This window comes from Papaver somniferum, chromosome 8, assembly GCF_003573695.1.
Source record: "Papaver somniferum cultivar HN1 chromosome 8, ASM357369v1, whole genome shotgun sequence".
Lineage (NCBI taxonomy): Eukaryota > Viridiplantae > Streptophyta > Magnoliopsida > Ranunculales > Papaveraceae > Papaver > Papaver somniferum.
Genome location: NC_039365.1, coordinates 124,555,727 through 124,627,815, shown reverse-complemented (window position 1 = coordinate 124,627,815; position 72,089 = coordinate 124,555,727). Strand labels below are relative to the sequence as shown.

At 39.7% G+C, this 72,089-nt stretch overlaps 2 protein-coding genes and 2 long non-coding RNA genes across 4 annotated transcripts; 2 read left to right on the top strand and 2 right to left on the bottom strand.

The window, feature by feature from the left end:
• The first annotated feature begins 19,911 nt into the window (after positions 1-19,911).
• LOC113304824 lies at positions 19,912-21,588 on the top strand. Its single transcript, XR_003338429.1, has 2 exons — positions 19,912-21,198; positions 21,408-21,588. It is a non-coding gene; the product is annotated as an uncharacterized LOC113304824 (long non-coding RNA).
• Positions 21,589-34,773: 13,185 nt separating this feature from the next.
• LOC113302896 (motile sperm domain-containing protein 2-like) lies at positions 34,774-41,778 on the top strand. Its single transcript, XM_026551861.1, has 8 exons — positions 34,774-34,911; positions 35,041-35,193; positions 35,508-35,654; positions 35,895-36,047; positions 36,308-36,430; positions 36,571-36,679; positions 37,805-38,981; positions 40,571-41,778. Exons 2-6 carry the CDS (start codon positions 35,122-35,124, stop codon positions 36,646-36,648), a joined length of 573 nt encoding a protein of 190 aa, XP_026407646.1. The 5' UTR covers positions 34,774-34,911; positions 35,041-35,121; the 3' UTR covers positions 36,649-36,679; positions 37,805-38,981; positions 40,571-41,778.
• LOC113302897 lies at positions 36,697-38,310 on the bottom strand. Its single transcript, XR_003337178.1, has 3 exons — positions 38,169-38,310; positions 37,751-37,912; positions 36,697-37,188 (listed from the first exon to the last, which is right to left on the bottom strand). It is a non-coding gene; the product is annotated as an uncharacterized LOC113302897 (long non-coding RNA).
• Positions 41,779-62,883: 21,105 nt separating the features above from the next.
• Positions 62,884-63,558, bottom strand: LOC113305996. The gene has a single exon (XM_026554985.1). The coding sequence runs from the start codon at positions 63,556-63,558 to the stop codon at positions 62,884-62,886; it is 675 nt and encodes a 224-aa protein (XP_026410770.1).
• Between the last annotated feature and the right edge of the window lie 8,531 nt (positions 63,559-72,089).

Genomic DNA, 72,089 nt, shown 5'->3' with positions numbered 1-72,089 from the left:
CTGAATTCCGCCTTTATAGTAATAGCTACCAAGGTATAGAGATCATACGTATCACTTGTCAAATTGGTGGCTTATACACCCTTATTCAGGTACCCCGTCAAATTATCATTTGTGTGTTTCAAAATAGTTAACTGAACTTAATACTTAACAATTTTATTTGAATCCGTCTTGTTAGCTCGGCTACCTGTATAAAATTTTCTGGTAACCGAACTTAATGCTTCCAAAACTAGGGAGAGTGTAATGGTTGTCCGGATACCTGTAAACATTTAGCTGGAAACCGAACTGCATGCTTCCAAAACCAGTCCTAATGTACTAACAGTTCGATAACCTGAGCAATTTTAGCAGGTGTTGATGGTGGTTTTTAGTATAGGGCGAAAACTGTAAAAGTCTATCTACCTAACCCGGCATCAGATGTAGTAGACATTGATATGTCTATATTCCGCAGAGAATTTGGAGAATATATCAAAATCTGATGAGTACCTATATCTCTCTTCATATTATATTGAAACTCAAGCTCCTAAATGAATTGTTCACTAGTATAGAGCCTAATGAGTATATAAGCTCCTAGTTGCGTTACTCACTAATGCCGGAGCCTGCCGAGTATTTTTCCTATGCTATGTTCCCCGGGCGAACCCTTAGTATTGATATGGCATGACAATTTGCGTTCACTCGCAGCAGAGTAGCACAAATTTCCAAGTATCGAGGTTAAGGTCCTTGCATAAAAGTACTCAGTCAGAAACCATACTACTCTCTGACAATAAACTTAAAGAACTCTGTGTCAACACATAGAATTCCATCAATTTTGTGATAATTCACAAGATTCAAATACTACCCTAACTAATTTGCAAAAATTAGGGTTTTGTGCCTTGCACAATATATTAGACTACGTTGGTCGAAATTAAGCTTAGGCGAACTAAGCAATTAATCCGCCGTGAATTAGTAGGTGCAAAATCCTACCCAAAATAAGAAAGGAGTCACGGAATAGGAGCAGCAACAAAGGGAGGTGTGTCCATGCTTTAGGCCAGCCAGCGCCATTTCTAATTGGCCACGCCCCATGTTGCCCGACCGACCCTATTTCCCTTCGACCAATTAGGTCGCCTTAAACCCGCCACATGCTGGCTGGGCCCATACTTGTCGTCTCTATTTCCCATCGACCAATCAGGTCGCTTTAAATCCGACACACACCAGAAGTGTGGCCACGCCCATGCTTGTCCGGCCTTTTTATTAACCAATCAGGTCGCACTAAACTTGCCACAGTATCAAAAGAGGAAAAATTGCGCCCGATGGTCACAAAGCCATTGGATTTCCAAAAACCGAGACAATGCACTAAACGTGCATGCCCAACGTGCCATGTTGCGCCAATGAGCTGAACGGCATGCCAACATGCCACTCCGCCACGCCAAACGTGCCACTTTGAGGCAGCATGCCAAAACATGCCAATGTGTCGTAACTGGCGTGCCTACGTGCTAACCTACCTCATGTTCGTGGCCAATGCCATGATGTGCTTAAATTAGGGTTTTCTAGTCAGAAGCATGACCCTGCTTTAGGCGCATTAACCAAAACCCTAATTTCCAGTTGTGGCTAAAATTACGCCACTTTGGGCCCCACAACATGCCACGAGCCATGCGGGACCCGGTAAACCTTAGGAATGGCGCCATATCATAGCCACTCATAGCAACCCTTGCTCCTATGGCCGTTTCCACATTATGGCTTTGCTATAGTCCCTTTGGCATGGCTATGGCACCGTTTGCACAAAAAACGCCATTGTGCCGCTGCCACATGACACACACACTAATTAGGGTTTCGGCATGCCAAACCCTAATTTAGGAAAAGTTGGTGCGCCAACCAAGCCAAGTAATGCTACACAGATCATTGGGATTGATGTGGCAACTGGAGCCAATGTTCACGAATCCATATTTGGGTCTAACACCAATATGCCAAATTCTAGCCTTGGCCATGCCGCCAAGCCCTAATTTTGGCCACGGCGCCAAATTCTAGCCTTGCCCATGCCGCCAAGACCTAATTTTGGCCACGACGCCAAGCCCTAATTTTGTCCACGACGCCAAAATTTAGCCTTGGCCATGCCGCTAAGCCCTAATTTTGGCCACGACGCCAAATCCTAGCCTTGGCCATGCCGCCAAGCCCTAATTTTGGCCACGAAGCCAAATCCTAGCTTTGGCCATGCCCCCATGTCGCTGGAATGTGCCAATGGCTCTACTATGCTATTAAAAGATGCCTACGGGATGCGGACATAATCAATGGCCACCCTCTCACATGAATTAAAATCTCAGCCGTCCAAATTCGCCACATAATTGACAGGCCTATGGAAAGTTTTAGGCGACCAACAAGCCTAATAGCATCACACACTATTCTCTTGCGGCAAGTCTCCTGACTTTGACTCGCCACACATGGCTATCCGCTATTTAGTTGGCGTACAATTAATCATAGTAGCCAGGTCTTGTACACAAGACCCACACAGCAATCTGCTACACTTTTCCATACTCGAGACATCAAACATATCATAAACTGGGGGATGCTCATCAGGGTATTGGTCTGGCGGTTTACATCGTGCGGCGTGCAGCACGTCCATCATAAGAAAGTGTCAGGAAAACAAGGCAGTTAGTGGCGGCAAGAAGTAGTGGGTATAAACAAACCTGTTTCTTTCATAGTAGGAACGTGGCTTCTTGCATTTATGCATTACCCCACTCCTCTATCATTCAACGACTCCCACTTCCTACGATACCAGGTTGCTTTCAGTTATGAATTGTATAAATAGGTTTCACCTATTTCGACCAAAAAACAAGGTTTTAGTTAAAAACAACACAGTATCCAGAAAACACCAAAGAACTGATAGCTTACATTCCGCAAGCCAGTTCCACCTTCTGATACAAGTCATAAAATAACCACACCTTCAGAATTAACCATTCTGGACTCAACACCTTCTTCGCTTCCCTCCCTAAGACTAACCCTCCTCCTTCACTTTGTGACCGAAGCAAGCCTGGAACGGCCATTTCTTGGTTTAGGCCAGGATTATACAGATTGATCTCTCGAATCTAAAGTACTCCCGTGTAGTGCATTTGTTTAAGGTTTAGCCTCGTTTCTCATCCACACACCCAAATTGGCCAAAACCAGCAGAAACAGTTTTTACCCATAAACAATTGGCGACCACAGTGGGAGATTAAATCTCTCGGTTGCAAATTGAATTCTAAATTTCATTTCCATCCCAATTGGTCATAGGCCCAATTCAATCGTTAATTGAAACCCATTTCAGTCAAAGATTCTTTCCAGATGTATTCGAGTCATTCGAACCTTGCATAAGCAATGAATAGCTGGAAGCCAACTACGATGGAAGACATGACAAAAATGCTAAAGGATATGGTTGCCATCCAAGTCGATATTGTCAGGCGGCAAAACGAGACGCTTCGTATCCTGAAGAGTATAATAATCCGATTGTGGGAAGAATCAGCAAAGTCTTATCCGAAGGATCCCTCCAATTTCAAGAGTAATACGAAGTATGTTAAATCTTTGTCTAAAGCCTGCGCCTCTACCAACAAGGATGCTGACGGAGCACGTAGCCACACCATAAAGGAGCAGCAGAAGAGTGGCCAATTGGATTCTGCCAACACAGAGATCCAGGAAAATTTCAAAAGACCAGGGGAGGATACTTTCCAGGTGCGCCACAACATCTGCAAGACAAAGTTAAGAGCCGGCCTATGAAGCCTTGCTGGAAAACATTTATCTCCAAACCCTTGCAGAAGTTCAAAGAGGTGTCCAACAGTCCACAACTACGACTGTTTTGCTGAAGAGAGAAGCACCTGAAGAGGGGGAAATCTACCAAGAGGCTTATGGAAACGAACACTGTGCCAATGAAAAATATCCATATCATCCACCGCGTGTCGTCGTCGCTGACGTAGGCCCCTCAAGAGAAATTACCTTTCAGCAATACGGTAGAAGGAACCGGTCCGCTCATGAATCAATGATCGCTCAAGCGTCAATTCCTCCCTCAAAGAGAGCTTCATGCCAAAGCCTGCAAGAATTTCCTCCACAACAACTACTGATGCGGGAGAAGCCAGACTCAAAATATCCACGCTTCCCGTTGCCTATCAGAAGAGTTATAGAGTTACTGGAAATTTTGGTACGAGAGGGAGTAGTCCAACAACCCCCAGTAGGGCGTCCACCAACTGATCAGGAGATGCTAGATTCAATATATTTCCACTATCATCCTACCAACGAATGCAACACTCTGAAGCGCATTATTCAGGAAAAGATTGATTCGGGGAAATTACGCCTGGGGACTGGAGGTTCTCCGCCTTGCCATGTATCGACATAGAGATGTTACAGAGACAATAAAGGATGACTGAGGACTTCTCACGGCCAGGATTGCGTTACACAATGAACTCGGATTTGCAACCTGAAAGTTCAGTTTTTTGGAGAGACCCTAAGCGAATAGAACATGTGTCTGTATCGGACGAGAGTAAAAAGGGAATGACCAACACCAATGTACCATCTGCAAGCACAGTCAACACGTCCCATGGCGTTAAATCCTCTACCACCAACACCAGCAACACCGGAAGCATCCTCTCCGGCGTGACACCTCCTATTACCAGATCCAGAGCCGCCGCTACTCCTAATATTCCTTTGATCATGACGCCTCCAATCATCACCAGGGATGCTTCCACTTCTTCGTCAGGACGAGAGACTGGAAGATCTAGAGGAAACCAACCTCCTATTACCATTGTCGATTTAATGGAGAGACAGAAAGTTCTTGCCACAACTCAGACGGACATGGCCACAACTCAAAGGGAGCGAAGCAACGAAAATCCGAATGATTATGTCAAGGGATTCAGAATTCGGGCGTTAGATTGTCATGATCCAAATGTGACTGAACATCAATTGGTGGAGTTGTGCATTAACGCTTTCTGGGGACTCTGTTCACAAAACCGTGTAATCTATGATGGAGCATGTATTTTCAGACCTCAACCGTGTTGTGTCGGGCAGGTGATTGTCTTCAATTGGATAAGCTACTCCAAAATCCCAGTCTCTCTTGGAAGGTACGGTTGGTAAATGTAACTGGGGACTTCTAACCACTACTCACCTGAAAGGTGTCGAGTTTGAAAGCGCACTGATTGACGCGGCCTCCTACTTCAACATTGTAACCATCAAGACTCTGAGAGTTGCAAGGGAAAATCAAGCAGAAGTAGCGTATTCTTTCCCAGGAGGAGAAAACACGACTTTTTGACCAGCACTATTTGTGCACCGTTTTCCATCTACCATATCGTGTCAACTCGTCTTTCGAAGTCAAGGGTTAATGGCGCCCTCACTAGAGTTTTCTCCAGGAGCTGCTTCAACGTTCTCTCCAGTAGCCGCTTCAACGTTTCGCAAGAGCCGCTCTGCTTCAACGTTTATCCAGAAGCCGCTCCGCTTCAACGTTTCTCTCTAGGAGATTCTTCAACGTTTCGCTCCAGGAGCCGCTTCAATGTTCGCTCTAGAAGCCGCTTCAACGTTTCGCTCCAGAAGCCGCTTCAATGTTTCACTCCAGGAGCCGCTTCGACGTTCTCTCTCGAAGCCGCCGCTTTACCGAAAATAAATTAAAAAATAATAATAATAATAGACTCACATATATGAGTTATCAAAGCCCGTCAATTTTCATGGCCGTGGTCTTCCAAGGTTCGTGCTCATAGCTGCCGCTCCTTCCTTCCAAAATCCATGGTCGTAGCCACCACTCTTCCCTGCCAAGATTTGTGCCCGTAGTCACCACTCCTCCCTGTCAAGGATCGTGACCGTAGCCATCCAGGCACCAGCCATCTTGTTTTTGTTCCCACGAAAACGCAGTCTCTTCTGATCACAGCTGATGCAAAGAACCGTTGCTGCTCATTTGTTGATACCATCCAGAGCTTCATTATAACAATCACCACTTTATACAAAGGTAATCCGAACTTGTGTATATTTTAGTTCCCCATGGAGGAAGTAATGGATCCACCAATATGGAGGCAAGATGTGACATCTTTATCATGGTTAACCCACCGACCATACAAGATAGAACTACGAAAACCACACGTGGGGAAAGAAACTCAAGACGGAATCCCTTCACTGTCGAGAACCTTTCAACTCAGAAGGGACAACCAACCAAGAAGTCATAACCGTGACAAGTTCATCACTCTTCAAAGATGTAGCGCAAGGATACCACCACCCCCTTGTCTGGAAGGCGCCTGACAAACAAGTAGTATTTGGCTCAGCCATTCATAAGCGTTGTTGTTAGTGAAGAATCAAAGAGGAAAGTCGCTCCCCAGCAATCCACACATACCAACTACACCATGTCTGTCGCATAACCTAAGAACTCAACACCGCCTACCAAAGGCCTGCATGAAGCCACACATCGCCGACAAAGCCAAATTCGGTGTTTCTAGATTTCCAATTTCCTATGGAAGGGGTGCATGGGCTGCCAGAAGTTGGATACAATGCAGAGCTATAAAGTGCGACTCCCGCCCACTGATCAACAAATGACGAATCCAAAAGATTGCCTCCTTCATCAATTCGTCAACCACCTTACCAGCAAATGCAATAGAAGAATTTCTCAACATGAAGCCGTACACATGCATCAAAGATTCCAAAAGCACGCCGCAGAGATATTCACATATCCGGCCACGCCATCAGATCTATGACCAGACGGAAGTGTAACTGGGGACTGCTCATCGCATCCCATTCGATACAATAGTCCAAGATTCAGAATATGGTTCGAAGGATGTCGCTTGGAATGAAGTCCTTGGAGACTTGATAGCAGCATGTCATCAACGCAACACCTCTCAGCTCGTCTACTTCATCCAGCGGTTCCGGAAGATTTCGACCATACAAGCATCCACATCATATCATCACTGCAACCAGAAAGGAAAGAATAAGCCTTCCAGACACCGGCTCAGCAGTCCAGACACCAAATAACTTAAAGTCAAGGACGGATCAGCAACGCATCTACACTCTCCAAGATTAGCCCTGACATGACCATTGCCGAGCATATATTAGTGCAATTGAGTTTGGTAAATTTTAAAATCCACTAAAAAGGTTAGATACTCATTCTTCTGGAGTCAGAACCTTGTTACACATTCTGGAGAAGATCAATACTACTGTCGGGTGGCTACATGTGCAAAAGAGAAAACAACACCTACCTTGAGTTCTCCTGGCTCGCCTTGCTGCTGATTATAACTATTGGAGATTTCTTTGTTGCCTTTGACTATCGCTCTACTGCCGCTAACAAATAAATTCATTCACACCGATCTAAATATCCAATTTTGATCAATTACTCATGGATATTACACTTAGAGTAAAAATACGAGGACGATAAGCACGCCTATGATCGAGGTGCTGCAAACGAACACAAGAAGCAATGAGCGAATAATAAAAAGGGAGGAAGTTAGCACGCCCTTTTATATGCATAGCGCTTTTGTAATTCGAGTAGAGGAAGATTTTCCTTTTGGGCCATGTACGGAAGAAGTTAGCTGGGCCCACATCGCCAACGCTCCATGGTACCAACCTCCATGGCCGAACCAGCAGCGTGCCAGCATGAGGAACACCAGCCGCTCAACCTGCAATACTCTGTATCCAAGCCAGCCGCTCAACTTGCAATGCTCCGCGGCGCCAACACTCTATAACACCAGTACTCCGTGGCCAAGCCAGAGGCGCGTTGACACAAAGATCACGGACTGTTCATGCCTCTTGCCAAAGGTCAATCAGATTTTTTCCTAGTAACCTTTTTATGTCCCGCCTTTTCGATTTGTTATCCTTGACTGTCACCATCTCATGCTTACCCCGCAACAATGCCACTGTTACGTGCTAAGCGGGGGACTTAATGTTGATAGTGGTTTTTAGTATAGGGCGAAAACTGTAAAAGTCTATCTACCTGACCCGGCATCAGATGTAGTAGACATTCATATGTCTATATTCAGCAGGGAATTTGGAGAATATATCAAAATCTGATGAGTGCCTATATCTCTCTTCATATTATATTGAAACTCAAGCTCCTAGATGAATTGTTCACTAGTATAGAGCCTAATGAGTATATAAGCTCATAGCTGCATTACTCACTAATACCAGAACCTGCGGAGTATTTTTCCTATGCTATGTTCCCCGGCCGAACCCTTAGTATTGATATGGCATGACAATTTACTCGCAGCAGAATATCACAAATTTCCAAGTATCGATGTTAAGGTCCTTGCATAAAAGTACTCAGTCAGAAAGCATACTGCTCTCTGGCAATAAACTTGAAGAACTCTGTGTCAACACATAAAATTCAATCAATTTTGTGATAATTTACAAGATTCAAATATTATCCTGACTAATTTGCAAAAATTAGGGTTTTGCTCCTTGCACAATATATTAGACCCTGTTGGTCGAAATTAAGCTTCAGCGAACTAAAAAATTAATCCACCATGGATTAGTAGGTGCAAAATCCTACCCAAAATCAGAAAGGATCCGCGGAATAGGATCAGCAACAAAGGGAGGTGTGGCCATGCTTTAGGCCAGCCGGCGCCATTTGTAATTGGCCACGCCCCATGTTGCCCGACTGACCCTATTTCCCTTCGACCAATCAGATCGCCTTAAACCCGCCACACGCTGGTTGGGCTCATACTTGCCGTTCCTATTTCCCATCTACCAATCAGGTCGCTTTAAATCCGCCACACACACACCAGAAGTGTGGCCACGCCCATGCATGGCCGCCCTTTTTATTAACCAATCAGGTCTCTCTAAACTTGCCATAATATTAAAAGAGGCAAAATTGCGCCAGATGGTCACAAAGCCATTGGCTTTCCAAAAACCGCACCAATGCATTAAACGTGCATGCCAAACGTTCCATGTTGCGCTAATGAGCTGAACGGCATGCCAACATGCAACTCCGCCACGCCAAACGTGCCACTTTGAGGTAGCATGCCAAAACATGCCAACGTGTCGTAAAATAGCGCGCCTACGTGCTAACATACCTCCCGATCGTGGTCAACGTTATGATGTGCTTAAATTAGGGTTTTCTAGTCATAATCACGACTCTGCTTTAGGCGCATTAACCAAAACCATAATTTACAGTTGTGGCTCAAATTACGCCACTTTGAGCCCCACAACATGCCACGAGCCATGCGGGACCCGGGAAACCTTAGGAATGGCGCCATATCATAGCCACTCATAGCAACCCTTGCTCCTATGGCCGTTTCCACATTATGGCTTTGCTATAGTCCCTTTGGCATGGCTATGGCACCGTTTGCACAAAAAACGCCATTGTGCCGCTGCCACATGACACACACACTAATTAGGGTTTCGGCATGCCAAACCCTAATTTAGGAAAAGTTGGTGCGCCAACCAAGCCAAGTAATGCTACACAGATCATTGGGATTGATGTGGCAACTGGAGCCAATGTTCCCGAATCCATATTTGGGTCTAACACCAATATGCCAAATTCTAGCCTTGGCCATGCCGCCAAGCCCTAATTTTTTCCACGACGCTAAATTCTAGCCTTGGCCATGCCGCCAAGCCCTAATTTTGTCCACGATGCCAAATCCTATCTTTGGACATGATACCATGTCACTGGAATGTGCCAATGGCTCTACTATGCTATTAAAAGATGCCTACGGAATGCGGCCATAATCAATGGCCACCCTCTCACATGAATTACAATCTCAGCCGTCCAAATTCTCCACATAATTGACAGGCCTATGGCAAGTTTTAGGCGACCAGCAAGCCTAATAGCATCACACACTATTCTCTTGCGTCAAGTCTCCTGACTTTGACTCGCCACACATGGCCATCTGCTACTTAGTTGGCGTACAATTAATCAGGGTAGCCAGGTCTTGTGCACAAGACCCACTCAACAATCTGCTACACTTTTCCATACTGGAGACATCAAACATGTCACAGACTGGGGGATGCTCATCAGGATATTGGTCTGGCGGTTTACAGCGTGCGGCGTGCAACACGTCCATCATAAGAAAGTGTCATGAAAACAGGGCAGTTAGTGGCGGCAAGAAGTAGTGGGTGTAAACAAACTCGTTTCCTTCATAGTGGGAACGTGGCTTCTGGAATTTACGTATTACCCCTCTTCTCCATCACTCAATGAATCCCACTTCCTATGAGACCAGGGTGCGTTCAGTTATGACTTGTATAAATAGGTTTCACCTATTTCGACCAAAAAACAAGTTTTTGGCTAACAACAACACAGTATCCAGAAAACACCAAAGAACTGATAGCTTACATTCCGCAAGACAGTTCCACATTCTGATACAAGTCATAAGATAGCCACACCTTCAGAATTAACCATTCTGGTCACAACAACTTCTTCGCTTCCCTCCCTAAGACCAACCATTCTCCTTCACTTTGTGACCGAAGCAAGCCTGGAACGGCCATTTCTTGGTTTAGGACAGGATTGTACAGATTGATCTCTCGAATCTAAAGTACTCCCGTGCAGTGCATTTGCTTAAGGTTTAGGCTCGTTTCTCATCCACACACCCAAATTGACCAAAACCAGCAGAAACAGTTTTTACCCTTAAACAGCAGGTAACCCAACTTTTAATTTCCAAAGCTTTAGACTGTTTGGAAACCAGGCGAAATAGAGCCGTTAAGACCGATTTTTTTTTGAAATTCAACAAAGTTTGGCTGGGAAACTAGCACAGGTCTAAGCGAACTTTATTGGTAGTCTTTCATAGTTAAGTTCGGTTACCACGAAAAATCACACTGCAAATCGAACTTTAGATGCATTGCACATTTGTCGAGACACCACAACTTTATTTTGAAAAAAATAGTCGTTGCTTGCCCACCTCTGTTATATATACTAATAAACTTCCTCACTCTCCACATCAAACCTCTTAAAAATGGCAGTGCGACGTCCTAAATTTACTCTCGATGAAGATCTTTCTCTTTGCAGTAATTATGTAGTGTACTATCCTAAGAGGGGTGAAGAACGACGAATGAATGGCGTAATGAGTCAGATTTATTGGCGAAAGATTCATGATAAATTCTGCTCCAAAACCGGAAACCCCCGAAACTGTGATCGTGCATCCTTATTTATTTAATTGCAAAGATAAGAGATAGGGTCAAAGAATTTATTGGTTTAGTTCGAATTGCAAAGCGGTACCGACTTAAAGGTGAAACATTCGAGGAAACCGTAGAAAGATCTCAAAATGAATGGCGAAGATGGAAAAGAAAGAATTTCAAATATGAAGCTAATTTCTATGTTCTTAGGAAGTTCTTTTGTGTTCGTTTCGGATATTAAGTACGTTGTACTATCAGTATTTATATTGAGTGTTAGTATGTTTAAAATTTAGCTTTAGTATCACCCTCAACCTCTGTTTGTTATGTTGGTGTTTCATTTTAATTACTTTTCAATTAAAATTGGTTGGTTTTTATGTTTTTCAATTTTAACTAAATTATAGAACTTTAATGACCCAAAACTAGTCTAATTGCTCTGTCCAGCTATAAGTTTGGTTGTTTTTCCAAGTTATAGATCAAGCCGAACAACGAGTTCGGTACGTTCGCAAAACTCTTTGCTAACCGAACTCGGTATTCGATTGTTTCACTGAATACAATTGCTAATTGAATGCGACTCTGAAAACAAAAGAACTCGTACTTTGGTACGTTCGCAAATTTTTTGGCTAACCGAACTAGTGGTTTGGTTGTTTCGCTAAATACAATTTCTAACTGAATTCTGCTCTGAAAACAAAAAAACAACTTTCAAAAAACTTACTCATTCATTTGAAAGTAACGTAACCACTGTCGTGGGTATTACGGATGCACTTAGCACATACAACAAGCCTTTATAGTTTCGTGAGGGTTTACATAGAGATCTACCCACAAAATCTACACAAAAATCTTAAAACTATCAACCTTCGTTGGAAGAATCTGAGTCTAATACAACCATCATAAATGGACCGCCGTATTCCGAAAATTTGAATATCATAAATTGATAGCTTTCATCAAATTTGAATGCTTCTCCCTTTTCCTCCAAGTAGCGAGCTTTCGCGAGTTCGGTCTAAAAAACCCAAAACAAACTCACTTTGTTAGTTACAAGTTTCTAAAAGTAGATTGTTTCAAAAAAAAAACATAAGAAAATACTTGCAAATTGTTTCATGGACAATCATAAGTGGATAGCATTGAAAATACGATGTTCGATTTTGGTAAAAGCAACAACTGCATCTACAATGACTTGGTGCCTACCATGGATTTGTTGAACACTTCTTCTCTTCGGGTTTCCATAATCTTGCCTAAATTTCGTATGTATCTTTGCCCAAAAAGTCTCGGATGAGGTGTGATCTAGAACTCGACTTTCCGCATACCATGCTTTGGTGATTGCTAAATCTTCGGCGGGGTCAAATGCTGCCATGGTTGCTTAGGATTCAAATGTGTTTGTAGAACGAGATAGGTGAATGTGATCGAGAGTTTACAAGTGATATGTTTCCTTTTACAGAAAATTTAGGCCTAACGACTACTTTTTTCAAAAATAATGGACGTTGGGTTAGTGGTACTTTTTTCAGAACTTACATAGACATATTCGGCTACCTAGATAGATGTGCATATAACCGAACTAAAACTTGATCAAAAATTTAATATTATAGGTTAGTTCGGATACCAGTACAATTTTATCATGTAACCGAACTCAATGCTTCCAAAACCATGGAAAGTGTAAAAGTAGCTCGGTTACCTGCGAAATTTAATACGTAATCAAACTACTTTGAATGACAGTTCATCGTAGGGTTCGGTTACCTGGGAATTTGTACCAGGTAACCGAACTCAGTAGTTCGGTTGCTACATAAACTTCTTTTCCTAACCGAATATATCATTGTAAATGTTAGAAGAATTGCTAAAATATGCCTGCAAAATAATCAACAATACAAACAGAATTATGTTATGGCTGAGTCGCGGACTAGGTCGATTTCTTTAAAACGTTTTACGGCTCTGCCCAAGATTTTGCAAGCAGTTCTTCAATGTCGCGTAGTCCCCAGGATAAAACAGCTGAGTTCATTCTCTTACACAATCAATCTTGTACGATTACAGGATGTGAAACTTCTACACTTCATTCTTGCTCAGAAACACTTTAGAAAAACTAAGGATGATCACACACTGTTTTTCTTTCTCACAAAAATTCATTTTCTAATAAACTCAAGAGACATAATAGAAAACTCTCACATAAGAAAAAGGCTTCTACAACTCTCCCAATTCTTTTCATCAAAAATTAAAACATAAAGAATATTCATCTCTCATTTTTTTATTTTCCAACCAAAATTCTGATTTATAGTCAAAAGTTTCTAAACATTTAAATGTTATTAAAAATGTTATTATGGTGGAGTTAACACCATTAAAAACCACAAATATGTAAGGGTCAAAATTAATGTTAACAAAATTAATTTTCTTTTATGAAAAACTTAATTGCTATTAATAACATTTTTCTTTATTGGGAATTCAATTTATGTTTTAAATATATATTCCCAACAATCCCCCACTTATATTTTTAAACATTGAGCAAGAACGTACAGAGTTGTGCATAAGCAAAGGTGTCTGGAAACTAGAACCTTTACGTAGTGTTAATAAGCTCTCTTAAAATCTGACCATAGAGTGATCATAAGTCTTGAACTCTGTGAGATAAAAGATTACCTAACACACACGACTATACTAGTGTAAAGTCTAAAGCCATCACATTATGGCCCTGCGCTTGTATCCCAGTTTAATGGATGATCTAGATAATTTCCCATATTCTCATAGAAAGCGGCCAAACTTTCACATTCATATAAGTGAGTTTATCAAGAGTACTCCTGAAAGTACTTCACTCTAAATAGAGATATAAACATCATTAAGAGTTTAAAATTTTAAAATAAAAATTTAACTCAACCTCTACTCGTTTCAGTCATGTCGTCGGATGAATTCTTCAAAAGCATGATTCTCTCATCTCCATATCATCCATGACTTCGTCTAGTCCCTTTGAACCTATTTCTAGGTTGGGTATCCATCATAAATGACTTAATCTCATTGGCATCAACCTCATCCCATAAGATGTATTCACATCTTCTTATTAATCCTTTCGTCAAAGGATTAACGAATACTCTTTTCAGACACTGTATAATCCATATTATCATAAAATCAACCCTTGTAGTTGTCGTCACGTTCTCAATTCATGCAATAGCCGCGGTACTATCACATTGGATTAATATGTTTGTTCCTCTATCTATTAGAGGATCAAATCGCTCCATCCCTTAAAGGATTCAACTGATAGGATGTCCAATCAGCTTCGCAATATCCTTAAAGGATTTCGGTAACCATTTAGATAGTGTACTTATAGGCGTAAGATGTGTTTGAAACACCTCATAACCTTCTCAATATTTTACCAATTTTCCATACTAGGATTGGTAAATCTAAATATAAAACCCCCACGATGGAAGCAATATATTATACCCCCACTACAAAAAATACTTATATATATATAATCAATCACGTAGCAAAGAAGCATACTGAGCTACCATACTCATGTCTAGTGCAATACACGCAATCTCAAAAGCATTAGCACTGAGTCAAATGAGTGAAAACTAATTTACAGTCAGAATATATATATATATATATATTTCTATCTCTTTTAAAATTCTATTTTTATTGAAATGAAACAGATCCAAAGAAAAAAAAAATCATTTCAAAAAACATACACCATCTTCACTCAAGTCTTTCATGTCCAATAGTAAACTAAGCATGTTCTCAATTTCATTTTCATCCTATAAGTTAGAATAAAAATTCAAAAAATCACCTATGCATGCAAACAAAGAGTATTGTGAATTTCACTTTCATCAATTCTGAAATCATTCGAATGAATCATAAATTATTTTAAAGTTGTTTTCAGAATATCAGTGATAACTTATCTAACTTATATGCTTTCTTTTATGGTAGAAACTACACAGTTTTCCATGTTTGGTTTACATAGATTCTCATTTTTAACTTACACAAAAGTATATATTTCTACTTATGACTATAACAAATCATACATCGTAGAAACAACATCAACAAAACAAGCATGTAATTTAATTTAGCGACCTGAATGCAAGTGTCAACAATTTTCTGTTTGCTTGTCTAAAAATAATAGGTTCACGAATTTATTTTTCAAAATAATTTTTTTTAATGAACAAAGTTACCTTTTATGAGAAGTTATCTTCCAAATTATAAGCAATAAAATATCCATGACTACATTTTAGTCTCACTATAAATATGCTTTTCTAGGATCGTTCATCTTCATTTTTCTAGTTCTTCTATTTTAAATCAAAGTTGTTAAAATATAGGGTATGGAACCCCCACTATTTTTGACTCAAACAAGAATTTCAAAACAATATCCAAAGATTCCAAAAATTGTGAAAAAACTAATAAACCAATGATCTAAACCTAAAACGTTTTGCACAATATAGAGGAAAAATTCAAACAATTTTCTTGAAAGCAACACTGCCTAATCACTACTCAAAAATCATATTTGATATCAAGACAAGTTACTCGAAGCATCTTTATAAAATTTTCAAATACTTTATTTCGTCAAATATCATTGCAGCTTGCATAAGATTTGAAAATGTACATGTTTTTATGAGTTAGGTAATATCACATACATGTTACTCAAAAAATGCACCAAGTTTATAAGAGAATATAACATGCTCATATTCATCACTAACTCATCGATTTCTTAAAAGCATGAAAAAAACTCATATTTCAAATATTCAAAATTCAATTCATGTTATGATAAAATTGTAATATTATATTCAAACGTTTTATCCATAACCTATCATTTATAGTGGTGCAATGATCAAATTCAACAAATTTTAAAATCTCAATCTTGTTAATAACAAGATAGGCGGAAACTAGAATTCTTTCTTATTTCGGAAGTATGAACATCTTTAACAAGATTGTTCTACCCAAAGTAAACTTTGAGATCGTACCAATACCGAAAATCCTAGTGATATGAGTATATCTTAACATCACTTTCTTTCAAACGATTTGGTTCAACTTTGAACCATAACCTATCAAAACAAACATGGTGTAAAACACCAATATATACCAACCTCTCACCGTATCCACAATTTACATTAACTTAGATTGAAAAGCATTTTAATAACATTTGATATCCTTACAATGCCGTGCAAGAATAAAAAATAAATTCATAATCAATATTATGTTCATTTCTTGGTGAAAGTTGATATTCACATTAGTTTTGACTAGGTTTCTAATTATTTCGGTTTTGGGTTCGTATAAAATTTCATCTCATAAATTCCAAACTTATATGAGTCACATGTTTATTGTTATATACAATAATTCTCAATATTTTGTTTCCCTAAAATTTATTCTAAAATTGAACAATCAATTTATTCAATTTAGAATGTCATTATTTGATCACTACAATAACTACAAATAGTTCATCAAACATACCTCAATTGCTTTTAAAGCTCAATTTCTTTTAAAGCTCAACTGGTTCTAAACCATTGTCCATTATTTGCGCACCAACAAAGAAATCAACAACCCCATTGATCCTAACATTGATTAATCTCCCGTAATTTTTATTTCATTGGAAAATAAAAACTTGCTCAAGTAAGTGAATTTTCACCTGTCACAATCATGTACATGTGAGTATTTTAAATAAAAAAAATAAGTAAGGTATGTACTTACATAATTACTTGAAAATCAACTAATATAGTACTCCAAGTTTCTCTTAATTGTCAAACAAAGATTCAAAGTTATATAGTTATAACATCATACATATACTTATAACTTTCTATTAAGCATATGATCAAACATATGGGGTGCATTAGTTTGATTTCTAACCATAATCTTCTTTTTTCATTAACCAAAAAAAGAGTATAAAGAAATAAAAATCCAAACATATTTTTAATGTAATTTATTAATTTCTCCAATCTCAAGTATCATGTCTTATATTTTGAACAAACATACACAACGATTTTGAAATTACCAAATGTCTCAAACTAAATATCCAAATAGGAAATTTCAAAATGAGTTTTGAAGATAAGTTCCTAATATACAAGTTTCATGTGACACACGGATTCAAATTTTCTACACGAAGATAAGGAAAAGCGAATTCAATAACATGTCAAAAACGTTCATGTATGTTCAACAATATTTTTCTATGCTAAAAATTCATGAAAATATATCAACCGTTTTACAATCCTATCCCATAATATAAAATTAACTCTAGGTATCAGGTTACCTAAAATCTCAAGCATAATTTTAATCGTCAAAGAAAAACTATACCGATTATAGTTTTATAAAACGAAATAAAACAATGATACTTATCGCGTTTCAACAATCATTGTCTTTTGATATCTGTGGCAGAATAAACGTCTTAAAATTGTTAGAAAAATTGCTGAAATATGCCTGCAAAATAATCAAAAATACAAAAAAAAATTATGTTATGGCTGAGTCACGGACTAGGTCGCTTTCTTTAAGACGTTTCGCGGCTCTGCCCAAGATTGTGCAAGCAGTTCTTCAATGTCGCGTAGTCCCCATGATAAAATAGCCGAGTTCATTCTCTTACACAATCACTCTTGCACGATGAGAGGATATGAAACTTCTACACTTCATTCTTGCTCAGAAACACTTAAGAAAAACTAAGGATGATCACACACTTGTTTTTCTTTCTCACAAAAATTCATTTAATAAACTCAAGAGACATAATAAAAAACTCCCACATAAGAAAAAGGCTTCTACAACTCTCCCCATTCTTTTCACCAAAAATTAAGACATTAAAGAATATTCATCTCTCTTTTTTTTTTTTTCCCAACCAAAATTCTGATTTATAATTAAAAGTTTCTAAACATTTAAATGTTATTAAAAATGTTATTATGGTGGAGTTAACACCATTAAAAACCACAAATATGTAACGGTCAAAATTAATGTTAACAAAATTAATTTTCTTTTATGAAAAACTTAATTGCTATTAATAACATTTTTTTATTGGGAATTTAATTTATGTTTTAAACATATATTCCCAACAGTAAACCTTAAAAAATTATACAACTACACTATAATACACCCAAAAATAAGACCAAATTCCAAAAAACACAATCTTTAATTCATAATATGATGTTCAAAGCATACTTCGTTTAATTAATGGTACATTTAATCGTCCTCAAGGAGAATTTGACCTTCGTGTATAATTTTGTCCTACTTCTTCAAAGCTTTCCACATCTCCATATTATGCTCATACACAACGCACTAATCCAACATTTTGTCGGGGTTAAATCCATGCCAATAAGAGTTTCCGGATATCAGAAGCAATGGAAAATTTTCTTCTAATCAGAGGCCTATAAAGTGGTTGTTCTTAATCAACGCAATCACCAATCTCCTACGTTTAAGTTGCTCGACACATATGGTTGTTTTCGGAGTGAATGTGAAACTAGCATCTTTTGAGAAATAGTGAACCACGCAATTGAATGTGTCGGCGATTAAGTGCCCACATATCGGAATGCCCATCCAATGATCCCTTGTGATTGGATTGTCCCCGTAGAGACGGCGTTAATACCTAACAAACTGCACATTGAGACTAGCATCCCCATCGCACAATATTGTCTTGTAAAATTCCGGGTTCTCCTTTAGCTTCATAAAAAACCTTTGCCGGACATGAGTGATTGGACAATCATTATAGAGCTTGGCACCTTGGGTAAAGGTCCCTAGTTGTTGTACGACAACGTGGAAACCGAAATTACCATCCTGAGGGACGTCGTCGGTGGATATGACGTACTCTCTAATGTAAAGAGGTATCTCTTCCAAATAGCTTTTATTAATAAGTGGTGGTATATCATCAATTGGTCGTCTCCTTTGTTGGATGGGGAACAATGGAGCCTTAAGCTTCACATCTCGTTGAGTTGGTTGGCTCGGTTCCGGTGGAGTAAGTTGGGTTGGTGGAGAGTGTAACATCGGTCCTTTTTTCTACGTATCTCGTTCACTAGTTTCTCCCTTTTCCATAATACTCCTAACCCGTTTCTTAGAATCCTTTTGGTACTTCGCCGCGGTATGCTCATGCACCGAAGGATCTCTAGTACAAGCGTTCATTCCACTTTGCCTCCTAACCAACACCTTTGCATATTGTCTTACTTGTTTTTTTGTATCTATGGTGCTTGGCCTACCTTTTCCCTTGACTTTTTTCGGTTCTTGGACATTCTCCGAAGTGTGCGGATAAACGATTGTCCGCATGTCATCCCAAAAGATTTTCCTTTCGAGTTTGTTCATGTTCCGGTACATATCGAGAACGATTCTTCCCATTTCATTATCACCAAACTCTTATCCGGCATCTCCCTTTGGAGGAGGGACAAAACTCTTATCCGGCATCTTGAGTCACATGACTTCCAACCGAAGCACATCAAGACTTATAACCGGATTTTATTGTGCGTTGTCGGGTGTAATGATCAATTTCTTTGGGAAAACACTACGGAAACAATGAAGTGAGATGGCGACGTCACGACTTGGAAGAGACGACTTGAGATTTGAAATCCAAAATTCGAGAAGTATTCTAAGCTAGTTGAAGGTAATCCTGATAGCTCTATCTCTTTCTCTTAATTTTGAATTTGGGGACCAAATTCTTTTTTTAGTGGGTAATGGTGTGACATCGCTAAAATTTCTCTTTGGCTTTGAGCTGAGCCTAACCATTTTGGCTAGGACTGCATAGTGAGCGCGTGCGATCCTAGTATCGGATGTTTATAAAAATGGAGAGTGCCCTAAACCAAATTTAGGTTTTCTTAACTATGTGGTTATCCCTTAGTGGATTTAAGGTGCCTAATTAGTAGGTGTTACGGGAGTCAAGGCATGAATGCCACGTTTTGGACATGAGCAGCTAGCTAGGGAAATTTTTGTGTCTTTATTTTCTTTTCAAAAGTAAATCCTGAAAACAAGTTTTCTTTCTTCTCTTACCTTGTAATTCCACCATTTTTCTTCCTCTCATTTTACTGATTTTGAAGGTAAACCTCAAACAAAAAGAAGGTTTGTTGGTTTTCAAGTGCAAATTCTAGATCAATCCACACTCCAATTTTTGCTGAATTTGTGTTCTACAAAGATAGGGGATTTCTTCTCTCGGATTCAATTTTCAGTACCAACTCTTTCTGCCCTAATTAAATTCAGATATGTTTTTATCTCATTTTTGTTGTTGATGTCTTCTTAATTTCTATATCTTGGTAATTTGAAATATTTTCAAATATTGTATCATTCATGAAACCAGTAACTATTTGTGGTGTTTTGTTAGCCAAAGATTTAACTACACTTACCCCAGATTTTCTTCGAATTACCTACCCTTCTTGGTGCTTTTTACCAACATGCTTAATTAATTTGTTTTCTCCAATTGACCACTGTTTTGATGAATTCGTACAACAAACAATTTGGTTTCAAATCATATGTACATGTGCTTAAATCTTAGTGTACTGCATATAATTTCAAATGTTACAAGTACTTTAGAAAATCAAAAGGGTTATGCAGGCACAAAAGTTTTGATTTCAATCAAAATTAAGGTCTTTTAGTTAGTTTCTAAACTTGCCTGCCAACCGTTTGTGAAAATGGCTCAGTGAGCAACATTTTTAATCAACCAGCGAAACATGAACTTTTATGGGCTGATATTGCTTTTATATTTAAACTCCTTACATTTCTGTTAAATTAACATTTAAAACTTCTTTGACCCGTAAGCTCTTTACGTACGTTATCATTTTTTCGACCCATCCGACACCCAATAAAAATTGAAATCATTTTCCATAGGTTTAGTATTTTATTACCTTCCCTTCCTTGTCAACACAAGCATTCCAACTTAATTATTTTTCTTACTATGCCATCTTGAAAGCTTTACGGGTCTAAGTATAGACCCTCAACCAAAAACGTACTGCTTCATTTATAAAACACCATTGTTTTATGCTTTTGTTATGTGTACATTCACTTTCCTTTTTCATTAAATTTCTGAGCACTTGGTATTAGATTTATGGGATGATTCATCGTAGAAGTAGATGAATTACTTTCTTTTCTGAAATATGTATTGGCTGAAATGTGTATTGTGAGAGTTTCCTTCTTGTGAACAGGTCTAATAGTCTAGACGACTCTACTTTAGGAATGTCAGGCCCACTGGGCCCACCCCATTACGAGTGGCAACCCGGAAGATCGTTAGCTGTAACGGTTGCTGGTAACCAGAACTAACCTGACATCGGCACTGGCCAAAAGATTAGTAGAGTAACTTGATTTATAACCTTTCGTTTCTTTGTGATTTTAAATAATGAAATGCTTTCATTTTGTATATCCTTTTAGTTAATGAAATGCTTTCATTTTGTATATCCTTTTAGTTGCTGCTCTTGTCCATTTCCTTATATTTCGCGCAGGTACGATATTTTATAACCCCTACTGGGCATTCGCTCACCCCGTTTTGTTTTGTTTTCCCCCAGAATACTAAAGGAACTCGAAGTAGTGAGCTAGATCGAACTTATGGAAAGCTTGGAAACTTAGAAGCGTTAGTATTTTATAGGTTTAGGTGAACTATAGGTTTAGTTGCTTGGTCTCAACTTTACGAAGTTGGTTTGATTTTGTATAGCAGCTTAATTCTGAGAGTATTCAAATTCTGGACTAGGTCCCGGTTTTTTTTTTGCATTTACGGTTTCTTCGTTAACAAAATCTTGCTGTGTCATTTACTTTTATTTTCCGCAATTATAATTATTGTTATTATAATTTAAAGTAAATTACACAAACGTTAATTCCTATTTTACTTGATAGACAATCCCTAGAGTTTGGTTAACTCCAAACCTATAATCAAGTAAACATACTTCGTTGTATTGTTTCGATCTTGTATCCATAGTCAATCACACAAGTTATCTTGTTGTCGTATTGTCTCGATCTTGTATCCATAGACGAAGTGTGAACCGATTAGTTGTATTGTTTCGACTCAGTCTATAGACAATCACTTTCATCGAAAGGACTTATAGGTGGAAAAGTTTTAGATTGAGGTATATTTGGGTACCCTCGTCTTTTCAATTGGTATCAGAGCATGCAAACACGAAAAGATCTAATAATTTGTGTTTGGTACGATCCAACCTATAACAAATTGAATCCATGACTGATTCAGTTAACGTTATGCAAGAGTATGAATACTCAAAAGTTGAAGATGTTACCACTTCATTAACTCATGATCCAGGAGTTGCGGAAACATATGTGTCGTCTTCTGATGGTAAAGAAAATGCTGATAAAGAGTTGGTAAAACTCTTAAAGCCTATAAAATCTCTGTCTACTAAAGTGCTGATATTAAAGACAGAGTCGAATCTTCTTGATACGTATTGATCTATGTACCTTGGTGACTATTATTATAGAGGCCGAATTCAGAATAATAATATACAAAAACTAGAAAACAGAATACACTAGAAGACCAGATTCGAAGAAAATATCTTCTCTAGATTATGAATAAGAAAACTATTACAATTCTCTATTTGTTACGCTCACAATCTCTTTAGGTAAATAACCTTAAAACTATTTGCTAAGCTTGCCTTTACAATAATTAATTGCCTCACAAACTTCTCTTTAGGTATGAGTGTTAAACCTCATTTTCTATGTGTCGAACCACACTCTAGATGTCTTAGCTATGAGATAAACATCTCTATTTATAGCTTTAAAGGTTTCCCAAACCTTCTTGGAATATATTTCCTTGTATAAGAATAATTCCCTTTTTACGAATATTACCTTGTCTATAAGTATTTCCTTATCTTGGCATACTTCCTTACTTTGGTTTGGTTTCTGAAACCTCTTAGGAATTTATTTTCCTTTTATAGGAATACCGCTTTAAATCAGTAATCCCTCCAAAATTACAATTTTATCCTCAATCCATCTTAAGGATCACTAGTTCTTGGAGAGAGGAAGATACATATGTATCATGCGCCCCCCCTCAAGAACTTGAACTCCTGTGAAAGTTATATTTGGAGGTTAGGGAACCCGAGAGTTCCTTTCTCCATGCTGAACCATCTCTCCTTGTTGGGAACTTGAATTCGACTTCCAATCATAAAAGAGTCATTATCTTCTTATCTTGTCTTAGTCTCTCTTCGCTCCGTAATGTAATCTTCTTCAAGTGGTTCTTCTCTATCAAACCACAAGTCTTCCACATGTGGCAAGATTTTCTTGCCATCTCCGTCATTATCTAGTAATGGTGGTTCAAACGTCTTCAACCTTCCTAGGTTGTCTTCTTCTTATTTGGTTAGGGTTTCCAAACAAACACTACTCGGCTTCTCGTTAAGAGAACGAATAAGCAGAATGAACTTTTTATTAGCATTCACCAACCGTTTTTCCTGAATGGATATAATCAAGCTCGCTCCCTCAAGAGGAGAGTCTATAGCTCGTATTACAAAAGCTTTCCCTTCTTTGGTAAAGGTATACTTCTGGTCTCTCCTATGTAAAACCGCATATCGATCCCACAAGTAAGGACTACCATGTACAACCTGACAAACATCTAATGGAACCACATTGCATGTAACCTCATCAATGTATGACTCATTAAAAGAAAACTTAACCGTATACTGCTCTGCAACCTGTAGCCCACCTTCCTTTTGAAGCCACCCTAAAGGATAGGGTTTCGGATGTTTGAAAGTCTTCAAATCCAACTTCTGTACCAAAGAATGTGAAAGTAAATTCTACTGACTTCCCGGGTCAATAACAATATATATAAGTGTTGTCTTAACCTGCATCTTAACTGTGAAGAGTCGTTCCCTAGGATCGTCTTTTGTAAGTTCTTCTAGCTTCCTGCCATTAGAGAGAGCTTTTGATTAGGTTCCGTTAGTCCTTGGATTTCTTTCGGAGCTTGTGCGACTAATGTTTCCATCATGGCTTATTTTTTCTGCAACCCTTTTGGTTTTAGATTAGGATACTTCATCCAACACTTGTCAACAACATGTCATGTTTGTTTGCAGTGAGTGCAAGTCAAACCTTCTTTGTCTTTAGACTTACAATCCTCTTTGATCCTTTCATCTCCTTTAGCGACGAAACCTTTAGACTTCCCCTTGGTGTTTCCCTCAACATCAAATTTCTTAAGCCTGCCTTCGATAGCATTAGATTTTATGCTTGCTTCGGAGATAGTATCCACCGAAAACATCTTCAACTCCTTCTGTATATACTCATGGAATCCGGAGATATACTTCATATAGATAACATAATCTTCCAAGTCTAAATCCACAACCATATCTTGATTCTGAAATTTCGGAGTATATTCTTGCTCGGTTTGGTTGTAGGACTGCTTCAAGTCGTACCATTTGAACCATCTCTCTTCAATGTAGCCAACCGGATAAATTGTTTCCTCACATCTTCCTTGAATCTCTTCCACGACAATGCTCCCTTACTTAGGTATCATCTTTCATAAGCTTTCCATCATATTAGAGCATGCTTTGAAAGCTTCAATACCGCAAAATCTATCTTCTCCTTCGAACCGTATTCAAAGAAAGAAAAGTACGTCTCTAGACGCTCTATCCGATCATCCAATTTCTCTACATTGACACTTCATCATAAAGTGGAATATCAACATGAAAATCAATTTTTAGATTCTTACCATGATTCATAAACTTACCACGAGGTTTTGTTGCTTTTGTGTCTTTAAGAAGATATTCTTCTTCTTCTTCTTCCTCCTCATCCTCTTCTTCCGAACCCCAAGATTGAGATTTCGTCTTTTTCAAAGCTTTCAGATTTGGTGTATTAGAACGAATACAAGCAACCAACTCGTCCAGGGTAGTTTGAATCGTCTTCATCTCTTTTTCTAACATAACCATCTTCTCGTCGGTAGTTTTTGGTTCATCAGTCCTAGACTCATCGTCTAATTTTGTCATCCTTGGTTCTCTTGTTCTTTTAACGTATTCTTGCTTTTCGAGTAACTCACCATGCTGTTTTTTGAGAGATCTAGTTAATACCATAAACCACAAGAATATTCCCTAAAGGTAACGAACCTTTCTCTGATACCAACTTGATACGTATTGACCTCTGTACCTTGGTGACTATTATTATAGAGGCGGAATTCAGAATAATAATAATAGACGAAAACTAGAAAACAGAACACACTAGAAGACCAGATTCGAAGCAAATATCTTCTCTAGATTATGAACAAGAAAACTATTACAAATCTCTCTAGGTAAATAACCTTAAAACTATTTGCTAAGCTTGGTTTTACAATAATTAATTGCCTCACAAACTTCTCTCTAGGTATGTGTGTTAAACCTCCTTTTCTATGTGTCGAACCACACTCTCTAGATGTCTTAGCTATGAGATAAACATATCTATTTACAGCTTTAAAGGTTTCCCAAACCTTCTTGGAATCTATTTCCTTATATAGGAAAAATTCCCTTTCTAGGTATATTTCCCTTTCTAGGAATATTACCTTGTCTAGAAGTATTTCCTTATCTTGGCATACTTCCTTACTTTGGTTTGGTTTCCCAAACCTCTTAGGAATTTATTTTACTTAATACCGCCTTAAATCAGTAATCCCTCATAAATTACAATTTTATGCTCAATCCTTCTTGAGGATCACTAGTTCCTGGAGAGAGGAAGATACATATGTATCACTTCTTAAGAATGAGATCAGAGATAAAGACATTCAACTGAATATTCTATCCAAACAGAATATGAAACTCACTGTCAAATTAGAAGCTTTTGGTAAATCTCTTAGTCAAGATAAAGAGACACGTCATATGACTCTGACTAATGATGATGTTGTGATTTCTTCTGATGTTGAGGAAGCTAAAAGTCTTTGCTCGACTTTTACAGATTGTGATAAAACCAATTTAGTCACATCTGAAACAGATCAAGATGATGGTAGTTTGCCTAACTACATCAAGTCAGAAGAGGATAAGAAACCATCTTCTAAATCTACAGATGATCAAACGAAATCTTGTGCAAAGGAAACTTTGAACCGATTCCATGAAAGTGATCTTAAGGAATACAACTTTCAATCACTTGAAAAAAAACTTATACTTCTTCAACATACGATGGTAAGAATATTGAAATAAGTTTCTTGTCTTAAAAAACTGAAAGACCATTCCTCAGTATAAATACATATTGTGCCACTACCCGATAAGGTCAACTCAAAAATAGGAAAGAGTTGATAATCGTTTCTGGAAGAAAGTTACTCCTAACCCATATCGAAACAATTCTTGTTTTGATGAAGAACGACTCCAGAAGAAAGGGAAAGAGAGATTCTCTGCCAAAGGAAACAATTAGGGATTTCTCATAATTGTTTCAGATAATCATGCTGATGTGCATCATAAGGAAATCCTTAGAATGAGAAAATATTATGAAAATCTCATTGATAGAACTAAGAGAGATTTAACTATCCCTGAAGATTCCCACATCGGTACATCTTCTCCACATGATCATATCTCTAGAGTCAAAAAAGATCATTATTCTGGGAGAAAATATTTTGGGCAGAAATTCCCAAGGAGAAACATGAAATATGTTTATGATGCTCGCTGTAAGCTAGAAAAAGCTTACTCCGATACAACTTAGTTGTATCAATACTGTGCATTCTCATCTTCTTCCGTGCTCATTTTTTTTTTGGATGAGAAAAGCACATAAAATCAAGGGCACAGGTGCATGGTAGCTTCTATTTTCAGTTTGTTGATGGTGGTTTTCGATTTAGGGCTAAAATTGTAAAACCCTGCATTTAATAAGTTGTCGTCCTGCAAGGGGATAAAGCCATTTAAAAGTGATGAGTGCAAAAAATCTCTTCGCTTATTGAGCAATTCAATATATATATGAAATTCACTTAGAATGGTGCGTGTTGCAGAAATCCCAAATATTCTGTGAATTCTATTTTTTACCAGCATTATTCGCTAATACATGACTTGTCTACTATTTTCCCATGCTATGTTCCCAGCCGAACTCTCAATATTGTCATGACATGACGGTTGATGTTCACTCTCAGCAGAGTATCATGAATCTCCCGAAGTGTCAGTATTGAGATCTCCATGGAAGTACACACATAGGCTGCATCACTCTCTAACAAAGAGAATTTCGTATCGACGCACTTTTAAGTTAGCTCGATTACGCTTAAATTCCTTAAGGAAAATCTGGATTGTTCATATCAGTCTCAAAAAATAATCACGGCCACACGATTTATCCGCGTTGTTTAACAAGCTTAGACTACTCCTAGCAGAACTGGGCAATCACCATAGTGACCACCGGCGGGCCCACTAGTGCCCTAGTCGATCGAGCCCTATGTAGTTCATTCACAATCTCTTCAAACGCTGACCCAAACATGAATGTTCGCGCCACTTGAAAATAGCTCAAACGAGCTGAGACCGACAACAGGGGTCTCAAAACGCATCGCGTCCGTCCAACTTAGCCGGCCTAATTGGACGGCTTGGATCGCATCTCGAGCGATCAAAGAGGTGAGAACGTGTTCACCGTTGGCCCAACTCCTCCCTTGGTCGATCGACCTGTCTACTGCAAAACCAGAGCATATCAAATCTCTTACACAAAGTAGCGTGAACATGTTGTTTCAAAAACCCTAAAATCACTTTGCGGCAACACATTACTGCCGCAAAACGATCACAACCATCCATCTTTTCCAGCTGATTTGAGTGTCTTAAATCTAATTTTAGATGGCCAGGAGATGTCAACATGCTCACCGGAAACCCATCTTTGCACGAGGTTGATCGACCTGCTCGAAATAGTACGCAGTGTCTCGAATCGTTCGCCCAAAAGGGGTTGGCCGCTCGGCCCCAAAACCCTAAAAATCGTGTCAACGGCAGTAGATAACTGCCGCAAATCGATCACGACCATCCAACTTCGCTAGCCTAGTTAGACGGTGTAGATTTATTTTCAGAAAACTAACAAAGTATCATTGTGACCACCAACCATCACTCCTCCATAGAGAGTGATCGACCAAGTGGCAGTTCGCCGATAGGGCACTCGAACGATCTCCCAAAGGTGGCCGGTCGTGCTACTTTTTTAAGACGCTCAATCCGTGACTGATTCGATCGATCTCAAAAACAGCGATGCTTCTAGCACATCGATTGTTTTCAGCTGCTTATTCGAAAGCGATGCTTTGTAAACATCGATTATAAGCAATACTTATAAATATTGGTTTCACAAATAATTTGTTATTTAACCAAAAAGCATTAAGCACCGTGTGCTTCTTTCAACAACGAGTCCCACGACTCAACCCACTTACTCGAGACATCAAACATGTCACTAACTGGGGGATGCTCACCTGGGGTACTGGTCTGGCGGTTTACAGTGTGCGGCGTGCAACACGCCCATTAAGAGAACATGTCAGGAAGGGAGGAACGGTTAACAAACATGAGAGTAGTGGGTGAATATGTGACCGCGTGATGATCACCACCTCTTATACAACCCCACTACTTAATCTTCTACACTTCCTACGAGATCAGGGTTGCGCTCAAATGACTTGTATAAATAGTTTTTGAATCTATTTCGACAGGAGGGACACAAGTGTTATCAACACAAGTAACCAGAAACCATTTTCTGATACAAGTCACTAAACAACCACACCTTGATCTCAAACACCTTATGTGCTTTCCTCCCTAAGATCAACCCTTCTCCTTCACCTTGTGACCGAATTGAATCTGGAACGACCATTTCTTGGTTTAGGCCAGAGTCTTATAGATTTATCTCTCGAACTCAAAAGTACTACCGTGCAGTGCATTTGTTTAGGGTTTGAATTCGTTTCTCATCAACACACCCCAAATTTACCAAAAACAGCAGAACCAGTTTTTACCCTCAAACAACTGGCAACCACAGTGGGAGATTAATCTCTCGGTTGCAAGATCAATTTTCAATTTCATTTCAATCTTCTCAAAATTCAAGAGGGCAGATCTTAGGTCTAAACACATTTGTTAACCCGATTTCATTTCAATCACCAGTTTCAACTTCCACTATGTGATGTATCTCCGCCAGCCAAATTCTCCGAAAGCCATAAACGATCGAAGCACAATCACCATGGAAGGCATGACTAGGATATTAGAAGATGTCCTCGCAAACCAGGATGAAATCGCAAGACGACAAGACGAGACGCTCTGTCTTTTAAAAAGTATAGTAAACCGGTTGTGGAAGAAGTCGGCAAGCGTCCGCCCGAATAATACCATCAACGATAAAGATGACACCGATCTTTATCTGAAGTCTGTGTTTACGCCAACAGTGATGCAGACGGAATACGTAATCACATCGAACATGAACCGAAAGGAAACGATCAACAAAATCCAGTCGATAACAAAGAGCCGAAGCAGTTTCACAAGGAAAAGAACTCATCAGGAGTATCACAATATCCGCAGAATAAGGGAAGAGAACTGGCTTACGAAACTCTGTTGGAGAGTCTATATCTCAAGACCCTTGCGGAAGTTCAGAGAGTTGTTCAATAATCCGCAGCTACGACCGCCCTGACTTTACCGAGCAGAGAAGCGCCTGAGGAAGGGGAAATTTTCCAAGACCCCCATGGAGACAAGAGCTTCACTAATGAACGATACTCGGTTCAACCACGTCGGAGAGTTGTGGTCATCGATGCAGGGCCCTCGAGAGAAGTTTCACTTCATCAAAACCACCAAGCTAAGCGATTTGCGTCTATGTCGACACATACTCACGCCTCAACTCCGCTCTCGAAAAAAGACTCGTATCAAATCTCGCAAGAGTTCTCACGACAACAGCTGCAAATACAAGAAAAGCTAGACCCGGGGTACCCGCATTTCCCATTTCCTATGAGGAAGGTTCTGGAGCTGCTAGAAGTTTGGGTGCAAGATGGAGTAGTTCAATTACCTCCTGTATAGCATCCACCAACTGATCAGGAGATGACTGATCCAAGATATTGACATTACCACAGATTCATCCATCACCCCACCAGTGAATGCAACGGCATGAAACGCATTGTCTGAGAGAAAATTAATTCAGGGGAGTTGCGCCTAAAAACTAGGAATCTTTCCTCTCTCCACAAGCCAACGTGCGTAGTTTCACAGGAGAGATCGAATTAGCTGGGGACTTTTCATTAGCATAGGTCGTTAGCAGAGGCATGTTACAATAACATAAGTCGCAACCCTGATTTTAAGCAATTGATTGGGAGAGCCAGTTTCGTTCGTTGGAACCTTGTCAACAAGTAAGTCTCGTTAAATGATTATTTGTGTACGAGAGACCTCTTAGAAATTTGTTGGGGACTAGAACACGTCCCATTTTCAAAATGAAATTAATACCATTTTCGATCTCCACGTTATATTTCCCTTTTCGTGTAATGTTTGCAATTTTCATGCAACATGCACAATTTCTATAAGTTACATTACTTAAATCAGAATCTCAGTCTAAATGGTCGAGCCAAGCATAATTCCTCTCAGAAAACTACTCATGAATTATCCCAAAATCAAATTCAAATATCCTCATAAAAACAATCACTTGCTAGTTCAAAAACTAGAAAAAATCAAACCATGAAAGGAATTCCTCACGTCACTCAAAGACACCTAAGAAATAGAAGAGAAAGCATAAATAATTCAAGGGAAATCATCCAACAACAACTCGTCCTTCTTGGAAAAAGCGTCTTTCATGTTCTGGAGAGGGGTCTGCTTTAGCTTCAACTCCTGGGACAATCTCTCGACTTCTGCCTCTTGCTGAGTAATGAGGTCCATGGAGGGAACATCATCCATTTTTCCTTGCAGCTTTTGGACCTTAGAAAATCCTTCACAGAACCAGGAGGCGTTAAACTCATACTTCACGAACACGTCTCGATGGAATTCCCATCTTTGGACTATCTCCTCAGAAACGTTGCGTCTAGTCACATTGCACATATCATGAATGGAAGATAGAGCTTCTTCAATGCGCTTAACCAATGAAAAACGTCTCTTAATATTCTTGAAGGTGGCAATGTGGCCATGTTTCTTCCATATTCTGGTGTACAACTCCTCATACTTAGCCGGCACGCTGAATCCTCCAACCAGCACATGGTTTGTGTAAGGGGCGTCCAATGGAGGGTCAAAAAAGGCTCCAACGAGAGAATGTACAACTAATGTTGTATGTTAATACCCGAATAATATTGAAGATTAGGTATGTGGAAGAGGAGCTACAAAAGTTTATTTATCTACTTTTGTATTCCATATGTATGATAGTTTTGTCACTAAAATTGAAAAAGGGGGAGATTGTTAGAGCACTACTCGGTCGAACTCGCATGCGTTGATATCCAAAGCATGTTTGTCAATGTTAGTGATCAAAACTATAAGTATTGATTTCTAGTCTACTATAGATAAATCTCGGAGTAGGACAGAAAGTGTAGTTAAGCTCAAGAACTCCATGGCGTTCATCATACAAGACGAAGAACTACTCAAGGAACTGGTGGAACTTCATCGACAAAAAGGTATGTGGATACTTGAACTTATCTATCACTCAAAAGTATATCTACTCTATCTCCTATCTTGAGACAAAAGTCGTTTTGCTATATAGACTTTGATTATACACATTTGCTATTTCGATCCAAGTTTATCTCGCCTATCTATTTCTCGAAATATGTGTTGGTAAGCTTTCGCTTTGGCCAAGTTCATCTTTACCTAGTGACGAAAGTCATATTATGTTTGAATCACTTGAAAATGGCTTTGACGTATTAGTTTGTGAATAACAACTATATAACGTCCTCTAAGAATGTTTCAATGATTGGAATGAGAGTTTAGAAGATATAACCATTGATGGATATAAAAATTGTTGTGGTAACACATATATGTATAAGTCCTTATTCCTTGAATCAAAGTTTGCGAACTTTGCTGCTCAGGAAAACCGAAACCAAGTCCGCGAACTCAGTCCGAGAACTGTCGGAGGTTCTCGTCCCGAGAAGATCTGCTGAAGTTTGTAAACTCATTCCGGGTACTTAAGTTCGCGAACTCAGTCTTCGAACTTAGGTTGGTTATTTTCTAAAAACGATTATTCGTGAACTTAATTATATTAACTAAGGAATGAAAGTTTGCAAACCGTGGCTATAAAGTTCATGAATCGATTCGAGTGAATCGAATCGTTTTTGCTTCGATTTTGTCTTGTATACTTCTATAAGATCTAAGCAATTTAACAACTAGTTCATTTGAGTCATTTAAACTAGTTATGGTGAAGAAGAATATGGTTAATATGAAAGTGATCATACGGCTAAACATTTGGTTAACTATTGTTGATCCAACGGATGTACATGTTTGGATACGGTTGCACAAACCTAAAATCGTACATTTCATTTCTGTGTAACAATCTAGGTTTTAGATCTAAGGGTTGAAAGATATTAGCTTGAATGTAATCAGGTTTTCATCTAACAGTGAATATTGAATGCTTTGTTACTAAGCTAACGTTGATTGCAAACCCTGATTTGAAAGACTATATAAAGGATAACTCTAGCAACTGGGAAACCTAATCCCCACACCTTCCGTGTGATACTAGTTGTATAATCTAGAGTCGATTCTCCTTTAACCTTTGGTTTCTTCTTAAAACCCAGGTTAACGACTTAAATACTTCATTGGGATTGTGAAGCCATACCGATACTACTTTCTCGTAGTTGTGTGATATGAACTTGCTGATTCTATCGTCCGAGTACAATCACAAATATTGGCTTGAGATTGATATCTCCGATAGGCAAGATATAAAAGTAATCACAAACATCTTCGTCTCATCGTTTGTGATTCCGAAATATCTTCTTTCGCCGCGTCGATTAAGATTATTGTGAGGTGATTGATAATACTGAGCTGTTTTTCAGGAATATAAGTCTGGTTTATCAATTGGTTCCTATTCACCTTGATTTATTAAAATACGGAACAAAACTCGTAGGTATTTCCGTGGAAGACATATTTATCTATTACCGTAGACTTTTCTATGTGATACAGATTTGTTTATTCAAGTCTTCGACTTTGGGTCGTAGCAACTCTTAGTTGTGGGCGAGATCAACTAAGGGAATCAAGTGCGTAGTATCCTGCTGGGATCAGAGACGTAAGGAGCGCAACTGTACCTTGGATCAGTATGAGATTGATTGGGGTTCAACTACAGTCCAGACCGAAGTTAGTTTGTAGTAGGCTAGTGTCTGTAGCGGCTTAATACAATGTGTGTTCAATCTGGACTAGGTCCCGGGGTTTTTCTGCATTTGCGGTTTCCTCGTTAACAAAATTCTGATGTCTGTGTTATTTCTGTTTCCACATTATATTGTTTATATTTATAATTGAAATATCACAGGTTGTGCGTTTGAATCAATCAATTGGAAAGCCGACCTTTGGTTGTTGATTGAAATTGATTGATCCTTGAACATTGGTCTTTGGCACTGTTCAAGTGATTTCTCTCGTATTCAATTAGACTCGCAGATTTCTATTTGCTTGAGTAAGAATTGAATCGAGAAAGGGAGAAGTAACTCTTTGATATACTTTATTAAGATTGAGTTTACTTGATTCTCTTGAAAGTATATTGGAGTTAGTCCATACAGATTGCTAAGCGAAATATTGGGGGTGGTTGTTGTACCCCGCTTTTTCAGTAAGTCTCCAAGATTGTAATATTCCTCATACTACTCGTGATGCATACATTTGCTTTGAGGAATCTGTAAGTCCCCATGATTGTATTATTCCCAAAGTAATTCTTTTTACTTTTTCTTCTGAAAAGTTTGCGTTCATTAATATATGTAATCAGTAATCTTTTCCCTTAACACCACCGAATTTTTGATGTACCCCTTTTTATTTCATCGTTATCCGATTTTAATAAATCAAGCATTAATTGATCGCAAAGATGTACCGGATATGAAAAGATACCGATTAGTGTGAAAAGGTGTGTAATGACATGATGACATGTATAGTAATGCTAATAGACTTCACTATATAACACAAAGTAATTGTGGTTACGCCATAAGGCTATAACTGATTTCCTTTTGTGGAATTTTAGTGTTTAGCTATGCAGGAAGACATCTTTCAACAAAATCAGCTCAAAAATGGATGTAATCCCAATTCCTAAGTGTCTCAATAATTTGCTTTTCATAAAACTACTTATTTAGGTGCTTGTTTCATTTTGGACATTTTTTTCTTCGGTTTTGTTTGGGGTCTCTGAAATTGCCTTAGGGTCTCCTCTTCTTCCTATATTCATTATTTTTCTAATCTAAATATTTTTCTGCCGATTTTATTTTTAGAATTATTCATATTTGACGTAGTTTTGTTTGGAGAAGAAGCCATGCAACATGCAATATCATTTAAACTGTTCTGGTATGAAAAGTCAACATGAACTTTTAAAAGACATGAATTACGTAGTTTTATGTGTTAAGTTTCAAAAAATCATGTTAAGGTTTAAACGTTTTTAAAAGGGTTACGATTCAAGATTTGCGATGAGGTGGATGGTGCCGATATGTAAAAGGGGATGACATGGTCTCTTTCTGTTTCGCATAAATGTGGACTTTAAAGAACTTTGATGTTTGACGACTTTGGTCTGCAGGTTGTATTCCTAACATGAAAGCCCTGAGGGAAAATCCTCATTAACAAATCTATGATTGTCCAAAGATGCTTAGTATGGACTATTTGTATTTTAGTTTGAATCAAATTTAACTCGTTACTTATCTCAAACCTAATTTCTGATTTGGACCCGTTTAAGTCAGAGAACAAAATATCCCTGATTCATGGGACTAATCGTTTGACTCACATATTTTTGAGTCATCTCTACAACCAAGAAAAAAAGTATGACATGCCCTTGAAATCCCCCTTAACTAACCACCTAGTCATTAGGAATCCTAGAGAAGCCGCTCAATTAGATTTGTAAGCAAAGGAGAAACGCAGATAGAGCGAGCGAGGGAGAGAGATAGAGTTTAAGAAGATAGAGAGAAATGGCTATCCGTCTGAGTCACCCTCTTCGTCACCATTTATTAAATCCAAATCATCATACTAATAAACAACCTCTTCGGTTCGCAAATTCTCAATTAAGAATGAAAAATTAGAACCAGTTGAACCACACAAGGTAATTGGATTATTCTCTACTTAGTTCAGTAACATGCAATTATCTTTTCAGGGAACTCAATTTTATACCATAGAGCTCTTGAATAAGTTGTGTACGAATTTATTGGAACTATGTTTTTAAGTTCTGCAGATGGTAATGTAAGTAAAACAAACTCTTGAGAAAGATTACAAAAATCTCCCAGTTGGAAAGAATGGAAGAGATGACGAAGATATGATTCTTTGGTTTCTCAAAGATAGAAAATTTGACATTGAGGAATCTGTTTCAAAATTGACTAAAGCCATTGTATCCATTACAACCTTATTCATGATTTCTTTAGTATTAAATAGCACTTGGACTGATTGCTTCGATTAGTTTTGAAAATTTCATAGAAATTTTGTCTTGCATGGAAAAAGATTTCATTAGCATTAATATTATTTTTGGTTCAAGTAGTTAAATTCCTGTTATATTCAATTACCTGAACCAAGTATTCTGTAAGTAGCTTAACAAATATGGTGGCAATTTTCGTTATTGGCTTTTGATTTTACAGTTTCTCTTAGCACTCTACTTTCTTTTCAGTCATTCATGCAAATTGTAGTATTCATCCTTGACCCAACTAGAAATGGCGTCAAGAGTTTAAAGTTTCAGAATTGTCGGAGGAGTCTGTGGAGAGATTAGCTCGAACTGGGAAAGCCTTTGTGCATGACTGTCTTGATGTCAATGGCATGCCGGTACTTGTGGTTGTGGCTTCTAAGCATTTTCCTGATGTAAGACTGAAAAGTGAATTCCCTATGTACACTGTTCTTAGTATCATGGATATATATAAATTAGTGATCTCAAGAAAACGTTGTATTCTTTATAGCATTGAAATTTATCTTTTGTTGTGTTATCAGTGTTCATGGTTCTCTGATATTACTTGTTTCTTTGGGGGTTTCTTAAGCTGTCATATTACGTTTTCTTGTAACTGCGGCGGCTATAATGATATTGCAACAATGATGTGGTTGCAGAAGGAAGATCAAATTGAGAATGAGAAGCTTTGCGTTTTTCTGATTGAGAAGGCATTAAGTAGACTCCCAGATGGGAAAGAAGAAATACTTGGAATATTTGACTTCCGGGGATTTGGCACAGAGAATTCTGACTTTGAATTTTTGAGGTTTCTGGTAATGTTAACTTATATCTGGATTCACAATTTTCGATCAGTCACTATATTCATTCTTCGTTCTTTCTTCTTCTTTTTTGACGTAGAGTTATGATTTCATCTTGAAAACCAATTAATAGAAGTTTCTGGTTGCATTGTATCATTGCACTATAAAATGAATAATATATATACAGTCAACCGCGTTAGGGACTTTATATAGTTGAATTCTACCATCCACTTGATGATGTCAAATATGTTATGGCTTGTTTCTTTATTTCACAGTTTGATGTGTTCTACTATTACTATCCAAAGCGGTTGGGACAGGTTCTGTTTGTGGATACCCCCTTCTTGTTTTTTCCGCTTTGGCAGCTAATCAAGCCCCTATTAAGATCACATGCTTCTCTTGTAAGTTCAACTAAAATCTACCTCTGCAAGTTTGTTAATACTATGTTCTTGGTCAGTAATGCTCCAAATGTATGTATGTCGTTGGATGATGGATGTATATTTCTATTATGCCTGGTAATATGGTTAGTTTTTATATGCAGGTGAGATTTTGCTCTGCTGATACGGTACCGAAGGAATACTTCACTGAAACGACAGTACCAACAAACTTCAGAGACTAGTTAAGCAATCTACACACATGACATTCTGAAGGTATGTTGTATGCCATATAATCAGTTTAACTACCCATTTGAAGAAAATTGTTTATTAGTTACAACGAGACTCATGACTAACTGGTTGACACCTAGTACCATTTTAGTAAAATGAGAAAACTCGCGGTTGCATCTGCATATTTTGCAATCCGACATATCTTCGTAATTCGACGACCATCCATTTATGTTTTTCTGACCAGTTGTGTATCTTGAACTATTGCAAGCTTGGCTTTGTGAGGGATTAAGAGAATTGTTAACCCACAATTGCCTAACAACCCTCCTTGATTTCTTTCGGCATTCTTCAACATCTTCACCTCTCGATGTCTTGTTATTGGATCTTTTTATTAATATTCTGTTCAATAATTCTCTCCCTCTAAGGATTGATTGATGATCACCAGAATCAAGGAATATAATTCCTAGAACATACGTGGCAACTGTATGCCCAGAATTAGATGATCTTTGCAATAACTCCCGCCCTAACTCGATTTGGTTGTTATAAAAGAACTCCACCTAAGACAAAAAAATAAATAAAAAAAGTTAAAACAAATTGAGACGTGTGTCAATTGTGGGTCCTGTATATTAATATCTGTTCGCACAAGCCATCACACCAATAGGTGGTCTTCAATTTGATTGACCCCAAGGACCTTGTTGCAAAAGGATTCAAAGGTTTATTAGCTCAAAAGGTTTTCTTATGGAACTTCGAAGGAATAGCCACTCCCAAGTAATCTTAGAAGAGTTAGGTTAAGAAAGATTAATTGGTATACCCGCAAGCTCAACGAGTGGTCAAGAAAGATTACAGGATCCGTATAAGACCCGCAAGCTTATAAGATATCTAATGACTAGAAGAAAGTTGCAAAATGGAACACAAAATCAGGAAGTTTGGTCTTGATTATGTCAGCCTAATGTAAATCTTGATTTCTTGTCAGTCCGGCAAAGATATATCACTGAAAAGATCAAAGATATATCACTGAAAAGATCTCCAAGTATTCCCTTTTTCAACCCGTAAACTGATTTACCATCACTAGTGTTTAGTACAACAAGCAAGAGAATGTTTTATAAAACAAATACATACCATTACTTGTCTATACAGAACTTCTGGATTTTGAGCATGTTCACATCGTTTCAGGAAAGATGCAACCTCCGCCTTCGAGGTCCATTGAATTACTGGGAGTTCATCAAGGGAAGCATGTCGGAGCAAAAATCGTCCTGTGCAGTTTCATGGAAAAACTTGCAACTGCAATATGATGACAGATAAGAATCCATATTGATGTCCGCAAGATAAAATTATATTCCTAAAGGTATAGAGTTAGAAAAAGTGTCCAACATTGTTCCTGGTTTTTGTTTTTTTTTTCAATTGGACTCAACTTTGTTTTTGTGTTTTGTAAGGCAATAAGAATAAAAGAGGCTATCAGATGAATCTTAATCACACCCAAAAAAATGATAAAGATAAACAGCAAAGAAAGAAAAGAATCATGGAAAATATTGCTTACGTTTGGTTGACGTTTAAGTGGTCAACCAATGATGAAGAAGCCACCTTCGCCAATATCTCCGTAAGAACTTCATGCATACCCCCTCTATAACATGTCTTAACATCAGCCATTGTTGATGATTCGGTTCTGGTTATTCTTTTTCTTGACTTTTTCTTATTCCCTGACCTTAAAGTAGACGTGTAGATGTCCGTGTCATCTCCGTTTCAATTTGTAGCAAGTTTAAAAAGGAATGACCTACTGATTGTGATTGTAAAGAAAGAAAAAAAAGGGGAAGGAAGAACAAAAGTTTACGAATGGAAGAGAATAACGACGGGGAGTTGATATTTATAGGTTGTATGAATGATTGACATTGAGTTCATCTAGGAATTGGTTTTGTTTCCTAACCAGGAAGAAATTGAGTTCATCTAGGAATTGGTTTTGTTTCCTAACCAGGAAGAAGTCATGGTAAAAAACACTAACGGGGTGTTAGTCCTCAAGGGAGTTGAGGGAGTTGGGTGTAGTTGGGTTTTTTCCTGTTAGTCGTGGGGGAGTTCGAAGGAGTCTCTCAAAATCCCCGTTCGTGGGAGAGTTCAGAAGAGTTTCCCAAACTCCCTAGAAAACCACGTTAGTCGTGGGAGAGTTTGAAAACACTGTTGAACTCCCTGTTAGTGGTAAAACCCTAGAATGCTAGAGAGCTGGTTGTTTTGGGGAGTTCTGGAGAGTTGATAGTGTATTTTTGCCGGTATACAAATCTCTCAAAAGAGTAGAGATTTGGGAGGGAGTTTGGTCAGAGAAAAACATAGGAGAAAGAAGAGGAAACGCTTCAACTTTCAGGTATGCTTTTTTTCTCATCTTTTTTTTTCTTCTTTGATCTCCATGATTGTTTGTTTTGATTGTTTATAGTTTGTTTTGTGTAATATCAGTTTTTAGAGTTTATTCCGTAAAAGTAAAGGATTTATATAAACAATCAAAACCACCGTTTCTTTAAGCTGGTATTATTATGCATCCTTAGTTTATGAACTATTGAATGATCTTGGTTTCAGTAATTTTGATGTATGAGGATTTGATCAAAAAGTTTGTTGCATGTATACCTGTTGTGTTTTATGCATCCTTAGTTTATGAACTAGAATGATCTTGGTTTCAATGTTGGAGTGTTCTGTAGCGTTGATGCTTGAGAGTTTCATGTGTCTTAATTTTAGGTATGATTCGTGCTCAAATTTTGGTATTCAACTAGATGTTTGCAAAATAAGTAATGGTGTAACAAACTTTCCCTTTAAGCACTTGCCTACTAAAAAGGAAAAACAAATAAAAAGGAAAAACAAATAAGATGGAATTTGAAACTTCTGGGTTTGCTACAGGGATGTATAGTTCAGTCAGAGTTTGTGAAAGAAAATTATCAACTGTTTACGGTTCATATGAAAAAGTGAGCTGAACTTCAAACTGTGTTGTAATCTCATGTTTCATGTGAATATTTGATTCGCCAGTTGCGTGAAACCTTTTAATTGGTGTTGAATGTTTCTTACATCTCCTGTTTATGTATGGCCTTGCTTCTGCTGACTTTCCTCTTTTCCCATTTTGTACGATGTCGAGTATTTATCATGATTATGATGTAGAAAATAGGATCATCATTTGTAACCTGTATCCATAAGAGGCACGGGATATTGCTGGTTTGTCTATTTGTTAAGCTTCCCGGCTAAAATCTCTTCTTACCGGACCTCTAGAAACCTAAAGCCCTTACTGCTCAGCAACTGTCAGCTGCAGCTACATCTCCTACTGCTTGTTCTTCCTCAACTGAGCCTGACTTAGCCCTTCGCATCCTCCACATTCATTCACCTAAGCATACATTTCAGCTTCAATAACAGCAACTCAGGCCATTACATTCAATGTCACCATTTAGCACTTCCATTTCCAACTGCAGCTGCACAGCTCAATCATCCATTCCATCCTACACATATATCTACTTCAGGTAGTACAATTAGTTCAGGCTGTATCCTTTCCCATTGCGTCTGCACTTCTTCAAGGCCATCAGCTTCTGTAACTTCAATAAGACTCCAACATTGCATCAACCAAATTATAGGCCATTGCTTCTGTGATCAGTAAGTGCACCTCAAGATCCATATCCTGCCATTTTCCATAACATAACAACACCACCAGCAGTTCAGCTCAATAATAACTGCACCACTTTCTCTGCCAGATTATAACTTCACCACCTAGCTTAATCATCTGCTTCTTCCTTGTAATCCTTCTCGATCTTCCTGACCTAGCTCACTACCTAAGACAACAGCAGCAACTCCAACTGCCTGCACTTGAGCACTAGATCCCATTATACACTAGTATAGCATCTCCTCGTTGACAAAAAAAAAAGAATCTGTGTCATGTTATCTACTGACTTATTATCTATTATATTGCTTAATTTGTTGCAGCAAATAAGCTCCAAACTGGCTGAACTGATCTAAGCTACGACCTATGTGGCTTATCTATTCCACTGCACTTAAAGTTTTGGATTAATAAAGAAAACACAATATAATTAACATATGCTTACCACGGGATCAGGTACATAAACTCTTAAGATCTCTATTTTTTGTAGAAATAGAAATACGCAACCTGCTAGAATTTCTAAATTAAGGTGCTTTATTTTGTTTCCACAGATGCACTATAAGAGCATCTCCAATGGTAACTTGGTGTGCATCTTTTGGAACACATACTATGACAGGTTGTTGTATTTCTAATTCAGGTTGTTATGACAGGTTGGAACACTTTCAATTCTTTTGGAACCCATGTTATGATTAAACTCTAATTCAGTTTAACCATCTTTTGGAACCGATCAAACTACTTATATTCGAGTACAAGAATAGTAACAAGTCTGTGCTCCATGTCAAACTAGTAACATAATTACTAAATCACTGCTCACTAAAATGTGGTATTACTGAAGAGTATTCATAATTCATAGATTCTGATGGTTCGTTTTACGATAGATTGTAGTGAATTTGCATAACAATTGATAATTTAAGTGCGACTGGACAGAACAAGGGGTAGCACTACAAGCTAGAGAAAAACACTAATGTGTTTGTGTATAGGGTGGAAGCATGGGTCCAAGTCAAGTGTCTTGCATCTTTTGACTCAGATGGGAAGCCATCCAAGAAATTGCAGTGTAAAAAAAGACATAAGTATGTGAATGGTTTGACCGTGAAAACCCTCTTTGTTATATTTGAAATATGGATCCATTCATAATTGCTCCTTCCTTTGCTTCGTATAATGTTGTCATGTTTACATTTTCGTTGGCAGTACCTATGACAAGGTAATAAGTAACCCCTACAAACACATTAGGTTATTTTTTTTCTTCACCAGTTAGCTTGTTGTGCTAACTTTAATCTTTCACTGCATTATTTTTTGTAGGGGGTGTTGTTCCAGTGATATTTGATTAGCCAATGGTTTTCACTACCGCAATCATAACATGCATATGGAAGCTGAATTGGAGTTGCTCTAAGTTGATCACTGAATTTCTAAAACCATGCGTAATGTGTTTGTGGGAATACAATATTAGTCTTCCGGGTATTAAGCTAAATTGTCGTAAGGTTGTGTAATTCAGCGAATGATGAGTATGGCTTAATGGAAGAATTTAGTTTGTATATATCTTTTTTATTTGGTCCATCTGAGTTATGAGGGTTAGACTACAAGTTTACAACCTATATTCAGTTTCAGTGATTTTAATTGTACTCATAACAACCAATGGTTTATAGGATCATTTTTATTTATTTATTTTCTTTTGATTAAAGATCATTTTTACTTGCAAATGAGGATTTGTTGTTTCTTATAAAGAGAATGAGTTAAGAATGAACTCTCGCAAACTCCCTCTAATAAGATCCCTCAAACTCCCTACACTCCCCCAAACTTCTTGAACTCAAAAACACCAAACTCTCTCAAACTCCATACACTCTCTCAAACTCTCTCAAAATCCCTAAGATTCAAAATACACTCAACTCCCCCCAACTCACTCGAGGACTAACCCCCTGTAAATAGATTCATATTCTAATTGTGATCACGAAGTTTTACATGTTTTAACAGTAGTCACTTAGACTCGCAGTAAAATGAGTCAGATATTCCTTATACTATAGGGTATGTTATTTAGATGTCCCTACTTTTGACACCCAATAAATATATCCTTATACAACAATAAATATGTCTCTACTTTTTAAAAACCTTATCCATTTAAAATTAGATTACCTTAATACCCTCACTCATATAATATTTTTCTTTATTTCACAATGGAACAAATTTCTTCCACTACCACTTCACCACCACCACTAGCACCACCACCACCACCACCGTTCAACGACCACCACCTACCAACCACCACCACCACTAATATTCCACCACCACTCCTTCACCACCACCATTACACCACCATCAGTCCTCCACCACCACTAGTCCGTCGCCGTCATCACCACTAGTCTGCCGCCGCCGCCACTGGTTCAGATATTTTTGTATCGACAACAGTAGTTGATCCAAATAAAAATAGAATCAACAGTAGAAGTTGATCCAATTTAGGGGATCAACAATGGTAGTTGATCCAAAAAAAGGATCAACAGTAGAAGTTTATTCAATTTATGGGATCAACAGTGGTAGTTGATCCCCTAAATTGTATAAACAATGAAAGTTGATCCATGTAAATGGAGTGAACTTGGTGTGAGTCGAACACGCATCATCTGACATGGAGTCAGTCATGCTACCATTGCACCACAAGTTCAACATTGGAAGAAATTTACATAATTTAAACTACAATCGTGATTATACTTATCCAAGGAAATATTGTCAACAATAGGAGTTGAAAGGATCAACAACAATAGTTGATCCGATAAAAAATTGGGTCAACAACATGAGTTGATCGTATAAATGGATCAACAATCATAGTTGATCCCATAAAAATTGGGTCAACAATGACAGTTGATCTCGGTGAAGAATCTGCAAATCTTTCTTCTAACAAACACAATCCAATAATCGAGGTACCGATCGGAGATCCCTGTAGTGCATTCCCTAATTATTATACAGGTCCATAAAATAGATCCTCCTCTGGTAGATATCAGTAATTGTCTTTCGATTGTCCAAAACCCTATCCTACAACCAATAAATCAAAACAACAATAGTTCCAGATCTAAAAGTAAACAACAAATATATAATTGTAACATCGAAATTAAACCCTGACCTAAATCAAATTGAATTCATAAACATCAATTCAATTTTGAGTGAACAAACAAACAAGATTTCGAGAGGGCGACGGATCGGGCGATATCTGAGTCACCCCAGATCTCACCGATTCCCAATTTTTTCAACCATGAACTCCTGAATTTATTCTTGATTATCAATTATATCTTATCATTTCAATCAGATCTTGAGCCTAACCCACAACATCCGCAGAAAAACCGACTTTAATAGCACTTAAATGACCTCAAATCTCTTCCTCTACCAAAACCCTAGATTCAATCTTCAAAATCAAATCCAAAAGATAATTCCATGGCAATAAATTCCAGACAAGAGCAATCCTTAGGACTCTTGGGGACGGAAAGATAGATTAAGAGCTGGGGGTTGTGGAATTGAGGAACTGATGAAAGGCAAAATTTTGAAAGGTACTGGAATCTTATTCCTTTTGAGCTTTGATTGGATCTGATTTCTTGGTAGGGGTTAGTATCAATGTTTTGGTGTTTAAAAGAGGGTCTATATATTAGTGTTTATCATGTTTTACTTCTTTCTTAGAAATTCGGATCTGTTAGAAAAAAAAAGTGTACGCGTATCATTTGTTTTTTTGGTTTTTGGATTTCTAATTATGTCCTTGGTTTTTGTAATTGATATGTACTAATTCATCTATGTTGGTGTGAATGGTGCTTTTACCACATCATGGTTTAGAGCTCTGAATCCCAACAAATTTCATTTAATTAGATGTGAAATCATTTAGCATATTATGCCTACTGTGTTGTGTTTTTAATCATGAGTGCTAGTTAATTAATTTTAGCAGATGAAATACATTTTTGTATTGTTCAGAACCATTATTGCTTCTCTGTTTAATACGATCATATTGCTAACATCTTTTTAGAATCGGAATGTGATTCCCTTCTTAGTGTTGTTTTTAGAATTTTCGGCACCATAGCTTCTGTTAAGGCTACTTGATGATATGAGTTTGAATCTGTTGTTTGATGTATGATGATCTAAATTGGGGTCTCCAAAATGGATTTATTTGTTTTAAGAAATTAAAAAAAGAAAAAAGATTAAAAAAGTTGTTATGTTAATTTTCTTTGTCGAAAGAAAACTTGAAAATTTGAAAACCTTCCTAAATGTGTTTGTTGTTCTTGGTGGCCTTGGCCAGTTCCTTCTATTTTCATGCTTGTGTAGTAGTTGTCTCAGTGTGATTGATGTTGTATACTAATGTTGTTAGTTAATGTAATAGTTCCTGTGCTTCTCCATGTCTCTGTTCGAAGAGGGATTTTATTAATCCCTCAGTTGTTGCGTATGTGATTTGTAGCCTTGTTTTGATAACCCTAGCATGCATTATGTTATAATCTAGATCCTTGTTGTTTCATATAGTTTTATGCCTAATACTATTGATTTATTCACTTCCTTCTCTGTTGTCTCCTTTTACAATTCCATGAATTTCTCCTTAATTTCGATAGTCTTGAATCATAGCATGAGAAGTTGTGCGGTCTTTGCCTATTCTGAATATGGTTTGTGTTTCTGTTGTTTCTCTTCTTTGACTCTCTCTTGTGGTTCTTTCTCTTAAGTAGCTTCCATCTGGTTTTTCTGGCTTAGGATGACAACATTTTCTTATTCTTATTCTTCTTCTTCTTCTTCTTCGTGTTGTGAGTTGTATTGATAGTTTAGGGCCTGTTTTCGTCTTGTCCAAATAATTATATCTCTTTTGTACATTTTTTTTCCTGAGTTTTATTTTACCTACCAATTATTTGTGTCCGTCCAAATGAAGAATTCATCCTCAGTTTCCAAATCCTAAGCTCCTCTGATCAATCTAAGCCCCCAGGTAAGTCCACTTAACTACCTTTTTATATCCTCCTTTCCAATCTGCTAACTTTGCTTTATCTCTTGTCTAACTTCCCCTACTATTTTAGTTTGAATATTTGCTTGCAATCCTTGATCGTTATCATTTTCAAGTGTGTAATAGGTCGGACAATTGTGCATTAGTCTCCCCACATTTTGTATCTTATAATTACCCTGTAAGTGCTGCATTATAAAGCACATTTTCTTAGTTATAGCAGTATTGCTTATTGTATATGTTGTTTTCTACAACAAACCTTTCATGTTAGAGTTTTACAACATTTCTTATAGGTTATAGTTGTATTTGATAAAAAAATTCTTGTAAGTGCCGTAATACATCTCCTCCACACCAATATTCCATAAAATCTCTTTTCTATATAATCTCCTCCCTCGATAATGACAATCCTAGCTTGGAATTGTCAAGGGATAAACCTTCCAACAACTATTCAACACCTGCGAGAACTAGTTTCCCTTCACAAACCTAAAATCATATTTTTTTACGAAACTTTAGCAAATCAACACCATATGCTAGGACTGGCTCATTCATTACAATTCCAGAATCACTACTCTGTCCCTAAAATTGGAAGGAGAGTTGGTCTTTGCCTAATGTGCAAAGATAACCTCAATATTCAAATATTACTTCATTCTCAAAATTACATACAAGTCTTGGTCACCCCACCACCCCCTGAAAAACCCTGGACATGCACAGGTATATATGGCCCACTACATCCTGATATAAGGAAAAACTTCTGGCACAACTTCCCATCAATCTTCAACGACGTCAATCCATACATGCCATGGCTTTTGCTAGGCGATTTCAATGACGTTTTGGATCAATCAGAAAAAAAGGAGGAAGACAAGTAACTTATGCTCAATCCCAACCTCTACTCACAGTGATGGACCAGGTGGATTTATGGATTTGGGCTTCCGTGGAGATCCCTATACATAGACAAACAACCAAATGGGGCAAGACAACATTTTGGAGAGACTAGACAGAGCATTGGCAACCCAACAGTGGCGTACTGCAAATCCACATGCAGCAGTTACCCACCTTTCGAGAATAGCTTCTTATCATGCCCTAATTCTTTTACAAGGAAAAACAATAGATTGGCAGGGAACAAAAAACTACAAGTTTGAACATTTATGACTCACACACCCGCAACTCAAACAAGTGATCGACTCGGCTTGGATACAACAACAAGATATAGAACCTACCGTAGACCTTCAATTAAAGCTCATAACCACCGGAAAAACTCTTCTGGAATGGAACAAGGAAACTTTTGGACACCTTCCAAGTATGATCAAAAAATCGATGACAAAGATTAAAATGACACAGCATCAATGTGCTACCCAATCGGGTAATGAACTGGAATTCTGGTTGGTTCAAGAAAATCAACTGAGGATGGATCACAATGAGCTATTACAATGTCATGCAACATACTGGCAACAAAGATCCAAAATTCGATGTCTACAATCAGAAGATCTTAACACAACTTTCTTCAACACTAAAGCAACCATTCATTGGGCCTGCAACAATATTCAACAACTTCAGGATCCACAAAATAATTGGATTAATAAGAAGGGAGATGTGATTCAACTCATTCTTAACCACTTCTCTGAACAATATACTTCTCAACCTACGATCATAGACGAAGACCTTTTCAAGGATATCAACCCCAGATTATCTCCCAGACAGATGGACGCTCTTACCAAGGAAGTAACTACATCAGAAATCAAGCAGGCACTATTCTCTATAAATTCCGAGAGTGCTCCAGGACCAGATGGTTACACTAGTAAGTTTTTCAAGGTTTTTTGGGAAATAACCAATACACAATTGATAGCTACGGTTCAAATTTTTTTCAAGGATCTTAATTTACACCCACTCATGAATCACTCAAACTTGATACTAATACCTAAAATAGACCACCCATCAAAACCTACTAAATTCATACCCATCGCGTTATGCAACGTCACCTACAAAATCATTGCAAATATCCTAGTTAACCTAATAAAACCTTTACTCCCTTTTATAATAAGCCCCTATCAAAGTGCCTTCGTACCACAAAGATCAATTCATGATAACATAGCAATCGCTGGAGAATTGTTCCATCATATAAAAACATCAAGCCTCACCAAAGGTCCAAAAATAGCACTCAAACAAGATATCCAAAAAGCCTATGACAGTTTAAATTGGGGATTCATCAAACCGCCTTCACCAAACTGGGATTTCCAACAATTTTCATAGATTACATCATGTTATGTGTCACAACTTTTACATACTCAATCAACATAAATGGTACACCACATGGATACATCATCCCAACTAGAGGAATTATACAAGGGGACCCTCTATCTTCTTACATCTACATAATTTGTGCGGAGATCTTATCTACGAATTTGGGGAACCTTCAATGTCAAAAGCTGGTTCAAGGTCTTAACATTTCAAAAAAAAGCACCACCCATTATTCACTTAATGTATGCTGATGACCTTCTAATCACTTACAAAGCATCTGCTAAGAGTAATCTCCATCTCAAGAACTTACTTCAGTCTTATGGCACTTCGGCAGGACAAGTAATCAATACTTCTAAATCAGTAATCATTCATCACTCGAGATTGGATCCGACAAAGGTTGATAATCTTCAACAGTTCTTTGGTATTCCGACAACATCAAAACCTCCAATCTATCTAGGAGTCCAATTCAAACAAGGAAGAGCATCTAACCACACCTTTGCGCTACTCCTACAAAGATTAGCCCGAAAAGCTAAAGGATGGATGACAAAATGCTTAAACCAAAATGGAAGATTAATACTCATTAAAACCTCCCTAATTCCCACCTCAAATCACCTTATGCAAACACAAAACCTACCTGTCAATGTCCACAAACAAATAGACCGTATAACGAGAAATTTCTTCTGGGGACATGATTCATCGGTTAAAAAGCTTCATCCTATACGTTGGGACAAGGTAACAAAACCAATATCTGAAGGAGGATTAGGCATAAGGAAAAGCAGTGATCATAACAAGGCTCTTCTCATGAAAAGAATCTGGAATTTGCATGAACAACCTAACTTCATCTGTGGAAGTATGTTCAGTGAAAAATATCTCGATCAACAACCAATTCTACAAGGCATCAATAAGATACCATCTTCTTCCAGCGCCCAATGGAGACAACTAGCATCAATCGTCCCTACCATGCAACAGCTGATATTTCATCGTATTGGAAATGGGCTATCAACACCAATAGAAGCCAACTGGATTCCACATACCCCAAACCTAGATCCAACCCAATGTTACCCGTTCCAAACGGTAGATGATATCATAGATCCAGTCACTCATAACTAGAACCAGGAAAAAATAAATACACTCCCCAATCTTGTAGCCCAAAAAATCATAAACATCCACCTACCCCAAGATAGCACCCAAGACAAAATTATCTGGCCACATTCAAAATCCGGAAAATACACTACTTCATCGGGATACAAATGTCTAACCCATAGTCAACCTAATCATACCCCCCTCCCACCAACCAAATTCATGTGGACCTTACCGTGTCCACCAAAAATTCAGCTTTTCTTATGGAAAGCAATCAATGAAGGTTTACCAACCTTCTTTATCCTCCATCACATCCATTTGACCAACTCAGACATTTTCCCCATATGCAATTTATCTCCGGAATCAGTAACTCACCTGCTAATTCACTGTCAAACAACAACTAAATCTTGTAACACTCTATTCTCTCAAATCCCAAACACATCAAATCCCAACAATGCACTCTCTTTTGCTTTAACACCTCATACAACCATCTCCCAGATCCTTCAACAATCAGCACCAACATCAGTCCTTTCCTCTTTCTGTTTTCTATTTTGGATATTATGGTTAGCTAGGAATGATCTAATATACCAACAAAAACAAACATCAGCAACAGAAATCCTTGCTTGGGCTCAAAAACAGCAAAAAGAATATTCGGATGCGCTATAATCCTTACCTCCAGTTCTATCGGGAGATTCTCCAATACTGAACCACTCAAGAAATACCAAAAGAATCTCAATAATCTCGGTAGGATGGTCGACCCCGGGCATGAACTGGATTAAGATCAATACTAATGGAGCGGACAGGGGTCATCCCGGTTTTGCAGATGCAGGTTTCAGTTGTAGGGACTCCAATGCACGAACAATAATGGCTCTAGCTCAACCTTTGGGAATTACAACTTTCTTAACTGCAGAAACTTGGGCTATGCTTTTGGCATCAAGAACAACTACAGAAAGTCAATGGCCAAAGGTTCTCTTTGAGACAGACTCATAGAACCTTCTGCACTTCATCACTTCTCCTTCTCCTCCACCTTGGCATATCTCAAGGATGATTGAAGAAATAAAGAATAGGATGGAACAGATTCCGTAAACTGTTATACGACACAACTACAGAGAAGGGAATCAAGCGGAAGATGGTTTGGCCAATAATGCAGCAGATGAAAGTCAAAGGGAAAACTTTTTAACCAAAATTTGGGACTAGGAAATCCCAATTTCATTAGTCAATTTTTTTTTTCATGAATCCGTGGGTACTACATACCCTCATCAAATTGTAACCTAATTCTTCGTTCAATAAATTGCATGCTTCAAAAAAAAAAATTCAATTTTGATATCAAACCGGAAATCTGATATTGGTCCAAAGTACATACATAAATCAAATCGAGAGAGAGAAAGAGGTACCTGCTTCAATAGTCAATTAAATTCATAAAGATTCATTCATATCTTCTTCTATTTGTCCTCCTCCGAATCTATCCACATGCATCAAACTCTGCCCATGAAAAAAACGAGAAAAAAATCAATCAATGCATATTTTTGTTCATAGATTCCTTCTGTCGATCTAAACATAAGGGGAATTTTTAATAATGATGAAGATAAATGAAAGAAACTGAGAAAGAATGAGAGAAGAGGGTGGAGTGAGGAGATAGAGAGAGATAGATCTGATTTTTCTTAAAAAAAAATGTTAGTGTGAAGGAGATGGTAGTGGTGGCGGTGGCGATGAAAATGATGTACCGTTCGTGTTTTTATCAGATGTAATGAAGAAGTTGAGTATATAACAAATAAAGGTTAAAAATGGAAACTATGAAAATAATGTTTTAGATAAAATTTCAATTATGCCATCAGGAACATTTATAAAGTCTGTTAGGGATATTTTTGAAGGACGTTCAAAAGGAGGGACAATTATTTAATTTCCACTATACTTAATCAGGCATCGTCAAACAGGTTATAGAGACTGATAATTTAAGAAATAGGATTGGCTGCCTTTAGCAATTGTCTTTGACTTTGAATTGGAAAACCTTAGGATAATCGGCTCGGCTGCCTTTGGAAGTTTTATCCCTTGACAAAAATAGTGGCGCTCTACATAACTAAGTGGGATCCAATTGGTTAATTAATTAGCGCTGGATTCATGTTCGCTTTGACTACTACTTCGTCGGAGAAGTCTTGAGTCATATGTTCAGTTTGGCGCAAGAAGTTGGTAAAATATCGTGGTTTTCGGTGAAAAATGGGGGAATAAAATTTAATCATCTACAATTTGCCGACGATATCATTGTTTTTCTTGGTGCGAAGTGTTAATACCCGAATTCTCGTTAGGTCCTACCCGTCCTAGCTAACCAAATGACCTTACCTTTGCTAAGAATAGTAAAAGAGAGAGTTGCCTTTCCATTGTACCTTGTCTTTCTTTATATAGACTTTCCAAAAGCCCATTCCTTTTATGACATCATGCCATGTGTCCTAAACTTCTTTAATTGCTGTTAATGCCATTCCTTCTCCAATAAAACCCCCTTCTTTCCTATTAATTCCTCCCTTGTCCTTTCAATCTAATGGATACTTTCTTAGTGGACTTGGGCTTTAGTCCCCAAGTCCCCATGTCTTCATATTGGGCTTGCCTCCCTTTTAGGGGCACATTAGCCCGACTAAGGGGTAATATTTTTCATGTATCAGCATTAGTCCCTTGACTATTGGGTCAATTGTTAAATGACCCGATAGTCAAATCATTCTGCGTTCTCGATCACCACGCATCGTAAGCAGCCAGGCGGTTACTATGTCATTTATGATGGCACTTCCTCTATAGAGGTATCATTCCTTCTGTACGATTATCCATTTAAAACACCTTATTTTCCATTTTTGCCTCTTCCCATTGGATATTTTGATTTAGATGGCTCATTCCCTTCATGGGCACGTTTTGACCTTAGCTTCCGTCCCTACACTAGTATCAATGTTCAAGGAGGCGGAACTGGAGCGCTTGTTGTTAGTGAAGGCCGAAGTTGAGGCGCTTCGCGTACACAGACTAACAAACACGGACTCCATGCGTGCCCAGTTTGTGGATCATCAAGCAGTGCATGAGGCGTCTCGGAGGGTCGTACACATGATATCTGCCATTCAGCATGCTTTAGATGACGCCGTCACATCTCGGTATGCTGCTGACTCGCTTCTCATGGAGTCCTCACTAATGACAACAACTATAGATCATGTCGTCGTTGATTATCGTTCGTGTGCCCCTAATCAAGTAACTTCGTGGCTTCCTGGGTACACTCTGTCCCTAACGGCCGTCTCAGCGCTCGTAAACGTGTTCTATCCCAAAGATGAGCTCGCGCGTCTACTAGAGTTAAGAGCAGAGGTGGATGTATTGTGGGTTCTCAGGAGAATTCACTTAGATAAAGCTCGTAAAGAGTGTGATGAACATGAAGGCACTCTCGCGCTCGCACGTTATGCAAGAGGCAAGGGCAAATGCGGGACATCCGCAGGTTGATAAGCGAGGCTAACCGGGAAATATCTCAAGCCATTATTCAGTGTGACGAGGGGCGTTTAATGGTGGAAGCCTTGGATATGGACATTGCCCGTTGTCGCGAGCTGGTAGTCGGTTAATGCTGCGTGTCGTTTTGTGGTGACTTATTTTGCTAGCTTTTTCCTTCGTACATTTGTTTTGGGATTCCATCTCTTGTGAACTTATTTTCAATATTAGTACTATTTATGGCTTGTCCCTATGTTGCTTTTCCCTGTTGCTACTTTCTCAATCTTGTGTTGTGGGCATTGCCCTGCTGGTCTTTGATCTCTGAGTCCCCAGGGCTCGTTTCAGGTTTGCCTTCCCTCTAGGAGGTACCCCGGTGCTTCTTGGGTAGGCATCGTCTCTTGTATTTCATTTTCAATGTGAATTGACACGTATCTCCACGTATAAAGGAAGGAGGGTATGGATGATAACTGCATCGTGAGTCACGCCCTTCACCTTTAAATACAGTTCTTCCCCCTAGTATGCTTACTAGTTTAATTTCATTCTCCTTCTTTTGGTCAATCGTATTGCTTGCATGGCCAAATCTCTTCATGGATATGTGTTATCCTTGGCGCCCATTCCCATGTTGGTTTCGGCGAGGTTTAGACGATGTGAATTGAAGCGCCTTCTGCTTGTGAAGTCTGAAATAGAAGAGCTTGGGAAACAAAGGGATGTAAATAGAGATGCCAAGCGTGAGAACTTCAGGCTTCAGCATGAGGCATACCAGATCGCTCGGCAAGCTCAACCATCGGGCCGCGCGCCATTAGAGATCCAGCGAGCGCTGGACGAAGCTGCTACCCAATCGGGTAATGAACTGGAATTCTGGTTGGTTCAAGAAAAGCAACTGAGGATGGATCACAATGAGCTATTACAATGTCATGCAACATACTGGCAACAAAGATCAAGAATTCGATGGCTACAATCATAAGATCTTAACACAACTTTCTTCAACACTAAAGAAACCATTCATCGGGCCTGCAACAATATTCAACAACTTCAGGATCCACAAAATAATTGGATTAATAAGAAGGGAGATGTGATTCAACTCATTCTTAACCACTTCTCTGAACAATATACTGCTCAACCTACGATCATAGACGGAGACCTTTTCAAGGATATCAACCCCAGATTATCTCCCAGACAGATGGACGCTCTTACCAAGGAAGTAACTACATCAGAAATCAAGCAAGCACTATTCTCCATAAATTCCGAGAGTGCTCCAGGACCAGATGGTTACACTAGTAAGTTTTTCAAGGTTTTTTGGGAAACAACCCATACACAATTGATAGCTATGGTTCAAATTTTTTTCAAGGATCTTAATTTACACCCACTCATGAATCACTCAACCTTGACACTAATACCTAAAATAGACCACCCATCAAAACCTACTAAATTCATACCCATCGCGTTATGCAACGTCACCTACAAAATCATTGCAAATATCCTAGTTAACCTAATAAAACCTTTACTCCCCTTTATAATAAGCCCCTATCAAAGTGCCTTCATACCACAAAGATCAATTCATGATAACATAGCAATCGTTGGAGAATTGTTCCATCATATAAAAACATCAAGCCTCACCAAAGGTCCAAAAATAGCACTCAAACTAGATATCCAAAAAGCCTATGAAAGTTTAGATTGGGGATTCATCAAACCGGCTTCACCAAACTGGGATTTCCAACAATTTTCATAGATTACATCATGTTATGTGTCACAACTGTTACATACTCAATCAACATAAATGGTACAACACATGGATACATCAGCCCAACTAGAGGGAATTATACAAGGGGACCCTCTATCTTCTTACATCTACATAATTTGTGCGGAGATCTTATCTACGAATTTGGGGAACCTTCAATGTCAAAAGCTGGTTCAAGGTCTTAACATTTCAAAAAAAGCACCACCCATTATTCACTTAATGTATGCTGATGACCTTCTAATCACTTACAAAGCATCTGCTAAGAGTAATCTCCATCTCAAGAACTTACTTCAGTCTTATGGCACTTCGGCAGGACAAGTAATCAATACTTCTAAATCAGTAATCATTCATCACTCGAGATTGGATCCGACAAAGGTTGATAATCTTCAACAGTTCTTTGGTATTCCGACAACATCAAAACCTCCAATCTATCTAGGAGTCCAATTCAAACAATGAAGAGCATCTAACCACACCTTTGCTCTACTCCTACAAAGATTAGCCCGAAAAGCTAAAGGATGGATGACAAAATGCTTAAACCAAGATGGAAGATTAATACTCAATAAAACCTCCCTAATTCCCACCTCAAATCACCTTATGCAAACACAAAACCTACCTGTCAATGTCCACAAACAAATAGACCGTATAACGAGAAATTTCTTCTGGGGACATGATTCATCGGTTAAAAAGCTTCATCCTATACGTTGGGACAAGGTAACAAAACCAATATCTGAAGGAGGATTAGGCATAAGGAAAAGCAGTTATCATAACAAGGCTCTTCTCATGAAAAGAATCTGGAATTTGCATGAACAACCTAACTTCATCTGTGGAAGTATGTTCAGTGAAAAATATCTCGATCAACAACCAATTCTACAAGGCATCAATAAGATACCATCTTCTTCCAGCGCCCAATGGAGACAACTAGCATCAATCGTCCCTACCATGCAACAGCTGATATTTCATCGTATTGGAAATGGGCTATCAACACCAATAGAAGCCAACTGGATTCCACATACCCCAAACCTAGATCCAACCCAATGTTACCCGTTCCAAACGGTAGATGATATCATAGATCCAGTCACTCATAACTAGAACCAGGAAAAAATAAATACACTCCCCAATCTTGTAGCCCAAAAAATCATAAACATCCACCTACCCCAAGATAGCACCCAAGAAAAAATTATCTGGCCACATTCAAAATCCGGAAAATACACTACTTCATCGGGATACAAATGTCTAACCCATAGTCAACCTAATCATACCCCCATCCCATCAACCAAATTCATGTGGACCTTAACGTGTCCACCGAAAATTCAGCTTCTCTTATGGAAAGCAATCAATGAAGGTTTACCAACCTTCTTTATCCTCCATCACATCCATTTGACCAACTCAGACATTTGCCCCAGATGCAATTTATCTCTGGAATCAGTAACTCACCTGCTAATTCACTGTCCAACAGCAACTAAATCTTGTAACACTCTATTCTCTCAAATCCCAAACACATCAAATCCCAAGAATGCACTCTCTTTTGCTTTAACACCTCATACAACCATCTCCCAGATCCTTCAACAATCAGCACCAACATCAGTCCTTTCCTCTTTCTGTTTTCTATTTTCGATATTATGGTTAGCTAGGAATGATCTAATATACCAACAAAAACAAACATCAGCAACAGAAATCCTTGCTTGGGCTCAAAAACAGCAAAAAGAATATTCGGGGGCGCTATAATCCTTACCTCCGGTTCTATCGGGAGATTCTACAATACTGAACCACTCAAGAAATACCAAAAGAATCTCAATAATCTCGGTAGGATGGTCGACCCCGGGCATGAACTGGATTAAGATCAATACTAATGGAGCGGACAGGGGTCATCCCGGTTTTGCAGATGCAGGTTTCAGTTGTAGGGACTCCAATGCACGAACAATAATGGCTCTAGCTCAACCTTTGGGAATTACAACTGCCTTAACTGCAGAAACTTGGGCTATGCTTTTGGCATCAAGAACAACTACAGAAAGTCAATGGCTAAAAGTTCTCTTTGAGACAGACTCAGAGAACCTTCTGCACTTCATCACTTCTCCTTCTCCTCCACCTTGGCATATCTCAAGGATGATTGAAGAAATAAAGAATGGGATGGAACAGATTCCGCAAACTGCTATACGACACAACTACAGAGAAGGGAATCAAGTGGAAGATGGTTTGGCCAATAATGCAGCAGATGAAAGTCAAAGGGAAAACTTTTTAACCAAAATTTGGGACTAGGAAATCCCAATTTCATTAGTCAATTTTTTTTTTCATGAATCCGTGGGTACTACATACCCGCATAAAATTGTAACCTAATTCTTCGTTCAATAAATTGCATGCTTCAAAAAAAAATTCAATTTTGATATCAAACCGGAAATCTGATATTGGTCCAAAGTACATACATAAATCAAATCGGGAGAGAGAAAGAGGTACCTGCTGCAATAGTCAATTAAATTCATAAAGATTCATTCATATCTTCATCTATTTGTCCTCCTCCGAATCTATCCACATGCATCAAACTCTGCCCATGAAAAAAACGAGAAAAAAAATCAATCAATGCAGATTTTTGTTCATAGATTCCTTCTGTCGATCTAAACATACGGGGAATTTTTAATAATGATGAAGATAAATGAAAGAAACTGAGAAAGAATGAGAGAAGAGGGTGGAGTGAGGAGATAGATCTGATTTTTCTTAAAAAAAAAAATGTTATTGTGAAGGAGATGGTAGTTGTGGAACTGGTGGTGTTAAATTGAATTGTTATGGTGATGGTACCGGTGGTGTTGGTTGTGGTGGCGATGGAGATGGTAGTGGTGGCGGCAGCGATGAAAATGATGTACCGTTCGTGTTTTTATCAGATGTAATGAAGAAGTTGAGTATATAACAAATAAAGGTTAAAAATGGAAACTATGAAAATAATTTTTTAGATGAAATTTCAATTATGCTAGCAGGGACATTTATAAAGTCTGTTAGGGATATTTTTGAAGGACGTTCAAAAGGAGGGACAATTATTTAATTTCCACTATACTTAATCAGGCATCGTCAAACAGGTTATAGAGACTGATAATTTAAGAAATAGGATTGGCTGTCTTTAGCAATTGTCTTTGACTTTGAATTGGAAAACCTTAGGATAATCGGCTCGGCTGCCTTTGGAAGTTTTATCCCTTGACAAAAATAGTGGCGCTCTACATAACTAAGTGGGATCCCATTGGTTAATTAATTAGCGCTGGAGTCATGTTCGCTTTGACTACTACTTCGTCGGAGGAGTCTTGAGTCATATGTTCAGTAAGGCGCAAGAAGTTGGTAAAATATCGTGGTTTTCGGTGAAAAATGGGGGAATAAAATTTAATCATCTACAATTTGCCGACGATATCATTGTTTTTCTTGGTGCGAAGTGTTAATACCCGAATTCTCGTTAGGTCCTACCCGTCCTAGATAACCAAATGACCTTACCTTTGCTAAGAATAGTAAAAGAGAGAGTTGTCTTTCCATTGTACCTTGTCTTTCTTTATATAGACTTTCCAAAATCCCCTTCCTTTTATGACATCATGCCATGTGTCCTAAACTTCTTTAGTTGCTGCTAATGCCATTCCTTCTCCAATAAAACCCCCTTCTTTCCTATTAATTCCTCCCTTGTCCTTTCAATCTAATGGATACTTTCTTAGTGGACTTGGGCTTTAGTCCCCAAGCCCCAAGTCTTCATATTGGGCTTGCCTTCCTTTTAGGGGCACACTAGCCCGACTAAGGGGTAATATTTTTCATGTATCAGCATTAGTCCCTTGACTATTGGGTCAATTTTTAAATGACCCGATAGTCAAACCATTCTGCGTTCTCGATCACCACGCATCGTAAGCAGCCAGGCGGTTACTATGTCATTTATGATGGCACTTCCTCTATAGAGGTATCATTCCTTCTATCCGATTATCCATTTAAAACACCTTATTTTCCATTTTTGCCTCTTCCCATTGGATATTTTGATTTAGATGGCTCATTCCCTTCATGGGCACGTTTTGACCTTAGCTTCTGTCCCTACACTAGTATCAATGTTCAAGGAGGCGGAACTAGAGCGCTTGTTGTTAGTGAAGGCCGAAGTTGAGGCGCTTTGCGTACACAGACTAACAAACACGGACTCCATGCGTGCCCAGTTTGCGAATCATCATGCAGTGCATGAGGCGGCTCGGAGGGCCGTACACATGATATCTGCCATTCAGCATGCTTTAGATGACGCCGTCACATATCGGTATGCTGCTGACTCGCTTCTCATGGAGTCCTCTCTAATGACAACAACTATAGATCATGTCGTCGTTGATTATCGTTCGTGTGCCCCTAATCAAGTAACTTCGTGGCTTCCTGGGTACACTCTGTCCCTAAGAGCCGTCTCAGCGCTCGTAAACCTGTTCTATCCCAAAGATGAGCTCGCGCGTCTACTAGAGTTAAGAGAAGAGGTGTAGGTATTGTGGGTTCTCAGGAGAATTCACTAAGACAAAGCTCGTAAAGAGTGTGATGAACATGAAGGCACTCTCGCGCTCGCTAGTAATGCAAGATGCAAGGGCAAATGCGGGACATCCGCAGGTTGATAAGCGAGGCTAACCGGGAAATATCTCAAGACGTTATTCAGTGTGACGAGGGGCGTTTAATGGTGGAAGCCGTGGATATGGACATTGCCCGTTGTCGCGAGCTGGTAGTCGGTTAATGCTGCATGGCGTTTTGTGGTGACTTATTTTGCTAGCTTTTTCCTTCGTACATTTGTTTTGGGATTCCGTCTCTTGTGAACTTATTTTCAATATTAGTACTATTTATGGCTTGTCCCTATGTTGTTTTTCCCTGTTGCTACTTTCTCTTTCTTGTGTTGTGGGTATTGCCCTGCTGGTCTTTGATCTCTGAGTCCCCAGGGCTCGTTTCAGGTTTTCCTTCCCTCTAGGAGGTACCCCGGTGCTTCTTGGGTAGGCATCGTCTCTTGTATTTCATTTTCAATGTGAATTGACACGTATCTCCACGTATAAAGGAAGGAGGGTATGGATGATAACTGCATCGTGAGTCACGCCCTTCACCTTTATATACAGTTATTCCCCCTAGTAGGCTTACTAGTTTAATTTCATTCTCCTTTTTTTGGTCAATCGTATTGCTTGCATGGCCAAATCTCTTCATGGATATGTGTTATCCTTGGCGCCCATTCCCATGTTGGTTTAGGCGAGGTTTAGACGATGAGAATTGAAGCGCCTTCTGCTTGTGAAGTCTGAAATCGAATAGCTTGGGAAACAAAGGGAGGTAAATAGAGATTCCAAGCGTGAGAACTTCAGGCTTCATCATGAGGCATACCAGATCGCTCGGCAAGATCAACCATCGGGCCCCGTGCCATTAGAGATCCAGCGAGCGCTGGACGAAGCTGCTACCGCTCGTGACGCGGCTAATCAATTATTCGCGGATTCCGTGATGCTGATGGTTATCATAGATCGCGCCATTTCCGATTGCCATCTCTGGATTTCCGATCATATAGCCTTACCGCTTCTTAGGCACACACTGACCTTAGCGGCTGCATCAACGCTCGTACCTCACCCCTATCTCGAGGAAGAATTGGCGCGTTTATTAGTCTTAAAAGAAGAAGCAGGTTTGTTGTGGACGCTTCGGTTAATCGTCAGGATAAAGCTCATAAAGAGTACGATGACCATGATGACACTCTTTCGCTTGATCGTGAAGCCAAGGCTGAGGGTACAGTTATTCAGGTCATCCATCATTTAGTGCATGAAGCTGATCAGGATCTTCGCTTGGCTACTGCTCAGTGTGATGACGATCATTTGATGGTGGAAGCTTTGGATGCGTACATTGCTCGTTGTCGGGCATTAATGGACGATTAGGTTGCGTGTCCTTCTGTAGGGTTGTCTTTTTATTGACACTTGGTTATCCTTTTATGTTTGTTCTGAATCAGTATGAATAGTTTTGAATCAGTATGAGTAGTTTTTTCTTTTTGAGTCGGAGTGTTTTTTTTTTCCCTCTTTCTTCTCTCTCTTTTTTTTTGCGTGAGGAGAGTATGTGTACTCCCTCCTTCTTTTGTGAGGGGGTTACCACTGATAAAAGAGGGTTGACGTCCTAGTAAAACGCGCTTGCTCCCTCGTCTCTTTATTGGGAAGGTATTGGTTGAGGTGAGCGTTAGAAAAGCGCACCTACTTTCCCCCTATTTTGTAAGGATGTTGGGCGTTAGTAAAAAGTTCCTACGCCCCTCCTATTTTTTTTTTTGAAACGATGTTGGTGGGGTGGGCGTTAGTGAAACGCGCCTACTCCCCCCTCTTTGGTGAATGGGTTTTGAGTGGGATGGGCGTTAGTAAAACGCGCCTACTCCCCCCTCTTTAGTGAATGGGTTTTGGGTGGGGTGGGGGTTAGTAAAACGCGCCTACTCCCCCCTCATTAGTGAATGGGTCTTGGATGGGGTGGGTGTCAGTAAAACACGCCTACTCCCCCCTCTTTAGTGAATGAGTCTTGGATGGGGTGGGCGTTAGTAAAACGCGCCTACTCCTCCCTCTTTAGTGAATGGGTTTTGGGTGGGGTGGGAGTTAGTAAAACGCGCCTACTTCCCCCTCTTTAGTGAATGGGTCTTGGGTGGGGTCGGTGTTAGTAAAACGCGCCTACTCCCCCCTCTTTAGTGAATGGGTCTTGGGTGGGGTGGGCGTTGGTAAAACGTGCCTACTCCTCCCTCTTTAGTGAATGTTTTTTGGGTGGGGTGGGCGTTGGTAAAACGCGCCTACTCCCCCCCCCCCTCTTTAGTGAATGGGTGTTGGGTGGAGTGGGCGTTAGTAAAACGCGCCTACTCCCTCCTCTATAGTGAATGGGTCTTGGGTGGCGTGGGTGTTAGTAAAACACGCCTATCCCCCCACCCCTCCCCTTTTTGTTTTCTATTGAAAGGTTCGGTCTGTCAGTCAATCAGGCGCCTTTGGCAGCGGCGCCAAAATTTGACGTAATATTTATAGTAATAAGAAAAGTGGTTCATTTAAAGACTTGTGAAGATTTGTTTTAGATTTAAAATAAAAACTCAAGATGAAGTTGTTTTCAAGATATTAAAAGCACTGAGACTCGGATTCCACCAATCTCCAATTTTTATGTGATTTAATCTAATCAATATTTATGCAACTCTTTACGTTTAAAGTGATTCTAATAATTTCACCTAGACAAGTAAATTCTCAAAACAATAGTTGTAAATCGAAAGCACGGACCATTAAAAGACTAACCTAAGCATGACCCGTCAATTGAGAACACAACCACTTAATTAGAATCATATATTCAATTTCAGTTCAGTGCAAATAATCATAAAAGATATTATAAGAATTAATTAAATAGAAATTACCACATAGTAATTGGGAAAATGGCTTCCTCCGTCGCCTCAGCAAAAGGGTTTAGCTCCTCATATCAAGAACATGCTCAAAATATTTATTCATGGCTCCAAAGTGTTTGAAGAGAGTGAAAATACAAGAAAAAGATAAAACAGATCAACTGCAACGTGTATAAGTGTTACAGACTAACTGTTACAAAGGATTACAGAGAATATAAGACTGCCTCCTAAACGATACTTCTCTGCTGCAGTAATTAAACTACACCTCTCTGCGACTGTCCAACTGGGTCTTATGTTCTTCACCTTCGTCTTCTTCCCTGAAAGTGCAGAAACAATTCTGCAACTTTCTTTCTCCGAGCAGAGACCTCTATTGTCTCTCCCTAATCTTCTGTATCAACCCCAAACTCTCGAATTTTTTTTATGAAACTCACCCAAGCTATTTTATACACCACAGGACCCCTAAAACCTCGAGTCAATCTTTGGAATATTTTTTCTCTTCCGTCTAAAAAAAACAAGCTACGGGATTTCTTCCCTCTTTTATTTCTTTACGCGCTTGCTGACTCCTCAAACCTTCCAAACTCGATATATTCTAATATTAGGCGAATATCTTCTCCCATTCCTTCACGTAACTTCCCAATATAGATACAGAGAAATCACTGAAATAATATATCTTCCCTGTTTAACGAGAAAAACTTGGAAACTTCTTTTTGTTCGATTCTGGAGCACATACCTATCCCGTACAATCATCACAGGCCAAATCCATGCCTTTCCCATGAAAATATCCAATAAACTGGAATGAAAATCCCAACAGAGAGCTACGCAATATCCTCCACCTCTGTTTCGCTTCACATCAATAATCCTGCCCATTCTGATCGATCCAAACAATCATACCATCCCTGTTTAAGATAAACAGGTCCAACCCAATCGAGTTTAGTGATTGAATCTCTTAAAATCACGTCCAAAATCTAAACCCAAATCTGTTCTTCACTTGCAACAGTTTCCCGCCAAAACCTGGGATTTGAATTTGGGAAGAAGATGCCCCTTATCCTGCTGCTGGGGTGTGAATAGCACTTGGGATGTCCTGGGTGTAAATAACAAGTAGGTGCCCCTTAGTAATTGAGTGCCCCTTATCCAGATAAGGGGTGTCTTTAGTGATTTCCTCCCACGAGCGCAAATACCACTTTTTGAGCCAATTTTCGCGCAAAAGCTTATTTCTCCAAAAACACCTACAAAAACATAAAATAATCAAATAAGTATAAAAGAGAGCACTAACAATACACATAATTGAGATCAAAATAGACATATAAATGCGTCTATCAGTGGCATGGGTGTTAGTAAAACACGCCTAGACCCCCCCCCCTTTTGTTTTTTATTGGAAGGTTCAGTCTGTCAGTCAATCGGACGCCTTTGGATGCCTGAGACCTTTTGTAAATTTGTCAGTCGATCGGGCGCCTTTGGGTGCCTGAGACCTTTTGTGAATCTGTCAGTCAATCGGGCGCCTTTGGCTATCCGAGACCTTTTGTGAATTTGTCAGTCAATCGGGCGCCTTTGGCTACCTGAGTCCTTTTGTGAATTTGTCAGTCAATCGGGCGCCTTTGGCTACCTGAGATCTTTTGTGAATTTGTCAGTGAATCAGGCGCCTTTGGCTTCCTGAGACCTTTTGTGAATTTGTCAGTCAATCGGGTGCCTTTGGCTTCCTGAGACCTTTTGTGAATTTGTCAGTCAATCGGGCGCCTTTGGCTGCCGGAGATCTTTTGTGAATTTGTCTGTCAATCATGCGCCTTTGGATGCCCTGAGACCTTTTGTAGATGCACCATTTTCACAAACTTATTTTTATTGCTCTGGATGGATGTTTACATGGTGTGACTTATGCGCAAATTTTTTTCAGCCACTTGCCATTGATAGGCGTTTTGACTTTGGTTCCGTTCATACGTATGAGCTTGTAGTATCCGCTTTCTGCCACTTTCCTTATCATGAAGGGGCCTTCCCAATTCGCAGCGAACTTCCCAGCGTTGGCATTTCTTTGGACGTGAGGGGCGATTTGTAAGACCAATTCATCCACCTTGAATGTCCTTTCCTTTACGCTCTGGTTGTAGTAATTAGTTGCGCGTTTTCTATAAGCTTCTGCGAATCTCTCTGCTCGTGTTTTCCTCTCTTCTAATGTGTATAAATGAGCGAAGCGGCTTATTTCATCGGGTGTAGTGTGGCTATCCATTGCTATTCTTGCAGACGGGATCGCTATTTCTGCAGGTAGTATTGCATCTTCTCCATAGACTAGTGAATAAGGTGATGCTCCTGTGGAGCTGCGCTTTAATATCTTATATGCCCAGAGTGCAATTGGCAGCTGCTCATTCCATTCTCTGTGATGATCATGCACTATTCTGCTAAGGATGCGGATGATCGTTTTATTTGTTGCTTCCTCCTGCCCATTCCCTTTGGGATAGTAAGGAGTTGACGTGTGCAGCCTTGTGTTGTATTGACGGAGCAAGTCGGTCACGTCCTTGTTTACAAACGACTTTGCGTTATCTGCTCTAATTATCATGGGTGCGTCGAATCTGCATATGACGTACTCCTTGATAAACGCGGCTATTGTATCTCATGCGTAATCTTTGAGGGGTATTGCTTCAACCTACTTGGACGCATACTCTGTGGCTGTTATTATGTATTTGTGACGCTTTGAGGTTGTTGGGTTGATTGTTCCTACGAGATCAAGTCCCCAACTATGGAACAACCAGGGTATTACTATGCTACGTAGCAAGGTATGAGGTGCTTGGATCAGATTTCCATGAGTCTGGAAGTGTAAGCATTTTCAGACGTGTTCCGCGGTATCACTCTCCATAGTTGGCCAGTATAAGCCTCCTTCGTATAGTTGTAGGAACAGTTTCCGCATTCCTTGATGTTCCACATTGTGGGACCGGGTCATGACTTCCACCGCTTCCTGATTTGACAGACACCGTAATGCGGTGTTACCATAGATTCTGCGATAAAGTACTCTCTCGTGTATGAAGAAACGCGCCGCTTTACTTTGTACTTTAAGGGATGCATGTCTGTCGCTCGGTAATCTCCCGTGCTGGATGAAATCGAAGTAGGGTTGCCTCCAATCTATTTATTCGATGGTGCAGACTTCCGCCGGTTGTGGTGGTGCTTAGCAATCGGCGCAGTTGTCTTGGAGCGCTGATGCTTGAGATGACATTCTTGTCGAGTACACGCTCTTCCTCTGAAGTTTTATGTAGAGGTGAACATCGCCAGTTTGTTCATACGTTTCCGCGTTCAGTTTCCGGAGAAACTTCTCGGCTTCCCTTTTATTCACACACCTCGCGAGAGATCCTCCGGCTGCCCTGTAATACAAGGCTCCATGGATCACTACGAATTTTTTCAAGGCTTGGTGGGTATCACTCGTCCCTCGTCCATCCGGGTCAGATCGTCGATATACACTCGTCTCCAATCATATGCTTCTTCAAAGGAAAAGTCTTCTTTCCAAGTGCTGGGTAACTCCTTTCTCTTTATTGTGACGGTGCCCTTTTCCTCGCCGTTCAATTGCACTTAGCTTGCCAAGGTCGCCAGAGCGTCTGCATGCTTGTTTCCACCCCTGCCGGTGTGATCCGACCCTGTTTGGTTCATCAATCTTTGGGCCTCTGCCCGATAGGGCGCTAAATGCGGCTCTTTGACATGAAAGTCACCATTCACTTGGTTTGTCACGAGTCTTGAATCACCTTTGAGTTCCACGCTTCCCATATTTATCTCCTTAGCCATTCGCAGTCCCAAAATCAAAGCTTCAAATTCCGCGACATTGTTACTGCATGGGAAGTCCAATTTAAACGAGTACGAAACCATCTCTCCTTGCGGTGCTTCGAATACCACCCCGGCTCCTCCGACAGTACCATATGATGACCCGTCGAAAAACATGGTCCAAGGCTTGTTAATGTCGGCGGTCGCCACTTCTTCAGGTATATATTCGTGTACCGCGTCATCACCTTCTCCCGGGAACATCGCCATGAGATATGCTATTGCTTGTCCTCTTACCACATTCGGGCGTTGATATTTGAGCTCGAATTCTGATAGATGTAGCATCCATCGGGCAGTCCTTCCTGTTAGGACAGGTTTTGAGGCAAGATAGGCTATGGGGTTCGCCGCCGCCACCATGATAGTCTCGTGTGTCAAGAGGTAGGGCCTCAACTTCTGTGTTTCATACATGAATGCTAAACACGCCTGGTCTATGCGCAGGTACCTTAATTTCGCGTCTCGTAGAACCCGGCTAACATAATAGACAGGTGACAGTTCGTTTCCTCCCATGTCTTGCGCGAGGACCGCGCCTATTGTCGAATTAGTGAAAGCCGTATAGAGGTAGAGTGGGATTCCTCGTATTGGGGGCTTAAGGATTCTTGGGCTAACAAGGCATTGCTTTAGCTTATCGAACGCGGCGCATTGTGCTTCCTCCCACACGAAGGGTGTGTCTTTTTCAGGAGAGGAAGGAACGCGGTCATCAGCTGTGCAAAAACGGGAACGAAACGCTGTATGTACGATATTCGCCCTATGAAAGCTTGTATTTCTTTGGTGCTAGATGGCGGTGCCATAGTTGTGATCGCCTCTACTTTAGTCGGATCCACTTGGATTCCTTCGTTGGTTAATATGAAGCCTAGGAAATTCCCCGATGTTAATCTAAAGGCGCACTTGAGGGGGTTCATTTTGAGTTTGAATTTTCTGCACCTCTAGAAGGCTGTTTTCAGGTGAGAGATATGGTCTTCGGCTTCTTGCGTCTTGACCACGATGTCGTCGACATACACCTCCACCGTCTGGTGCAATAAGTCGTGGAAAATGGAAGTCATGGCCCGCTGGTATGTGGCGCCGGCATTTTTCAAGCCAAATTGCATTACCACATAATATAAATTGTCGTACGGGGTTTGGAAGGCGGTTTTCTTGGTGTCTGAGGGATCCATCTTTACTTGGTTGTATCCGTTGAATCCATCCATAAAGGAATACCTCCCTTTTCTCCTTGTCGCTTCCAGCGTCATATCGATGTTTGGTAGCGGGAAGTCGTCCTTCGGGAAAGCTCGATTCAGGTCTTTATAATCCACACAACACCTGACTTTCCCATTCTTCTTGGTTTCGGGTACAATGTTTGCTATCCAGGTAGGGTGCTGGATGGGCTTGATGAACTTGGCTTTAAGTAGTCGTTTCACTTCTTCCTTTATTGCGAGAGCAGTGGCTCTGGGGAATTCCCTGCTCCTCTGTTTCACAGGTTTGAATTCAGGCGATACTCCGAGATTATGTACCACGAGGTCGCTGTCCAGACCCGGAATTTCGTCATAATCGTAGGCGAACACATCCTTGTAATATTTAAGTAGCAAAATCAAGGTTTTCCTTTCTTCTCTGTCTAAACTCTTTCTTATCATGATAGGGCACTTGTCTCCTTGTGTCCCTATGTCAACTTTCTCCATTTCATCCGTAGTGAGGTCTCCAGGCGTTCGTTCTTCGGCACCCTTGGTGATAGTATCTACCGATTGGTTTCGTAGCTCCTCATCATCGATCGTGTTGTAAGGAAGCTCGTACATTCTCTGTTCAGCGCTTTCATCGGGAGTTTCCGCTTCGTTCATTGGTATGTCGGCGTAATCTTGTGTGCTCGCGGATGCTCCCTTAGTTAATTGCTATAAGCAGTACACATGTCCCCCATTCGGCTTGGAGAAACGTTGAAAACCGGGCTTCTCACCTTGCTTCCTCTTTTTCTCTGTTGGAAACACCAGTCTTGACGGGCTGAATACGGACTTGGTTGGCTATGATCTCTCTTCTTCCCCCCACTTTGGTAATGGGATGAGTTGCATTTCTGGCATCTCGTTTTCCTTTTTGGGCTCATCATAGAAGATTGCGTCTGCCATGTATGCTTCTTCTGGCTTGAAGGGGTTACTCGTAGCGGGGATCCGGTATTGCTTTCCACTTATATTAGTCTTTACGCACTGGTGGTATGTCGACGCGACCACCTTGTGATTAAGTAACCATCCTCGCCCTAGTAACACGTGGAACGTAATGTCATCCTCCAGTACATAAAACGGTGTGGGCCCTCGGATGAGACCAACCTTCATGACCAAGCTGACGATTCCAATAGCTCTCTGAACGTGGCCTCCGAACCCTTTCACTGTTGTATCTCGTATTCTGATGGCAGACCATTGCACGCCTAGGAATTCTAGTGTATGTAGTGAGATTAGGTTTAAGGACGCGCCCCCGTCGATGAAAGCCCTTTTTAGTGTTTGCATGTTGATGTGCACTGTGAGATACAACGATATGAGGTGTTCTCCCGGATAACAAATATCTTCGTTTGTGAATACGATCGCTTCCTTAGGGAGAAGACCACAGGGCCTTCCTGCCGCTATGGCGGATATAGCTTGGATGCTTCTTTAATTTGGTCTTCGCTGAAGCCAAGGGAGTCGAAGAATTGTTGAGCTAACACCGTTTTAGTGAACTGGCCAACCAAACTTTCTGTGTTTGGGAACGCTGGGTTTTCCATCTCGGCTTCGCCCACTTCTTCCTCATCATCATCCCACGGCTTCCAAACATCCCCGCTCGGATCGTGGGAGAGCATCATGATTTGGTGTTGGGTCGTTTTTCCACCTTCCGGATTGTTCATCTCAATCTCGCCTATGTTCAATTTTTTCTGGAACATCCTCCAAAGGTTGAAGCAGTCAATCGTAGGATGTTGTACTCAGCTGTGGTAATGACAATACCTGGCGTCATTTGTGTCAACAGTACTGGGGTTCGTCTTCGTCGGTGGCAGTTGGATTTCCTTGTTTGCTATCCACTATTCTAATAATACCACAATGTGTTCTTTGCTGCAGGGCAAGTGAGGTGGAAGCGTCTGTGTTCCCCAACACTCTCGGCTGTTATTTGCGCGGATATTTCTGGGCGCGGTTGATACGGTGTTCACCGAATTTTGCCAGATGTAGTATGAGTTTGGCTCCTCAATACAGTCAGCGATTCTTTCGGCTGCCTCCTCTAACTCGACAAATGTGGGGAAGCGGAAGTTGACCAAGATTTTCTTAAAGGATGGGGTCATTCCTCGTACGCAAATTTCCACTAGCGCTTCTTTCCTGACATCCTCATGGAAATCGAGGGTGAGCAGGCGGAACCTGGCGATGTATTTTCCTATCTCCTCGCCTGAGTGTTGGTTGCACTTACTCAAGTCTATTGTTGTGACTTTCCTCTTTGCTGAGTATAATTTTCTGAGGAAGAGTGTGGACATGGTCGACCACGAACTGATGCTTCCCGACTTCAGGTTATCGTACCAAGTGAATGTTGTATCAGTTAGCGACTTTGAGAACTATCTCAGATATAGTTTCCCATCAGTTACGCGATCATTCATAGCGGATAGGGACCGACTGAGGTGCTCCCTTGCGTTGCCTTGACCATTATAGACCTTGAATTTAGGCGAGGTGTATTCCTCTGGGTACTGATATTCTGTTATTTCATAAGAATACGGGCTCTCCATGAAGTTGTAATTGTCTTGCTTTACGACTCTATAATTCGCCTCTAAGTATGCGTCATAGCTACAGGTTCTTCCTCTTTTTCCTCTGCGTTCTCCGTTGTTCATTTGGCGCTCTTTTCGGCATTGGCTTACTTCACGAGTTTTCTTAGTTCTTGTTCCCTGCGTACGTGGTCTTCAAGTTTCTTCTGCAGCTCTTTGAGGGAAGGATGGGTGGGTGGCGCTTCCTCAGTTTCCTGTTATTCATCTTCTTCACGCGTGGTACCTGGTTTTCTCGCTTGTGTGATCGGGTCTGTCACTATCCCCACCCTCTCGCTTTCTTGATTTAGTGAGGGAATGTTTAGGCTCCTTGTCGTGCCCAAGTTATCGCCTTCTATGTGTGTCATGGTGAGCTAGTTACGAGCCTCCCGGTGTGGTCACCAAATGTTAATGGATACATCGTCATCAGTCACCTCCGAGAGTTTCTTTGGGTCCAGACACATCTACAACCATGGATACAGCGTCTCCGTTCTTATCTGGAAGGGAAGAGGTGTTCTTTGCATCATCATTCACCTCCTTGTTCTTTATGGCGGCCTCCTCCTGTAATCATTGGTTAATGTTTATTTCACATGAAAGAGTGAATCATCTCTGAAAGAAAGATGTACAGAAGACGTACCAGTTCATCTTCCAGCTCGCTAGGACAATTGGATTCTCTACCACGTTTGGAAGTGCTTTCTCCATAGCTGTCAGACCCTGAGTTTTCTTCATCTTCAACCTCATCTGTATCATGGCCACGAGCAATTCTAGCAAAGGCGTTCACAGTTTTAAAACCCTGATTTCAAAGAAAGAAGATATTCGGTAAGACTGCTTCAAAACAAAATCCGGACTACTTGGGAAAAGGCACATCCGCACCTGCATATTAGAAGAATTGAAGACTACCGGACCAGTCGGAGTCGTCCAAGCGCCACTTGCGCGTCCCTTTGACCGCACCTCTTTCTCCTCAGGACTGCGCTCACCTTGTTTAGAACTACGGGTTTGTTTGCTCGAGGAAGGCTGCTTCAACAACTTATGTTGCTTCAATATCTCAGTGGGAGGCCTGTCACGTGGGACCGCCACAACTTCATCAGCGAACACTTGAAAAGCTAGGATCTCTTCTCTCCAAAAATCGTTATACTTCCTAGTAGCCGCTGGTTTCCTTCATGGGAGCAAGAATGGCAGGCTCTTCTTCGCGGCGAAGAGGTTAGTATCAAAAACAGGAAGCAAAAGCTCTGTTGGAGGCATGGGCGAACGAAAAAACGGAATACCCTGATCAAATCCCATGTGACGAGCAACCCTGTCAATATTATACGGAACTACAATAAGGGATTCATTAAAGAAGGACGGAACATATCCTGGCGTGCAGCTTCGCATAAATATGATCTCTCCAAGACTCATTTTCTCTCCAGTGTGCAACACCGTATCAGGAACAACGACAAAGGTTTTTGGATGGACCACAGAAGAATGAAACGATTACCACGGGCGAAAATCTATGGCGTGCACATTATGGAAAAAATCGATGAGCTCCAACCCGGGATTCAGACGCCTCTTTTGCCAACGAAGTATTTTGGAGCCTCCATATAAACTGGAAAACGAAACCGCAGGGACAGGAGCATAACCTAGGAAGTGTTCCCATAAGAATTCCTGGAGAAAAGCGATGTGAATATGTGACTCCACCTTCATATATCCATTGGAAACATACATGTCCTCTGCCAGAGAATCCAGATGAGAATACAAAGACTCGAGGAACAAGCTCCCTATAGGAAGGACTATGCCTTGCGCCATCTTAATAACGAACATGATGAGTTTCGCTCTTATGGTTTTCTTACCAGAGCCATCATCAAAAACGCCCCTAGACAACCACATGGATAAAAACGCGGCAATACTGAGTACATCATCCAACACTTGGCCCGCTTTCGGTCGCGTAGGAAACCATTCAGACACCCACCAAGTATAAAAACATTTTTGATCACATTCCTTCTGATTATATCCCTCCACCTTCTTAACCAGAGCGTCGAACATCACCTCTTCTTCAGCGGACAACACAAATTGAAGATTTCCCGTAACTGGAAGGCTCAACAAAGTGGCTATGATTTCTAAAGAGATGGTCATCTCCTTCCATATGCATATGTCCGTGTGTGTGGAAGGACACCATCAAGAAATGAAAGTGATTAAATCCGCAGCATCTTTCCCAATATGAAGTGTTGCAGACGCCATGACAGCTTCAACAAATTGCGCTTTAGTCAAGTTATTCTTGATGCGTTCATTGCTCAGCATATGCCTCATCCATCCTTCATAAGAGCGCAGCGGAGTGTGACAAATTTTGAAATCAATGGGAGAAGCTGGATACTCTTTCTTTTGGATACAGAACCTCATCACACGCATCGTAGAAACTAACGGAGTAGCCTCTTCATTCTCTGAATCTGTGAGGAGGGTTATCTTATGACCAGGATGAGTCCAAACGTTCGGATAAGGCACGACGAAGAGATCATCATCTATATTTGGCATGTCTTTGGCGTTGCTAGCATTTCCTGGCTTGGCGGCAGAAGTATTTCCAGGTGACATCTTAACGAGAATTTCTTAAGTTCACTTCCAAATAACTGCAACGAAGCACAATGGAAGAGAATTATTATTTCATACTAAGAGGTTATAATATGCACAACCTGTTAATTTAGCATGATTACTAATGGTCGAAGTTCATGGACGAAGAAATGGTCATTATATGCTCGATCGTCCTCATGGCCACTATATGCTCGAATGTCCTATTGTCCTCGTGGCATGTACAGCCGTGGCCAATAGGATCTACACATAAAGCCGTGTATTGGACGTGGGATGTATGTCCATGGCCAAGTTGAACGTATAGACGGACGAACGGGCTTACAGTGGGTATTATGCTCACTGCCGAAACCTACAGCTTAGTTTTGTATCGATCACAACCTAAAGCTAGGTTTTGCATGAAAAAAATAAAGAAGAAAATGAGAAAACAGTGGCATCCAACTTAGGTTTGCTCGTTTATTGGTGATCTTAGCAACGTTAACTATTCTACTATCGATTCTACTGGTAGAATTCGCTACAATATTACCAGCGAAGAAGTTTCATTAACAATGGGATGATTTTTTTTCAAGTTCAAGGAAGCTACACCTAAAACTAGGGTTTACATCCACACACAAAAAAAAAACGAAGAAGGGAGCACATACCTTGCTACTGGCAACACTCGACGGCAAGGCAGTTAATGGCAGCGGCAAAGATTGGCAACGACGAGGAGAAACTAAACGAGAAAAAAAAAACAAAATATATAAGGGTTGACACCCTTTTATACAAGTACGATTGCGGAATCCGGGTGGAAGAGGGATTCCTTCTTCAAGGAAAGGCATATGGGCCTGCCAATACTTCAAAGCCGCGTCAAGGAAGCCGGACCCGCCAAGACTCGACGGCCATGTTGATGCCACCTCACAGACCAATTGATGATGGTCAATTAAACTCCTTCGGGTAAGCCTCCCCTATTTCGTCTCTTCTACATCATGTACATCACCATCTAATGCTTACCCCGTAATGGCACTGTCATTACGTGCTAAGCAGGGGACTTA

What these genes read in the sequence shown, in the direction of transcription:
- LOC113305996 (XM_026554985.1), bottom strand. Translation starts at nt 63,558, where the DNA reads ATGATAATTAGAGCAGATAACGCAAAGTCGTTTGTAAACAAGGACGTG.
- LOC113302896 (XM_026551861.1), top strand. Translation starts at nt 35,122, where the DNA reads ATGATTCTTTGGTTTCTCAAAGATAGAAAATTTGACATTGAGGAATCT. An exon ending in CAAAATTGACTAAAGCCATT is followed by an intron (nt 35,194 to 35,507) that starts GTATCCATTACA and finishes TGACCCAACTAG; the next exon opens with AAATGGCGTCAAGAGTTTAA. An exon ending in CTTCTAAGCATTTTCCTGAT is followed by an intron (nt 35,655 to 35,894) that starts GTAAGACTGAAA and finishes ATGTGGTTGCAG; the next exon opens with AAGGAAGATCAAATTGAGAA.